The 72,089-nt window shown below is 36.4% G+C and overlaps 2 protein-coding genes and 3 long non-coding RNA genes across 10 annotated transcripts; 1 reads left to right on the top strand and 4 right to left on the bottom strand.

Moving 5' to 3' along the window:
- Positions 1–5,221: 5,221 nt before the first annotated feature.
- Positions 5,222–8,635, bottom strand: LOC113276188 (putative glucose-6-phosphate 1-epimerase). Of its 4 annotated transcripts, none has more exons than XM_026525761.1 (10): positions 8,258–8,635; positions 8,032–8,178; positions 7,579–7,653; positions 7,419–7,475; positions 7,178–7,335; positions 6,949–7,080; positions 6,661–6,763; positions 6,181–6,280; positions 5,859–6,072; positions 5,222–5,258 (listed from the first exon to the last, which is right to left on the bottom strand). In XM_026525761.1, the coding sequence occupies exons 2-10, from the start codon at positions 8,110–8,112 to the stop codon at positions 5,237–5,239; spliced, it is 942 nt and encodes a 313-aa protein (XP_026381546.1). In that variant the 5' UTR covers positions 8,113–8,178; positions 8,258–8,635; the 3' UTR covers positions 5,222–5,236. The 4 variants fall into 4 exon arrangements, 3 of the variants coding, with proteins under 3 accessions (XP_026381546.1, XP_026381544.1, XP_026381545.1); XR_003324135.1 differs by lacking the exon at positions 5,222–5,258 and adding an exon at positions 5,451–5,557 and having other exon boundaries at positions 5,796–6,072; positions 8,258–8,633; XM_026525759.1 differs by lacking the exon at positions 5,222–5,258 and adding an exon at positions 5,554–5,692.
- Positions 8,636–9,490: 855 nt separating this feature from the next.
- Positions 9,491–10,266, bottom strand: LOC113274104. Its single transcript, XR_003322791.1, has 3 exons — positions 10,225–10,266; positions 10,019–10,138; positions 9,491–9,560 (listed from the first exon to the last, which is right to left on the bottom strand). It is a non-coding gene; the product is annotated as an uncharacterized LOC113274104 (long non-coding RNA).
- Positions 10,267–13,934: 3,668 nt separating this feature from the next.
- Positions 13,935–16,181, top strand: LOC113274103. The gene is made up of 3 exons (XR_003322790.1): positions 13,935–14,085; positions 14,522–14,564; positions 15,912–16,181. It is a non-coding gene; the product is annotated as an uncharacterized LOC113274103 (long non-coding RNA).
- A 6,851-nt stretch (positions 16,182–23,032) lies between these two features.
- On the bottom strand, positions 23,033–28,233 carry LOC113276187. Of its 3 annotated transcripts, none has more exons than XR_003324133.1 (5): positions 27,622–28,233; positions 25,886–27,484; positions 25,328–25,591; positions 24,706–24,769; positions 23,033–23,881 (listed from the first exon to the last, which is right to left on the bottom strand). It is a non-coding gene; the product is annotated as an uncharacterized LOC113276187 (long non-coding RNA). The 3 variants fall into 3 exon arrangements; XR_003324134.1 differs by lacking the exon at positions 23,033–23,881 and having other exon boundaries at positions 24,181–24,769; positions 25,886–26,816; positions 26,954–27,484; XR_003324132.1 differs by lacking the exon at positions 23,033–23,881 and having other exon boundaries at positions 24,181–24,769.
- A 17,325-nt stretch (positions 28,234–45,558) lies between these two features.
- Positions 45,559–48,510, bottom strand: LOC113276186 (plant intracellular Ras-group-related LRR protein 9-like). The gene is made up of 3 exons (XM_026525757.1): positions 47,528–48,510; positions 46,593–46,759; positions 45,559–46,462 (listed from the first exon to the last, which is right to left on the bottom strand). Exons 1-3 carry the CDS (start codon positions 48,323–48,325, stop codon positions 45,847–45,849), a joined length of 1,581 nt encoding a protein of 526 aa, XP_026381542.1. The 5' UTR covers positions 48,326–48,510; the 3' UTR covers positions 45,559–45,846.
- Between the last annotated feature and the right edge of the window lie 23,579 nt (positions 48,511–72,089).

Genomic DNA, 72,089 nt, shown 5'->3' with positions numbered 1-72,089 from the left:
AATAAGGGAATAATATCCTAACTTAAAGCAAAACTTTATTCACACGTTGTTCAGAACAGACGCATAAGAAGAACAACATCGGAGCCACGAACGAGACATAAAATAAAGGAAAAGACAGTCCTCGCAGAAGGACAGGCAACCTAATCAGCCCATCAAAACTTAGAATGAGGAAATCGTTTGTGAAGAATATCTTGTCAGATGATTTACGAGCATCGAAGAAGAAGAAGACTGCTTCTGATGTTATAGATTTACTCCAAATGGAATATGGAGTTGACCTCATGTATAGTCAGGCATACCACAGTTTATAATTCACTAAGAAATTTCTTTGGGGTGATGATGTCAAATCCTATTAAGACTTTGTTTGGTATACAGATGCCATTGAACAGTATAATCCTAGAAGTGTCGTCATTTTGAGTATGATAGTGTGACGCCACAGTTCAAAAGGTTTTTCGTTGCTTTTGAAGCTTCCATAACTGGTTTCAATAATTACTGTCGTCCTTTGTTATTTATTAACTGTACTTTTCTCAATGGGAAGTTAAAGGGTGGTCTTACGGTTGTTTGCGGAAAAACTGGTAACCAAGGTATGACTTTTAACCTTTTACTCTTTTTTTAATTGTATCCATGTATGTTTAAACTTTTTACTCATTTACTAGTTAGAATCCATTTTTTTTTTTGAATTAGCATACTTTATTTTTGGATTTTCAGTGTTTGGGTAACCAACCTGTTCCTGAATCTATATTTTGTTTTGAATCAACTTTCATTGTTGATCCAACTTCATGGGATCAACATCCATTGTTGAACCAACTTAAATGGATCAACTTTGTTTGTTGACACTAATTACTGGTGCCAAATTTGGTTGTTTAGATTATAATTGTATTCCAGTTTTTTAAGGTGGAATCAACCTCCATTGTTGTTCCAACTTCATGGGATCAACGTTCATTGTTGATCCAACTTAAAAGGATCAACTTTGTTTGTTGACACTAGTTACTGGTGCCAAATTTATTGGTTTAGATTATAATTGTATTCCAGTTTGTTGAGGTGGAATCAACCTCCATTATTGTTCTAACTTCATGGGACCAACATCCATTGTTGATCCAACTTAAATGGATCAACTTTGTTTGTTGACACTAGTTACTGGTGCCAAATTTGGTTGTTTACACTATAATTTTATTCCAGTTTTTGGTCACTTATTTTTGTTTTTTAATTTTTATAGAGATCTATCCGATTGCATTTGGAATTTTTCCTTGTGATAATTGTGAGAGTTTGAAATGGTGCTGAAGGATATTATTCGTGAAGATCGTCCACTGACCATCATATCAGATCTTGGAATCGGCCTTTTGAAGCATGTCCCTGAGATCTTCCCAAATGCTCACCATTTGTACTGTTTGTACCATATGAAAGGAAATATTCCTGTTCCAAAGGGTAAGATTAGACAAACTACATTCAAGTTATTCGAAGAGTGTTACACTGCATTAACAAAGAGTTATTAAGCATGATAAACCGCTTCCAGTATAACATTCTGGAAGCGGAATATTTTCAGTGCATACCTGCAATGTAACACTCTTCGAATAACTTGACTGTAGTTTTTCTACTCTTACCCTTTGGAACAGGAATATTTCCTTTCATATGGTACAAACATACGAATGGTGAGCATTTGGGAAGATCTCAGGAACATGCTTCAAAAGGCCGATTCCAAGATCTGATATGATGGTCAGTGGACGATCTTCATGAATAATATCCTTCAGCACCATTTCAAACTCTCACAATTCTCACAAGGAACAATTCCAAATGCAACTGGATATATCTCTATAAAAGTTAAAAAACAAAAATAAGTGACCAAAAACTGGAATATAATTATAATGTAAACAACCAAATTTGGCACCAGTAACTAGTGTCAACAAACAAAGTTGATCCATTTAAGTTGGTTCAACAATGGATGTTGATCCCATGAAGTTGGATCAACAATGAAAGTTGATTCAAAACAAAATATAGATTCAGGAACAGGTTGGTTACCCAAACACTGAAAATCCAAAACAAAAAGAATGCTAATTCAAAAAAAAAATGAATTCTAACTAGTAAATGAGTAAAAAGTTTAAACATACATGGATACAATTAAAAAAAGAGTAAAAGGTTAAAAGTCTTACCTTGGTTATCAGTTTTGCCGCAAGCAACCGTAAGACCACCCTTGAACTTCCCAATGAGAAAAGTACAGTTAATAAATAACATAGGATGACAGTAATTGTTGAAACCAGTTATGGAAGCTTCAAAAGCAACGAAAAACCTTTTGAACTGTCGTGTCACACTATCATACTCAATATTGACGACACTTCCAGGATTATATTGTTCAATGGCATCTTTATGTCAAACAAAGTCTGAATAGGACTTGACGTCATCACCCCAAAGAAATTTCTCAGTGAATTATAAACCGTGGTATGCCTGACTATACATGAGGTCAACTCCATATTCCATTCGGAGTAAATCTATAACATCAGAAGCAGTCTTCTTCTTCTTCGATGCTCGTAAATCATCTGACAAGATATTCTTCACAAACTATTTCCCCATTCTAACTTTTGATGGATCTGAACAAGCTGAATCACATGAATGCTATGCAATATATCTCTTGCATTTAAATACACCATTTTATTTAGCAAGGAGAGAGGCATGAAACCTCCAGTGACAATTTTGCTCATCCTTGAACTTGCACTCCATAATGTATCGTTCTAGGGCACTCTTAACTAATTTATGTTTGTAACCACTACATATTTCATACTTTTTAACAACATCACGAACTTCTTTAATACCTCCTTCAAACAACTGCCCTACTTCAATTAAGACGTTGACCCAAGCATCAGAATTCTTCGGGACCTTTTTGATCAAACACGCATCATCAATGACATCTTCTACAACAACTACCCATCGTTTGAAATACAACTTGATGATTACGAAGAAGTAAAAGAAGAAGAAATAGAATCAACACAGGTCCTTAACTGGATGTTAAACTTCAACAAGTCAATCCCTTCTGAGCTGTACTAGTGAATGAAAAACCTCAAATCCAAATCGTGATTGATGACATTTGAAATCCCATCTACAGTGTAACCAAAAAGTATGAGGTCTTCAAATAAGGCCAATTTTGTTTCACCGACTTATCATCTCCCTGACAGTAGTTGATCCCGAAACAGGATGCGAGACGGTCTGATTGCAAAATTTGAACTCTGCAGCAACCATCTTTGGCCTGCAACAACCATAACATATAATGGTGTTCAGAAATTTGGATCAACAACCAAAGTTGACAGAGAAGTTCTGAAAATCATCACAGTTTTTTGAGTCAACAATCACAGTTGATCCAATAAGTTTGTGTAAACAATCACAGTTGATCTAATAAATCTATGTAAACAATCACAGTTGATCCAATAAGAGATAGTTAAAGCATGAATTTCACTGCAAACCAAAAAAGAAAGCATCCTAAACTACCCTAAGCTACATATAGAATTACTTCGCACCTAAATTCAATGTAGAATTGAGAAACCTAAAATAATGACGACATCATCAAAAACAAAATGAATGCATAATAATTACCTAGAATCTACTAGATAACAAAGAAATAAAAACACAAAATAAAAACATTTTGTGTTCAAAAATTTGGATCAACAAAAACAGTTGACACAAATAATCTAAAAATCATCCCAGTTTTTTGTATCACCGATCAAATTTGATCCAAAAGAATGTCTACATTTCATCACAAACAAAAACCTAATTCATATCAGTAGAATGTCTAAATTTCATCGCAAACAAAACATAATTCATATCATAAGTGATTCGTCAATTTCCACATTCACCATTATCATATGTTCTATATTCATCAAAAGAAAAACATAAACCTGTTTTTTGATTGATGAGCAGATCTATAAAAACATAAATAACAAATCAAAAATTTAAAACATGCCTGTTTAATTAATGAATCACGATCTCGAGATCAAATTATATCAAGATCAACCAATCAATCTAACAGAATAATCACGAAATCAAGCTCCCCACAAAAATCACGATTTCTGCAACAATAAAAATAGAAAACACAAAAAAAACTGAAAACAAATGTAGAACATAAAGTATATGAATCAAAAACAACTCTATGAATCTTCAAAGAAGCATCAACATTACCAATTTGTTTCAGAAAAACGGATCTAGCCAATTATGTTGATTAATAATTGAAAAACAGAGGTAACATTGACGACTTTTGTTGATAAAGATGAAGAAGAAAAAGGAGGTGAAGAAAAAGCATCACGATCTCAGCTCTCTACAGCCGCAAACTCTCTCTCTCTCTTTCAGTTTTTATTTCCGTTTAATAACTGAATTTTGATTTAGATATGTAAATATATACTTGGGGTATATTTGGAAGTCCTTAACTTATTAATGGACCCATGATGAGCTTGTAGATAGAAAGGGATATATTTATTGTGTGATAAGGGTATTTGTAAAGCCCATCAAAACTAGGGATATATATTCAATTACCACAACAAAAAAAAGAAAAAAAAAACGATTCTTCACACATCGGCGAAAAAAACCATGCAAAAACAGTTGTCTCACGTTAAGGATGGGCTCCGCCCATTTGGGATTTGCAGGACGGGCCACTTTTAGGCCCCAACTTATGAAAAATTGTGAGTGGATGGTTTTCAAATGGGTTTTCTCAGCGATCTATGTGTGGAATATTTTTGAAAAATAATCCCAATAATCGGTTATTCTTCGACTAGGAGGAGGATAAAATCGTATTCCAAAAAAAGCAACACCTGCACCCATGAGTATAACAAAGCCTTAACAGCACAAGCCATGAGTATATGTCATATTATCATGTGCTTTCAGGTTTTTGCACAATTGCACATCACTTTTGAGGTTAGATTGTTTACATATTTTATTTTAGTTGTGCACTTGTTTAACGTTCAACAAGGTTCTCTTGTCTCAAATGTTAATAGTGAGAATGCAGAAATTTGTATTTGTGTTTGACATTCAAGTCTGTATAAAGCAATGTCTTCTGTGTTACTGCCTCATCATCGTCACCATATTCCTTCTGTGATCCTCATTAACAGTTTCTTATGCTTTTTTGGTAATTGCTTCAGCTATAAGAATACATTTGAGCCCTCAATGCACATGCTTAGTAGATGCTACACTTGCACCAATCAACCTTTTCCATTCTCATTAGTAGAAAATGTTGAAAAGGACGAGACGGCCACTGATGTGGCGCCTATTTTCTGCCACTTCTAGTTCTATACAGTTGGAAAGAAAATGGGATTAGTATATGACCCAGTGCCGTTGTTGCATAGCTTGTCCTACATTTATGTGAATATGGTAAAACTACAGTACAGTAGAATATGGAAAATTTCTGGAAAGGCTGTTCAGTCCATCTATTTTTATTTTATTTTTGATCGATAATTTAAACTTGTAGCAGGATTTACTAGGAGTCTGCAAAAAGAAGCACATAAAGTGATCAAAGATTATCAGACATACATATCCCATTCACTAAAAAAAATATAAAGATGGGATACAGGGACAAGTTCACATGCACCCAATTCATATATATTACAGGAAACTTTGCATGATTATCAGAATATGGAAAATTTCTGGAAAGGCTGTTCAGTCCATCTATTTTTATTTTATTTTTGATCGATAATTTAAACTTGTAGCAGGATTTACTAGGAGTCTGCAAAAAGGAGCACATAAAGTGATCAAAGATTATCAGACATACATATCCCATTCACTAAAAAAAATATAAAGATGGGATACAGGGACAAGTTCACATGCACCCAATTCATATATATTACAGGAAACTTTGCATAATTAGCATGATCTATAATGTGATTATTTACCTAAATCCATTAAGAACCTTGCGAGGATCCAGTTGGCCACTGCAATAACTGGATGATACAGTAGAAATTTCTTGCCGGCCCTTCCACTCTTCACAAGGTTTCAATACGATTGGACTCTCAACAGCAGCTGAATCTACACATAACATAGACTTGTAATCGTCATCCCCAAAATCTGCCAGTGCCTTAGCTTTCTTGTCCCATGGGTTCCATACAACTGCACATAAAATTGGACATTTATGTTAAAGAAGTAGAGAGAAAAACAGATCAGACCCATGTTCTGAACATTTGTAAGCTAAAGTTGTGGAGGGAAGAATAAATGAACCTGCATCAGGCAGGCTTTCTTTTCTCAGTACAAAGGTTCTTTTCTTCTCATGGTCTATGATGGCAATCTTTGTAGGCGTGCTCAAATACACTCGATCAACCTGTTCATGGTAAATTATTCATAAATACTCAGAAGGATTGTAATAAGAAAGACTTGAAATGCCTCAGAGTAGTCAAAATATAAAGGTTAAACACTTAAACTGAATGTGATCATACTTTCGGTGATCATGGCCGGTGTCACTGTAGTACAGTGGTAAAATCACTGGGTGATGACACCAATGACTTGAGTTCAAAACTCGCCAGCATCAAATTCTTTACCGATCAAAAAAGTTACAGTGCTTCATGATGCAAATACTAATCAGAAAAAAAAAACTTTCGAAGCCATTGTTTTCCAACATAGTATGTCTACGGTTTCATCCCAACTTAACTAACTGAGTCCAGCATAAAAACTGATACAAAAGGGATGCTAGTGAAGTAGTACCTCGCCATCAAAAGTTATGGCATCTGCCTGCTCAGTGAACCTTTCCCTCTGCATCAGATTATCGAAGTAGTCGAGTGTCTCCAATCCCTCAACACGCACCTCACTGCAAATACCATCATTGAACCTCTAATTAAGACTTGCACTGAAAATATCTTCTTTCAAAATATGAGTGTGATGAAATCCTTCAAAACACTCTAACATTGTTCAAGTGGGTGTAGGGAATACATTCTGGAAATTTCACGCCATATGGATAAATTGGCAAGCAGCAATAGTGAGCCTTAAACAAACCTGACATCTGATACAGATAAGTAATTGCGCAGAGCGAATGTGAAGGAAAAGGGCTTGTTGTCAGTGTTTCTGACTCTAGGGATCAAAGTCAGCTTGCCTGCACTCAATGAAACACGAACCCGCAACTCAAAACTGCACAATAAAACCATCAAATAGAAAAATCAGAATTTTTTGTTAGTTGGAAATCACTTATTGCCCCATTTATCGTTCCACAAAGAACTCAACATACCTGCGAGGCCACGCCTTAAGATCTTCTTCTGTGGACCTCAAGATTAAATCGACAGACGAATGGTTGTTAGAAGGTGGTAGAGGAGCAGGACAGCTATCTAATTCCCAAAATCTGTTCCTAGCAAATCCATGTTGCTCAAGTGTTCCTAGATTTCCAAACTGCAAAAAATGGAAGAGACATTAAACTTATGCTCAAACATGACAAGATCTAAAGAAAGTAAAGGTTTTGTTTGTAAGATAACCTGAGGAAAGCAAACAGGTATACCACCTCTAATTGCCTTAGGCGGCTTCCAGTTGCTCTGTAAACATAATCGGCACCATATTAAACCGTACATATCAGCTTAACAATCAGTTATCAAATTGAGATAACTCAAAGATATTTCACTACAAAACTGCTTTAACCTTGGTACTCATGAAAAGCAGTTCCTCTTTGCGGCCATTCTTCCAGGAAGTCACTTGCCCACCGTAAAGATGAACCTAAAGGTGATATTTATAAATTCAATTAGGCATATGTAAGACCAATTGATACCTTCAACCATATCAAGTAAATGATCTGAGTAACTGATATTGGAGGACAGTAATGATGCAAGAAATTCCGTAACAAAACACTAGGAAAAAAAAAAGAAGGAAAAACACAAGGCCACTACTTCGAATTCCATCGGCCACTAGGGTCTAGGGGGTTTCTTAAGCGACTGCAACCTCCACAGGACCCCACGGTCCATGGATAAGTAGGGTTATCAGTTAAGATTATGTAAAGTTATATCAAGTGACAATCTCAGCTTCTAATTAACCAAAATTAAAACTCAAAATCAGGATTGATAGGATGAAAAGAAAAACGAAGAAGAAGAAAATAACCTCAGCTGATGATCCACTTGGCTCCCTCAGTATAATCCTAGATGGAACTCCATTACCATCATGAATTATATTCATAGGCATTTGTTTCGATCGAAACTTGGCTCTGAAATTATTAATAAATGGTTTTGATTTCTCCACCCTCTCCAGCTACACATAAAAGAAAATTCAAAGCAAAATCAGAAAATGAAAATCCTTAAAACAATAGACAAAATTATAAAGTTAATACCTTATCTGATTAAGTCTGAAGCACATAGAAAAAATAGAAAAGAAAAGCACCTCTCAGAAAGCTTGGTTTACAGAGAACAAACGAGAATTTGAGAAAGAACATTTTGAAAAGGCAGAGGTTTAAATATATAGAGAGAGATATCAAGAAGAAGAGTAGTTGTCGTTAAAGTCAACGGAGATTCCGAAGATATTTAACGCTGTTCATGCATAGGATTCTGTGGTATGTTTGCGAGACGAAGATTAGAGTAACTCGGGGGATGCATACGATTCCTAATAAAGTTTATTTAGGTGACGGTGACCTTTGAAGTTAATCTAATCCTCGTCATTTTGTAGACATATATTCTATACATGATTCATATGTTTCCATCACAATCAATAACATATCTAAAATATGAACCCACGATCGGAGGATGCTCTTACAAATTTTGGGATACTGATCACGGTTATATGGAACTGGATTTTTGCTAAGTTTTTTTTTTTGAGATGAATTGTCAATACTGCCCTTCTCCCTAATAAAAACTAAAAAGAAAAACCCAAATCTTTTAATTTGGTATCCCCTCAAAACCGACTGCAACTCTCTTCTTCCATAGCTTCTTCATTTCCTCGTCAATTAAGTGATGATTCCAAAAATTAAGTGAGTGATTTTATTCATTTTCGTAATTTTTTGATTGAATTTTATGGGTTTCAAATCAAAAATTAGATCAAAATTAGGTCTACAGTCAGTCAGTATTGGTATAAGTATGAATGAAATAACGACTGTTACTATCGGTTTTGTTTATTGAACGAAGTCAATACCGAAAGTCTTAATCGGGTTTGTTTATTGAATGAAGGCAATACCGAAACTCAATTTATTAGCCAAGGTTTAGGGCTGCACATGGTTCGGTTTTCATCAGTTTTTGGAAAAAATTAAACCAAAACCGAACTACTCGGTTTCCAATTATGAAAACCAATGAAACCATTTGGGTAGTTCGGTTTTTCTCGGTTCGGTTCCAAGTCGGTTTCGTATAAAACCATTCGGTTTTTGGTTAACCACAGAAATTTTTTATATCTATCAGTCTCACAAAAATGACGGGCAAATTTTTCTGAACCTGTCACTCAAGTTTCAAATACATCAAATGTTCCAACTTCCAATACATATTGATAGAAACATTAAATTTTAAAGAGTCTAGTTTCTCCTTAATAACAAAAACGAAAAAACATCAAAAAACCATAATCATAACTGACTACACATCTTTAGTTTGTTACAGTGAATACACTTTGCATGTGTAGAAATTGGGTATTCCACAGGAGGTTGTAATGGTAACCTCCACGTACACAAACTCGAGTTAAATATGAATTTCTCAATCATGATCAGTGCAATGGTACATAATGTAACTAAGAACATCAAGATTAGCAACCGCTATGGTAGAGAAGCACTAAACAATAAGCATTCGTTTAGATGGAATTGAGGATGATCCTTTTACTGGAATATGCATTTCTAATGTGAATGTTGCATTATCACCTCAACCATTGAAACTACAATGGAATTGTACTGATATTGAAGAAGTTACAAGTAAAGTAAGCCCTGAACATTCATAACAGTTGACTAAGATGATCTACCTTCAAAGGAAATGGCATGAGTTTAAGCTATTTTGGCGTAAATGAGAGTACTCACTTTATTGACAGTTCATTGTTTCAACTTGGCTATGCATATGCTTAAACAAATCTAAGTTTTATTCTAAAAAAATATCAACTGCTAAAACTACAAACTAGAGAAACTTACCGCTAACCCGTTAAATCATTTATAATCAACTTCACGATAACAAAGTTGAATCTTCTTCTTCTTCATCATCATCTATGTCAATGCGGATGAACTTAGAAGTTGCAAGAGAACCTAAAAATTCTGCAAGAAATTACATCAATAAGTGACAAACAGTGAGTACAGAAAATAACAAATCAGAATTTTACAAAAGTGAGTAGAGAAAATACCTGAAACATCTTCAGCATCATCAGTTCCTAAGGTGTTTGGATGAAGATCAACCGGTGTCCGTAACCATCTTTGCGTGCAAATCAACGCCTCAATAGTCTTAGGAAGCAGTGAACTTCGATATGAATCAATAACTCGCCTTCCAGTACTAAAGGCAGATTCTGAGGCAACAGAAGAGACTGGTATGGCTAGTATATCTCTCGCCATGTGTGATAATACAGGATACCTTGTACTATTAGTCCTCCACCAACCTAAAATTTCAAACTGAACACCGCTAGGGCTAATTCTCGGTTCACGTTTCTCCTCTAAATATAACTCCAACTCAGTTTTCCCCTCAACATTGTCATCCTCCTCATCTTCTCTTGCTCTCTCTGCTATTAGACTAGCATACGCAGAATCTTCATCATCAGTAACCCCAGAAGATTGAGTAACATTATTACAATCACCTGTGGCACTAGACATGTTTTCATCATTTGCATAGAGACACTTGTACTCTTCGAAAAGTTCTTGAAAATCAGTTTTCACATAAGTCGATAAGTGTTTACGTAATGACGGACCCGTGATATCTAAAGTATCAAGAATAAAATTTAAACCTTTCATTTTCTCACGTGGATCAAGCAAAACAGCAATGAACATGAGAGTGTTCATTTTCCTCATATTCTCCCCAATACTTATAAACTTTGTCTAGCATTTAGTGCCCAATACCAGAGAGAAATGGATCTGAACTTTTTTACCCATGTGTTCATTGTTCTATGAATGACACTTAACGTAAAACAAGAACTCATGTGAAGTAACACGAGTACAGTAGAAAACTTGACAGTCAAATCATAGAATACTTTAAAATTTTTCCAAATGATCTTGCATTGACCCAATCTTCCATATATGGAGCATGTATAGGAGGCGGAGGAGGGCCTTCTTCTTGCTTTGTCAACATCATCACTAGAACCGGTAGAAGTAGAAAATACAGGAGGGATGGATCTTTCGTTGAAACGAAACTTCTTTTGAAAGCCTTATCTTCCCGTGCTATAGCCTTTCAAAAGCTTTCTGATATTACAAGCAGCTTCCAACATCATGTAAGTGGAATTCCATCTTGTGTCCACATCTAAAAACTAAACCTTTTCTGCATCTATTTTTTCTTGTTTAGCACAATCCATAACTTACTCAACCTAGCAGGAGAACTCATCACATGCTTCACCCACTGCCCTTACTCTCTTAATAGACATGTGATACTCTCCCAAGCCAGCATTCACAACAAGTGCAAGCACATGAGCAGCACATCTAACTTGCATAAACTTAGATTCAGTACACCATTTGAACTAATCACTTGCTCCTTTAAATAACCATCCTCCTTTAGATAATCAATAGCTAATCATTAGCACTAACATTGTCAAGCGTAATGTAAAAACCCCAGGAAGTTCCCAATCTAACAAACATTCCTCTAACATCTTCCCAATTACCTCACCTGAATGACCTAAAATTTGGAAAAAGTGAGTACCAGTTTGTGCACTTCCAATCTTTATCAATAAAATGCGCAGTTACAACCATGTAGCTTTTATTTTGGGCATTTGAGGTCCATGGTCAGTGTGGTGAGACAAATTCTCACATTGTTTTCCTTGAAGTATTCTTCATTTTCCTTTTAGCTTCGTACAAATTTAATACACCCCGCGAAATGGTCATACGAGAAGGGATCTTGAATGGATTCAGTACCCTACAAAGTTCCTTGAACCCTTCTCCTTCAAAGCACTCTAAACGGCTGCGCATCTAAATCCAAAATAAAATCACTGCCTTTGTACATGCATCTTGATTAAAAGTTGCCGCAACCAATTTTTCTTCTTCTCCTAGCCTACGGTTGAAAATCAAGAGTTTGTTGTCCTTTTCCTCTTTGGGATTCTTTTACATATCTTCAAATGATTATTCATACCACTGTCCCATACTTGGTACCTAAGCTGCAATCTTTGTCTTACAGTGGCGACATTTGCATTTCGAAGGCTTGGGGTCCATATCAAAGTGGTTCCACACATCAGAACGTTTCTTTCCCTTTGGTTCTGTCACTTGACTCTTCTGTGTCATCTTCAGTGCATCTTAAGGGTTTTACGCTTATTGCTATGTGTTTCGTCACTTTTATGACAGCTACAGCCTCTCCTCCTCTGCTCTTCTCTCCAATCTGCACTAGCATCCCAGCAACACTAGCATCTTTAGCAGCACTTGCACCTCCAGCTGAATTTGCACCTCCATCTGAACTTGCATTAGGTGGAGGTCGAGGTGGACGCTTATTAGAAGAAACAAAGGCAGTATGTGTTGAACTGGATCCTCCTCGCATTGTTAAAAGGCAAGTCTGCAATGTGATAAACCATACATTTAATTTAAACCATACGTTTAAGCAAAGCCCACTGTGTAAATCAACCTAAATGACCTTAATTTGAAATCCCCAATTTTTTTCAATTTTACAAACCCTAATATCATAATTAAAATCATAAACATGACAACAATCACATAAACATGAACATGACAACAATCACAACCAAACTACTTGCAGAGATCCCTGTAAATCAAGAATAAAGGTACAAAAATCAAACAAAACAAAAAATTAAAAAAAAAACTTAATCAGTAATTTCAATAGCAGATTCAAAACCCCCAAATCTCCATTTCTAGTAAAAAAATTTTAAAGGAATCTGAAACAAAACCCAGATCTACAAAGTTTCAAAAAGAAATCAAACCTGGAAGACACCAGAAGTAGGAGTAATCAAAGAGAAGTTGGATTGAACAGCACCAGAAGAATCACGAGAAAGAGCTTCCTGAACCAATTTCCTTTACAAATCATAAGCACAGCTGCACAGTCGGTTGATTTGGAAGTGGAACTGTGGAAGAGCTTTCTGATAAATGATAATACCTACGAAAGAAGAGAAGACTCAGTCGAGTCGAATGATGTAACTCATGTAAGTTATTAGGGTTAAATATCCCCATCCACGGCCTAAAATCATTTAATCCTATGGTCACTATTAATTGGTTAACCAATTGGTTATTGGTTCGGTTTTATTTCAAAACATAAACCGAAACCGATACTGTCGGTTATCTGAAACTGACAACCATTAATGAACCATAGGAATATGGTTATGGTTCGGTTCGGTTAATAATTTTCGGTTCCGGTTTCGGTTTTCGGTTATGGTTCGGTTTTGTGCAGCCCTACCAAGGTTAGTGGGAATGGAAGACAACCGCTGCATCCATTTGTGTCGAACTATATTAAAGGGCGTCTATATGTACTTTTCACGATCTACTGAGAGCTCGGAATTTTTTTTAGGTAAATAATGCATAAAAGTAAAGAGAGAAGATTAATTAGGGAGAATTAATTAGGTAGAGTTGTTATCACCGTGCTAATCATATTTGTTGATCATTAAGCAAAATGTCCCTTAGTTATACTGAATAATTTGAATACCAGATATTTTTGGTGATCATTGAAACTAGGGCTGGCAATGGATAGCCGAAATTCGAGATCCGTTTCCGAAAATCCGACGTTCTATAGGATTTAATCCGACATATCGGATATCGGAATCTGATAAGCTATCAGATAATACCTCTTATCGGAATCGGAATTGGATTGAGATCTTTCCGTTAGGTTAATATCTGAAATCCGATAGTCTAGGGGTGTACTTGTAATTCCCTACCCTTAAATATTATCTATCGACTCGGAGAAGTGAGAACCTATACTCTCTATTCTCTAATCTCCACTTTCTCTACTGACTACTGTATTATCTTCCTTTTTTTTCATTCTACATCTAACACATAAGAGAATCAGATCGAGAAGTTTGAGAAGATTGGGAGAGACGAACTGAGTGATTACCAGAGACTCTCAGAGAAGTAACTAAGTAAGTCATGAATCTAATGATTCTAATGTCTCAAAGTTAGATTTCTTTTTTCCCCAAATCGATTGCATATTTTGATGTATGATTTTGATGTTCTTCTAATGATTCTAATCTAATCGAAAGCCTAAGTAAGTCATGAATGTTTCTATAATTCTATGTTTAATTTTGAGAATCAATTTTTTTCCTGAGAAAATTAGGGTTTCGATTTTTCGGACTTTTCTATTTTTTGAGTTGAATAGTAAGGGTTTTCTTCAATTTTATTTTGGTTGAGTATATGTGAAATATTAGCCAGCCAATTAACAATCAGTGCATTGTTGATTTTAGTCGTCCTGCATCTCCTTGTGGATTATTTGGATTTTCGATAGTATTCTTTCTACTAGACAATATGTTTTGCAAGATTGTATACTCACTTATGTAGTTATGTTTGTCCCCTTAACAGAAAGAATCACCACTAGGGAAAGCAACCGAATCTGCTCATCCAGGTAATGTTCTTTGATTTGTTGTTTTTGTCGTGTGTTGTAAGAATTCTAAGAGCATTATATTTTCTGTGACACTGGTGATTTTGGGTTGATTCTTCACTAACTGTTAGTGTCCCAGTAGTTGATCTGTTTATAAATTTTTAGTAGAGCTGTGAATGTACATTTGTTCTGAACTTTCAGACTTTAGACTTTAGATTGCACTTGTAATTAAATGACGCATGATTGAAGTAGACAGATCATAGACTCACAGATCGTTTGGTTGTGAAAATGTTGGGACCCATTCATCTTAAATTTGCCCACAGAGTGAGTGATGCGCCTCAGATTAGGTTATTTGACTTTGAGAGATGTCAGTGAGACACCAACTGTGTTAATAGCTCGATTAATCAACCATTTCGTATGGTATTAATCAACCATTAATTCTGATAATACATGATTTAAGTAGACAGATCATAGACTCACAGTACGTGCTTAACTGAACAGTTGTGCATTCTTCACTTAAGCATATGGTTGCGTTGTATGGTTAGTGATCTAATATCCATGGTTTGCAGTATCTATCCAAGATTTGTTCCATGTAATTAGTATGCTCGTACCTACTGACCATATGTAGTGCTATCTGACTAACGAAAATTCAGGCTTTATGATATCCTTTTTGTTAGAGAGTTGAGCTGTGTGCAGCCTGTAGCTGATTCTCCCTGTCGTCTCACTAATCAACAAAGAAACAGAATATTTATCAAGCATATGTAGAATTGTTTGTTCGCCTTTTATTCATCTTCAGATATTTTGTTTGGTATCCAGCTGAGTTTATGCCAATCTGTGACTTTGTCATTTCCCTGCATCTACTATTTCCTCAAATTCGAACACTTGTTCTCTGCTAGACTTTCCAGCACATATTCTTTCTTTTTTTTGATAATGTCTCTCTTTCTATTTGTTGCCTGCATAGATATGTCGCATCATTTTGGTATATGCAAGTATTTTGTAGTTACTGCGCAAAAGCTATAGTGGAAGTGCTCTTGAATCTTGTAATGTGAATCACCTAGTACCAACAGCATCATAGAACATAAAGACTTGCTCAGACTAGTTGAGATGATTTAGATTGAGTAAGGACAATGGCTTATGTCAAGTCCAAGTTATCATGAAAATTTGTACAGTATTTTATAGTTACTGCGAAAAAGCTATAGTGGAAGTGATCTTGAATCTTGTAATGTGAATGACTGCGAAAAAGTTATTCAGCTCAAATTTGCTAATGTTGAGATCCCATTATCTTTTGCTTGGTTAGCATGTGGGTATGTGTGTTGCACTGTTGCTTATAGTGGTTCTTATCAAGTGATTCTTTGTGATTTGTGAATGCAGATACGGAAATCGTGGACTGAAGTGAAGTTGATGCAATGATACAACATGCCAGGCAGCCAAGCAAGATCACACTAAGTTTCACTACTCACTAGCGTGTTGACATTGTTAGCCTCTGTGACTGTAACTCTGTTAGACATTGTTTTTTTTCTTTTTTGGCTTTGTTGTAGCCTGTAGTGTACTTTCTTTTGCATTCACTAGACTGTGTTTGTGTGGGTTTGTACTTTTCACTGAACATTTTGAACTTAAAAAGCCAAAGGCTGTTTTTTTCAAGATTTTAGTTTTTCTCCTAGTTATCGTATATTATCGGATTTTTATCCGTTAATATCCGATAGCTTAACCTTAACCTTATCGAATTGGATTTTTTGATATCCGCAAGGTGTTATCGAATATCCGATAATTCTTAACATTAACCTTATCGTAACTGCCAATATCCGCCGAATATTTATCCGTTGCCAGCCCTAATTGAAACCTACAGTTTCTCGAGGATTTCCAATTAAGAACTGCCATATGTACTATTAGCACTAGAATTATTCTCTGCGAAAGCTGAGTACGTCACTGGATTCCAGATGCTCTTATTTTGATACCTTCATAAATACGTTAGGAACCTAATCTGAATTTACCGACTAATGTGAGCCAAACTGATGAGGAATAATCCAGTGCGTTAGTGGTATTTCCGCAGAATTACCAAGGGTAATTTAATCATTATAAAAAAATGGATGAGAGGATTTTTAAGTTACTTCGTAATGTTTTTTTTTATTATAAAGTATCCCTAATTTATGGTGGTGTCCCCTAATTGTGGGTTCTAAAATAAGGTGAAATTCTATTTTCTATTAGATAAGTGGTGGAATTGATTTTTAAGCAAATTTTTATTGATGTTAACTTGTGTCGACTTTTTAATATTTTTCATCAATAAAAAAGTTGCGGCCTTGGCTCCCTTTTCTTTTACTTTATGTTTTATTTTCTTTTAATTTAAAAGAAGAATATATTGATCAATCAATCAACTATTTTTGGTTGGAAAAGTGGCGTTAGTAGTGGCAACTGTGGTCCTTATTTCCAAATTTCATGTCCATTTTCTTGCTAATTCCGTGCATGAGGATGGAACCAAATCGAGCCATTACTTTGGTTTGGTTTAGAAAGCTTAAAACTGCGGATATTGGTTTCGGTTTTAGTTTGATGTAAAACCGAACCGAATACCAATGCAGACCGTTCATTGAAATACAGATAGTTCTAATCTATACAATCCAATCGCACTCTATAACCTTAATTTCTACCTTTCCACTTCGATCCACCAACAGCAACAACGCAACGACATCTGAATTCCTGTACCACCACTATCTCCAGCCGTAACTTCATACGAAGGAACCACACTTTCTTACTACTAGTCTTCTTCTCTTCCTCTTTCTTCTTCTCCACCTTTTTCTTTTTCTTCTGAATCTTCTCAGCGGTAGCTGTAACAGAAAACTTCACGTCAACTAACCAAATAAATCATTTTCTTCATTACAAGGTATGTTATATGGTACCCTGGTGCCGCAAACCCTTTATCCATTTCGAACCCTTATAATTATATGAAAATAACAAATTACAATCAATCCACTTTTCCATTATCAAGCCCAACTAACCATGGAGTTTTGGTCCACACCCAAAGTTTTCAAAAAAAAAAAAAAAATATTAAAAAAAAATCTAGAGCTCCTTCGTGAAAATTGTACAGGGAGTTGTGAACACAGTGTGAAATATAGATTCAAATGTATGAAGGGCAACATGCAACAGGGCGCAAATTTTTCAAGGACAACGCATAGTGATCTACCTGGAAGCATCCATCCCGTGGGGACGTAGCATTACTCATGGGTGTAGCCGGATGCTAACGTCTCAAGGAAAACGTGTTGAACATGTAACCCACTCTTGATTGTTGCACCCAACACCTCACGGTCACCTGGTTAGTTGTGGCTTTGATGACAAGGTTTATGTTGATGCTGCATTGATAGATTTAAAATATATCCGAGTTTTTCGTTCTCTCAGTGAAAAGGATGTTCTCCTTGGGAGTTCGATGATTGCAGGTAGGCTATGGATGAATTGTTTTGGCATGGAAGCAGTCTGAATGTTCAATATGATGATTGAAAGGTCCAGGGATTATACCCAACCGTATTACATTTCTCTGAATTTTTTCTATGTGAAGAATGTTGGAAACAATATTTATTAATTATTATTTTTAAGGTTTTTAACTAAATAAAATTAATTTTTGTTTTCTTTGTGAATGAAAATCTTATTAGTCCCACAACGGGAAGTTCCTCTTCTCAAGTTGTACTATTCTATTATATAAACAAATTCTCTACTTTTGTAAAATCTATGTGAAAGGGGTTTATCTATAATTTAGAGATACCTCCAAGGAAAAATTATATTATCTTGTTTTTTTTAGCGTTCGCGATTTTCTTTAAGGGCTTTTCGGAGTTTCCAAGCTCAAGTTGAGCATCTACTACATATACTAGTAGTAGGTGTAGTAGGGTGTTTTATCGTGGAGATATCCGTTCTGTGGGGGCTATAGAATTACTATTGAATGTAGTCGGGAGTTAATGTCTTAAGGACAACGTATTGAACACGTGATTCACTCAGTTTTTCGCTTTGTTGCTGTTGCGGAGATCTGGAGAGCTCGTCTGTTTCGTCAAATCGATCACTTCCATTCTAAAGAAGATAAGTATCAATAACTTTTGCTTATTTGATTTTTCGTTTTTTTTTATTATTGCACCCAACAATATTAACACATTAGAGTTTGTAATAATCATGGATATTAATTGTGGTGGAGTGTAAAATAAAAATGAATTTTCGGTCAGCTGAAGAGTTTCAAATTTATCTCTTAACCTAAAAGGAATTTCGATGAACCCTTTTTGCATAATGTAGTATACATCTTGATAGTTACCCATATAAAATTTCAGAATTTTTGGAGTTGTAAAAGTATTTTTTTGATATTTTACAATAGTGGAAACGTTCCTGAAAAATTCTGACGAGCAGAAATTTGTTGTTGCCTAAATTAGTTTTTATGGGGTAACCATGAGTTTTTTGAAACGGTGATTCAAACGAAGTTTGTGGATCTAGATGTTATTTTCAAAACTCATATTTTATTTTCCGTTTCGGAACTAAGGTTTTTGAGATGTGGTGTATTAGGTGATTGAGAAATTACCGTGTCTGTGGTTCGAGTATAAACGAAGACTGTGAACATGAAATTGAAAAGGGACATGGGTACCAGATGCATGTGGATGGACACAAGTCTTCCAAAGCTGACAAAGGCGAGAATATCAAACACAACTATAAGCGTAGTCTTTATAAGAAAGGTATGTTTCGTAAAACTGAATCCGACATTACGTTAATTAAAGGTGATTGTTATGTTTGTAAAATTCCTGTCCACACGACAGTAAATTGTAGACAACATAAAAACCTTAATAAGTAGAAAGTTAATGATAATTTAGTTGAAACAAATTCAGTGGCATGATGTCAGAATTTATTTTAATAACCGATGTGAGAGACAAGTAGGTGGACTCCGGAGCCACCAAGCATGTTTTTTGAAACATAGACCTGTTCACCTCCTATAAGAGGATAGGGATGTCGAGAAACTCTTTATGAGTAACTCATCTGCGACAGAGGTTGCATAAAAGGAAAAGGTCGAGCACAAGCTCATATCTGTAATATTCTCACATTGAATGAAGTTTTCATGTTCCGAGCATATGCAAGAATCTTGTATCTTGTTCTGTTGTAGCTGGTAAAATATTTAAGATTTTTAATTGAATCTGGAAAACTTGTTGTAACTAGGCAATGATTTTTTAGGCAAGAGCTATAGGACTTTGGGTCTATATAAGCTTAACGGAAAAACTGATGAAATGAACATAGTTGATTCTTGTGCTTTCTTTGTGTGATTGAATGTTTTGCATGGTAGACTTGGAACCGTAAACTTATAAGCCAATGCATAAACCGGCTAACATAGGCTGCGTATCCAAATTTAGTTTGGATTTTGAACACAAAAGTGAAATCTGTGTAGGATCAAAATATGCTATAAAACCTTTTAGCAAAAATGTTCAGAGTAATTATAAGCCCTTAGAATTAATTCAGTTAGACCTAGTTGACATGAGTTCAACCCAAACTAAGGTGGTAAAAGGTGGTTTATAACTTTCATAGATGATTGTATGAGGTACTCCTTGTGTACTTTCTTAGGGGTAAGGATGATTCCTTAGAAGCCTTAAGAGTAAAACTTAAAGTTGAAAGCGAAGTATATGTTACCACTAAATTGGTTAGGTCTAAACCTGATGGAGAGTATGAAATTCATATAGGAGAAGGTTACTTGTTAAATGTCATTATTCATGAGATCGGACCTCCTTATTCACCATAGTCTAATGGTATAGTTAAACATAAGAACAGAACCATTAAGGAAATGATTTATTCCATATTGATTAAGGATTAACCGCCAACTTGGGGGGGAGGTCGTCCTCTAAATTTGTTATATCTTGAATAGAGTAACCTTTAAAATCAGATAAAACTGCATATGAGTATGGAAAGATAGACAACCTTCTTATACATACATCTAAGTGTGGGGGTGTTTGGATAAGGTAGTTATTCCTTCTCCGAAGGGAACTAATATATGACCCAAATTGTTGACCGTGCCTTCATAGGGTATCCTGAATACCTTACTACATATAGTTTTTTTTTGTTGTGAGTTCTGATTTTCTGACATTGGCGTGAATATTTTTATGGAGTATATGGATGTTGAGTACTTTGAACATGTTTATTTCAAAACCTCTCTCTTGTTAGGGATGTGTTGATGTTCCCCTAGACGTCTTTTCAACTAGTCAGAATTTACCTTCAAAGGAAGATGAAGTAGAGTTGATCCTAGGAGAAGTAAAAGGATTAGAACTAAGACGTTTTATGGACCTGACTTCATAATATTCCTAGCTTATTACTCTGAGCTCCAGACTCGTAAAGAATCCATAACATTTACTGAAACCCTATTCTGTTAAGAAGCTTCATTTAGTGAAATGGACTCAGTCCATCAAAACCAGACTTGGGAGCTTACTAGTTTACCTCCAGGGAGTAAGACCATAGGAAGTAAATGTGTCTTTACAAGGAAACGAAAGGTAGATGGAACTGTGGAAAAATATAAGTCTAGGTTGGTATCTAAAAGCTATAAACTAAAATAAGGTTTAAATTTCCTTGATTCTTATTCACCTGTGACGAGAGTTTCTTCCGTTGAGATGCTAATTGCTGTTGTTGTCATAAAAAACTTAGAGATGCATCAGATGGATGTTAAGACAGCTTTTCTAAAACTGGGAATTAGATAAAGAAATTTATATAGACCAACCTGAGGACTTTGTAGTGAAAGGTTGTGAAGACAAAGTTGTAAGTTGGAAAATTTTCTGTAAGGTTTTCAAATAAGCACGTAAACAGTGACATGGAAAATCTGATCATGTAATAGTGTATAGTGGATTTAAGTTAATGAATCTGACAAGTATATTTACAAGTAACTTGTTCAGGATGCCTGTGTGATTGTATGCTTGTATGTTGATGATATGGTTATCCTTGATACAAACATAGATGTGATTAATTCCACTAAAAAATGCACTGAATGAGAACGTTGACTTGAAAGACTTAGGCCCTTTTGATGTAATCTTAGGGATGAGGATTAGAAAATAATCTAACATTTATAGTCTTAGCCGTTCTCATTATGTTGAATTTGTGGTTAATAGATACGACCAGTCTGATTATAAGCCTGATTGTACTCCATACGATTCTTCTTGTAGACTCAGAAAAAATAAGGGTAATGGAGTATCTTAACTTGAATACTCAAGAGTTATAGGATGTTTGATGAATTTAATGAACTATAAGAGTTTGGACATTTCCTATATTGTGAGTAAGTTAAGTAGATATACTTGTAGTCCATAGCAAGAGCATTCAGATGCACTGAGTAGAGTATTATTGGTACCTAAAATACTCTATGACCTTTTATTGATTTATGAAAGGTATCCTGCTGTCCTTGAGGGATTTTATGATGCAAACTGGATAGAGGACTCATAGGAGTCTAAGTCTATGAGTGGACATGTTTTCACTCTAGTAGGAGGGTTTATTTTGGAAGATTTCTAAATAGACATATTTCTCAAATCATTAATGGAATCTGAGAGTATTGCGTAAGATAAAGCACGAGAGGGGGCCGAGTGCCTAAGATGCTTTTTAGAAGACATTCCTCTCTGGCATAGGCTTGTGCCAGCTGTTTGTACCATACTAAAACGGTATATGGATAATGCCTAATCAATGAAGCCCATTTCGTTTATTATAGAAACACAACTGGCTTATTTAGGAAGTGCAGTTGGCTTATTATTGAAGCTCATTTCATTTATTATAGAAATACAACTGGCTTATTTGGGAAGTCCAGTTGGCTTATTATTGAAGCTCATTTTGTTTATTATGGAAACATGACTGGCTTATTTTGGAAGCCCAATTGGCTTATTATTGAAGCCCATTTTGTTTATTATAGAAACATGACTTGCTTATTTTGGAAGCCCAGTTAGCTTATTATGGAAGCTCATTTTGTTTATTGGAAACCATTTTTGCTTATTATGGAAGCCCAAGGACCCATGGGTTAGCTCTTAGAACCCATGGATCGGTCTAGCAATCCAAATTATCCTCTCTCTAGGAAAGTGGTTTAAATTTGGGTAAGGGTCATAAGGACTAGGATATTTTGAATATTGACTTTGAAATTATCTAAGATAATTATGATTATATTAAATCCTAACTAAAGAGGATAAATGTTACCATGAGATAATTATCTTGGGTAGTTATAGTTAATATCTAATATAATTATAGAAACCCTAACAGAGGATAATTATCTTTAGTTTTAATTATTATTTAAGATAATAATTACGATAAGTACAAAAACCCTAACAGAAAGAGGAAGAAATTAATTTAGATATTATAATTATTTATGATAATTATAGTTCCTAAGAGAGGATAATTATTATTCAAGATAATAATTAAGATTAATCAGAATTATAATAAATAACAAACTTTATTATGAATCTGGTTGTTTTCTTGGATTTGTACAGGTAAGGGAAGTTATTGAAGATAACTATGAAAACCCTAAAGCCAGACCTACTCTCTGCCTATAAATAGAGGCTAAATCCTAACTCAAAAGGTAGAGATTTTCTAATCCTTTTCCACACAATACACCTGCTAAGAAACTCTCCCTGACTTTTGCAGGTACCCCCTCCATTCAACATCAATTACAATATCATCAACTATTTCTTGTGGAGTTAAATCAGCAGTTGGAGATCAATCGGTCAACATTACTCACAATTTCTTCAGCATCTTTGGAGGAATCAGATCAACGATAGAGATTTAATCCACCTATACGCATCTTGGAGAGTGTTGGGATGAATATTTTTGTACCAACATCTTTTGGCGCCGACTAAGGGTAACGAGCGAAAAACTCGTGATCTACCAACAACGAACTGGTGTATCACAACATACTGGTTTGCTCGTTCCTTTCCATTTGTCTAATTATTACTTGGTACGGTATTATGATCATTCATATATATCAAACCATTCTTTGTATAAAAATATACTCTAATCTGCCAATACTCCTACTTTGAAGGAAAACAAAATAGGAGTGGAGTCATCCTAACTTACTTAAGATCTAACTCAATTGTTTAGTGGTCCTCTTTGTGCCATCTCGATTTTTTTTTTGGTTGTTTTCCATTCACGTTATACTGTGAGAATACTGGCCATATTACCTTTTCGAGTATCATACATTAAATTAAGAAGGCAAACGGAGCAGAAGACTTTGTATGAGGTATCCCTCTCATATGTTCATGAAGCCTCGCCCCTGCCGTGAGCACTAAAATTTCACCTAGACGTGGGAAAAAAGCCTTTCTGAGCCAGCAGTTCTATGTTCTCATCTTGAAGCTTCGCCCCTACCATGGGGAACCAACACCTTTCACCTGCAGCAAGCACCAATCCAGGGTGTCAGCGACGGAGCCAAGTCTCATTCTAGCTCAAGCTAAGCTTCCCTCAATTAGACAAGTGGGCAGCAGAGTGCGGAACCATTACATCTAAGCTATGAATAGGCAACAACGCCAACCAGCAAAGCAACAAAGTTCGGCATCCTGGATTCAAGCTCGATTACAACGATTCCTCACAGTCACCAACAAAGAAGAAAGCTAGCAGTATGTATAAAACTTATAGAGTTTTACGAGAAAAAAGTTCATTGAGCAAGATTCAAATTTCAAACACGCGGTTACGAGCACGACTCTAATTAAGCCTGTGAGGATAAAACACAACACATGCAACATGTGATAATATGAAGACGTGGTAAAGGGAATTTTCTTCAAAACAAGTTACGGCTGATGCCAAGCTAAAACAGCCTGAACTCGGTCCTACCATGACAAAGACAAAATGAAGAGCATGTATACGGACCCAATAAAGAAGGTGTTTTAGGGATGGTCCTCTCATGGAAAATTTACTTCGAGGAGTCAACACGTGACAATCCGGGCCGTGCAAAGGTTATTGGGAGCAACCTTGCCCATGATAAACCACATATATTTGGGGGAGTCTTTCATGCTCCAGGATCTATTGGATATCAAAGAAGCAGCATTAAAAGGAGCGGAAAAAGGAAAAAGAAAAAGAAAAAAGAACTTGAGAAATGCATGACTTGTAAGCTACATGGCCCTTTTCTGAAGAGAGCAGCAAGCGAGCTATGACCGGCTATGAGTCACTGACATTCAACGAGATGGGGTTGGATATTATGGGTTCCTTCCCTCCTCACCTGGGGGCGTCCTCGCTATTTGGGAGTATCTCTACAGATAATGGGGACGGCTAATGGGAGCAACCTGTATTCGAGCGAGAGAAAAATAAAGGAACGAATTATCACGCAAATCAAATAGTTCGGGAAATATCGTACAAGAAATGCGAGCTTGGAAACAAAAGTTCTAACAAAGATAACATCTTTAATAAAAGTTGGAGCGAAAGAAGGAGCTAAAGAAAGAAGGTACTCGAAGAACAAAGAAGAGTACAAAAGGTCAGAAGTAAAAGGCTCGGAGATGCTCCAAGTGGGAAGGAATTTATAGCAACCACGGTGCTACCCAACCTCTTATCGAGGAAAAGCGAAGGAGGACTACCAACTATTGAAGAGTTGATAGAGGTACAAATCCAGGATCAATAAAGAGCATACAATGTTTATTGGCATGGAATTGCCAGTAGATGAGAAAGAAAGCTTGTTTACCCTTTTGAAATAAAATAAAGATGTGTTCACTTGGAGTCTCAGAGACATTTCCATGGGAACATGTAAAAGCAAGTAAAAAGGCATCAAACGTGATGCGTAGGAGAGTATCAAAAACTCGGTTGACATACTTAGAAGAGATAGTGGTACATGGAAAATTTACACTTACGGATTAACAAACGCGGATGGTACAGCCGTTGGTTGTGTACTAGTTTCCCAGGAGAAATACAAGTCAAAAAAGCCATCCGACTAAGATTTATAACTTCAAACAATCAATCGGAGTATGAAGCAGTAGTCTCTGGACTAAAGACTACACTGCACCTGGGGGCGTGTGCTACTTGCTAGCTGCAATTGACTGCAGCACCAAATGGATTGATGTAGTATGTACTATCTTTGGTGAGTATGGAGGCGGTACACACGTCTACAAATTCATCTGAGAAAACAAATACTTAGTCATATAGGCATGCGTCGATCGGAAGCATGGGAATATCGATCAGATTACGAGTTACAAAAGTCTTAAGTGTGGCATAATCCGAAGAAAAATCAACACGTTTCAAAAAGGTCAGCCTACATGGGGCGTGTTTTTCAATATCACTACAAGTGATGAAGGTGGCTAGGGTCGAAGTAACGACCAACCTCATGTGAGAATTGGGAACACTTTTTGCAAGTATTTAATAAGGAAATACTTGTAAAAAGAGAGACAAAAATAATTGCAACGGAACCATACCTTCCTTGTGACTTGAGAGGAAAGGAAGCAATCGTTTGCTGAGGAACATTATGGATGCTGTGTGGATCATTTTGAAGGCAGGAGTCTAGCGCATAAGATTTTATCCCAATACTACTTTTGGCCTTATATGCAGAGTGACGCAAGGACTATATAAGAAAATGCTTGGCTTGTCAGCTTCATGGCCCTCTTATAAAGAGACTAGCAGAGTGAGTTGCATCTGGTTGTGAGCCTATGGCCGTTCAACAAGTAGGGACTGAATATTGTATGTTTGTTTCCAGCTGCACTTGGGGGCGTCAAGTATTTGTTAGCTGCAACTAACTACTTGACTAAATGGGTATAAGTAGTAGCTTTGGTAAGAACAGGGGTAATAGACATCTACAAAAACTTACAGATTCGATGTACCGGTGATGATCATTTTTGACAACAGAAAAGAATGTGCCTAATCAAATACAAGAGAAAACTGCATTCACATAAGGTAAAATCCTCGGTAAAGCTATTATGAAACATTTCAGGCACGCATATGTTTCAAAATATTTTATAATGAAAGAGAAAGGTAATAGCTTGGAACATTTTCTATTAAAGAGAAAACCAAGAACTTCGAATGTTCATTATCGTAGGAAGTTGTCTTCGGTATGACTACAAACCATTGAAATATCCTAGAGGCTAATCAGTTAAGAGGTAGCTGATCATAGAGGATGCTAACAAGAATCGTTATGCGGTTCTTGTAGTGCATCTCTAGAGGAGTCTAATCCGGTTGCATGTTATGGTCAATCACATAAACTTTCTTTCGTGGAAGGTGATGACGAGTTGCTGGACATATTGATGATAATCAAGGAAATTTAAAACAAAAGCAAGTCTTGTACAGTTCAAATACTAGTAGCGATCTTAAAGGAAAGAACTAAGACAGGTGCAGCGACAGTGCTCGAGTTACCTGGTATTTTCGAAGTAGGAGTAAAGAGATGAGTAAGCTGTTACTCAAACAAACAAAAAGCTACATAAACATGCTCTTGTTTTAGAAAAACAAGAAGAAAATTAGAGAACAACAAAAGGAAGAATGAAAGTACTTACATGAGGAGGTAGCAAACTTCTGTTGTGAGTAATGAAAGGAGGTGCGAAGATTCTCATATAGAAGGAGATTAACAGCCGTAGAAGAAAGGAAATACATATTTGACACGGACTAGAACTTTCAGAATTTCACAAATCGTCGAATTTCAAGTGTTGACGGCTATATTTTCCACCAGTTGATATGGACGCGATTGAATGAGAAGTGGAGGCTAATGGGGTTCTATAACGTGTGCTACCCATTGGAGATTGCTCAAGTTTGAAAACAAACAGAATGATCATCCAACCCAATCCCAAGCAAGGACAGCTGACATGTACAAATTGGTTGATATGGTGTTGTCGTTCCAGTCCAAGTGAATGGCAAAGAAAGATTAAGCTACCAAGGGCAGTCTAGAATCCATCATTGCGCGAGAAAATCAAAGCATAGGATTCATGGTGGATCCGAAATTGTCATTTTGATATACAAACCACATGCAGTTGGAAAGAGTAGCTACATATAGGCAATCAACGGCTAAGCCACAAATCCTAAACACTTCGCTGTGGACAAAGTAGAAAAGGCAACTGAGGCATTAATCTTTCTTTGTTCTTCTATTATTGGTTGATTAACATATTGAAGATTACGAACATCAGCTGAAAAAACAACGTCCAAGGTACGTGAGATTATAAAAGCTTACCTTTGTTCTTCTATAAAGTGGGTTGTTCTCTCTACAAACTCCAAGGATTCACAACGTCGAACTACTAAGGATGCTGCTGCAATTCCGTGTAACCTTGGGATGAAGGTTATTGTTAGAGACACCTGTCAGGAATGAAGACATTTGGAAAGATGATGCAAGAAACAAGAGTGGTCATTCATACTTTTTATCAAACAGGTCGTGAGCCATACTCTTTTTGCCATAGCCTTAAACTTTTATGGCTTCAAATTCTCCAAAACAATTCCCGCAAGGTTCAATTCGTATTAAACCCATCATTCATAAGCCATCCAACACTCGAAAATCATTTCATCGTCGTCAATCAACGACGGCACAATTAAAGCGTATTGAGCTTGGAGATTACTTTGAGTAGGAGAAACACTGTCATACAAGGAACGTGAGAAGCCGCGGGTAGCAAACTGGCGTCCCGACCGTATAACCACCAGTCTTGATCCTGGAAGTTCGTTTCCTAATGAGACACACTGCAAAGAGTACTTGGATTTTTGGCGGTTACGAAAGCCAACACACCAACAGTTGGCGTGAATCACACGGGAATGGATTATTCTGCATAGAGAAGAGTTTATGACGGCTACATTTCCACTCCAAAAAATTGTGACGTGTTAGTTAAAGGGTAAAAACTAATTGGGCTCATTTGGACGTATAGTGGTCAAGGAAAAGATTACGAAGTTTAAAAAATCCTATCACATGGATTTAAAAGAACTTATCAACGGAGGTTTGGCTAAATGTAGAGCACGAGATCATACCAAGATCGGCATGTTTGGTGTTAAAGTAATACTGGAATATAAAATGTAAAGTACATTTTAGGTGCTTTACATTATTATTAAGCTCAGCTTGGAGCGAGTCCAAACATCCTGCTAGCCAAGTCCACGAAGGGCGCCTATAAATGGCTTAAGGCGATTATAGACGAGCCGCGACAGATGAACCGTCTTTTGATTTTCTTAATTCTCTAACGAGTTGACAATTAAGAGGGGGAGATGTTTGTACCATACTAAAATGGTATATGGATAATGGACAATCAATGAAGCCCATTTCGTTTATTATAGAAACACAACTGGCTTATTTAGGAAGTCCAGTTGACTTATTATTGAAGCTCATTTCGTTTATTATAAAAATACAACTGGTTTATTTGGGAAGTCCAGTTGGCTTATTATTGAAGCCTATTTTGTTTATTATGGAAACATGACTGGCTTATTTTGGAAGTCCAGTTGGCTTACTATTGAAGCCCATTTTGTTTATTATAGAAACATGACTTGCTTATTTTGGAAGCCCAGTTAGCTTATTATGGAAGCTCATCTTGTTTATTGGAAACTATTTTTTCTTATTATGGAAGCCCAATGACCCATGGGTTAGCTCGTAGAACCCGTGGATCGGTCTAGCAATCCAAATTATCCTCTCTCTAGGAAAGGGGTTTAAATTTGGGTAAGGGTCATGAGGACTAGGATATTTTGAATATTGACTTTGGAATTATCTAAGATAATTATGGTTATATTAAATCCTAACAAAAGAGGATAAATGCTACCATGGGATAATTATCTTGGGTAGTTATAGTTCATATCTAAGATAATTATAGAAACCCTAACAGAAAGAGGATAATTATCTTTAGTTTTAATTATTATTTAAGATAAAAATTAAGATAAGTACAAAAACCCTAACGGAAAGAGGAACGAATTAATTTAGATATTATAATTATTTATGATAATTATAGTTCCTAAGAGAGAGGATAATTATTATTCAAGATAATAATTAAGATTAATCAGAATTATAATAAATAACAAACTTTATTATGAATCTGGTTGTTTTCTTGGATTTGTACAAGTAAGGGAAGTTATTGAAGATAACTATGATAACCCTAAAGCTAGACCTACTCTCTGCCTATAAATAGAGGCTAAATCCTAACTCAAAAGGTAGAGATTTTCTAATCCTTTTCCACACAATACACCTGCTAAGAAACTCTCCCTTACTTTGCAGGTACCCCCACCATTCAACATCAATTACACTATCATCAACTATTTGTTGTGGAGTTAAATCAGCAGTTGGAGATCAATCGGTAAACATCACTCACAATTTCTTCAGCATCTTTGGAGGAATCAGATCAACGACAGAGATTTAATCCACCTATACGCATATCAGAGAGTGTTGGGGTGAATATTTTTGCACCAACACCATCTATATCTATACACTGTGTTAGCCAAGCTGCAATAGCTAAAGCTAAAAACAACTATCTCAATAGGCGTTATTTCCATTAGTTGGATAAATTCCAAGGAGAATATCGTGCAACCTTTGATGAAAGGTTTGTCCAAAGAGATAGTTAGAATTGCATCGAGGGGGATGGGGCTTAAGCTCATCAATTAAATTTGCCATGAAGGATACTCAACCTTGCTGATTGGAGATCCCAAGATCAAGGTTTCGAATGAGACAAATAATTTGTGGTGGGTAAAGGTAAATGATAAGCATGTATATGCTACATTTTATACCCATATTTATATTAGCTATGATACAATATTTTAGTTACTAATACTATTTTAGTGCTTTTGTAGAAAGTACAAGTGAATTCGATCATCCAGCGAATAAACATCAAAATGTGAGACTTAATGGTGTTTGTGACGAAAATGGAAAAATGTGGCTGGCCTAGTACTTCCATATATCAGCAACCACAATGATGAAATGTGGTTGGCCTGGTATTTCCATGTATCAGCAACCACAATGATCAATTATGCTGGCCTGGTATTTCCATGTATCAGCAGCCCGATTGGCCTGGTATTTCCATGTATCAGCAACCACAATGATGAAATGAGGTTGGCCTGGTATTTCCATATATCAGCAACCACAATGAAAAAATGACAAAATGTAGCTGGCCCGGTATCTCCATATATATCAGCAGCATAAAATTGTTTCATAGGCGAGGCACAAACGCAACAAATGAATTGAAATCAAAGTGGGGTTGGCACATGCAAACTGAAAAATGGGAGTATTTTATCTTTCTTACATTATTACAAATATATTCCACCAGGAAAGATAATTTATTTTCCATGTGAAGAATTAATTGAGGAATATTTACACGTGAGATTATTTTGGAAATAAAGTAACTCTTTCTTCATTTGGGAAATTTTGGAAATAAGGAGAGATTATTATTTCATTGGAAGAACGGGGTGGCAATACTATTTGCGGAAAGATACTGATGACGACATCAACTTGCATGCAAGATATTTTCATAGAATAATTTATTTTGATTCTTTGATTAATGAAATAAAAGAAAGGGGAGGTTATAAGTAGGTAGGCCGGCTGGAGTTTCGGGAGGCTACATGCCGAACAGAAACCGGAGAAGAGAAAAAGAGGCGACGACGTGTTTGAGAGCTCAAGAACAAGGGAAGAAGACAACACCATCGGTTTAATCTTTCTCTTTTGTTATTATTTTTGAAGGCTTTTAAGAAATCCATGATCATGTCTTGCTAGATTTTCATAACTAGGGTTTATATTGAAACCACATTAAGTATAGGTCAATTGAATTGAGTTATTCGACAAAGACTATTTTGATTTGAATAAATTAATCCCATGATTTTATTTATTGATTTAATGATAAAAATGAATTGTTGCTTCATCGGTTTTATATAACCTTTGTGCGTAATTGTTAGGTTTATAAATACATTTTTTTGTCTCATTATTTGATAATTCCATGCTTGGGTTAATATCTTTGATGGGTTATGCTTAGAAGAGTGATGGTATTTTTCAATGATGTTGTAGTAAGATGATTCGTTCACTCAGATTTGTTGAGAATTTGTTTTAAGATTTAATAAAGAAAATAAGGAAAAATATATATACAAAATTTGTCACAGGATGAAGAGATACCGGGACTCGTGATTCCACTGCTTTTCATATTGTTGTGGTTTAGTCATTAACTCTAAACAATATAGCTCAAACAAAAGAACTTGTGACTCTAGTTCTTTGCAAAAAATAGATTTCGTAAAATATTATTTGTAATTTAAAAGCATGACGCATCTAAAGTAATTAAAACTAAGCATGCGGCATCTAACAAAATAACAAATAATTAATTGAAATCATAAAACAATTAAATCTATGCAAAAAGTCAATAAAAGAATTAATTCATTTACCACAATCATGAAAAGTTGCTTCCTCCGTTGTCCCAGTGATGGGGTCTAGCTCCGCATGGTGAAAACACACTCAAAGGAACTTTTCATTGCTCAAAAAAGTGTTTACAAGGAGAAAAGGTAACAGTTATATGTGTTACTGTTTATCTAAGACTGCTGCCGTTGTGTCGCAATAACTGTAGCAAAATAAGACTGTTGCCGCTGTGTCGTAAAATTTGTAGCAAAATAAGACTGCTCAGTGTGGGTCTTATGTTCTTGGTGTTCTTCATCAGCAACAGCAGCAGAAAAATGGCAGCTCTGCAACTCGTGATTTCTTCATTCTGTAGCCTCCAAAACTTCCCCAAACTCTCCACCCCAAACTCTCGACACCCTTCTAGGACACCCAGGGAACCTATTTATACCCAACAGCGACAAGAAATCACGCTCATTAACTCTCCATGATCCTCCATTACTCGGTGTTAAAAGAAAATATTTTCCGAATATTTTCTTCCCTGAAATGATTCTCCACGCGTAAACAGCTTATGATACTCCCTTATTTAGCTTCTACACGCATCTTCAGTGACTAAGTGTCATCCAAACACGAGCAACACACATCAAACTTGCTGAAAATCCGTGAATATCATTTTCAAACCCGTGTTGCCCTGATTTCTTCCACGTGATTATCCAGCCAAATTCAGTCGAAACAATCACCCATACCATCTCTGTTATGATATATTACATGTTTCCACAAAGTTTCAGTGATTGAATCGCACAAAATCACGTCCAAAAGCAATCGAGAAAATCTGCCAGTGAAGAGCAAATATTTTCCCGCCAAAATATTTTTTTGAATTTGTGAAGAAGGTCACCCCTTATCCAGTGGTCGCCCCCTTATCCGTTGCTGGAGTCCGAATAACACATGTCCCTTGGGGTGCCTTTAGTAATTTTTCTGGGTTTCTCTGGTGCATTTCTGGGGTGTCTTTAGTACTCTATCCTAGGGTGTAAAACACCACTTTTCGAGCCAATTTCGCCGCAAGAGCTTATTTTTCCAAAAACATCTACAAAAACATAAAATAACACAATAAGTATTTAATCGAGTCTAACAATACAGAACATTGAGAACAAAATAGACACATAAATGCGTCTATCAAAGAGCCATAAATTATTTGTGAATCAATATTTTAGTTTCGTATAAATTTCTCGCTGATGCAATCTGATGGTTGATGCTTAGATTTAGTCTTTTGATGTGCCATGCTTAGGGTAAACCAGTGATATTTGCGATGCTAATACATACAATAGGTGATGTCAATAGAACGAACAATAAATAATTCATGGATTATGTTTCATTTCAGTAACTGAATAGAAGTTGTGGTGGATACTATAAACCCTGATTACGAATATTTCCTTTGGATTCATTCAATTAGTATTTTCTTCGTTTTTATTATTTTCTAAAAAAACCAAAAACATCTTTATTGGTTAAACGATTAGAGATATTGATTAGAGTATTTCCACCGCTCCTCGTGGGAACGACCCGTACTTGCCTATGTCTACTAGTTAGACACCGTGCGATTGCAGTTATCACATATAGGGTTCTTCCCGGATCCTATCAATCTTTGGCGCCGCAGCCGGGGAGTGGTTAAATTATACTCTCTGATTGATATCTTGTACATAGTTTATTTTTTTATTATTATTTTTTTTCTGTACATAATTTATTTTTTATTTTTCTTTTAGTTTTCTTTTAGTTCTTTTTACGCAGTTTGCTTGGAATTTTCCAGGTACCTTAGTTTGAAGTGCTACCAGCGAAAAGATGCACTCGCAAAGCTTTTGCAAGAGCCACTTGGAAGATCCACTAGAGGTATGATTTCGATGATGATAGTGTTATATGTGAATTCAATGCCTTATTAGACTCCACACCACTGCTAGACACTAATAAATGGAAACCCAAACTAGAACCTCTAATTTTTTCAGAGTCTCGACTAGTTCTATTAGACGAGAAAGCTCCGACCTTGACCCTTAAGTCATGAAGTTCTGAATATTTTTGTCTTGATGATATTGATAATGAAAACGTTTTAAATGATAATGGGTCTATGAGTCGTGATATTATTGCTCCATTGAGCTATTGTTACGCGGATGAATTTGAACCAATATTAGCTGCAGAAATCATTTCAGCTGATTTAGAACCTGATTTAGAGAGTGCTCTGCGAACAGAAATTTTCAAACAATCTGAACCTGTTGCTTATGGGAGTGATGTAATTTGCACTTACAATTTTCTAGTGGGAATGAATTTAAACATCTTTCTGGAGGTTTATAGTATTTGCAGGTGCATATTTTCAGCTGACCGGATTAGTTGGGATGATCCTCAACTTTTTAGACTCTATATATATTATTGGATGTCTACTTTGGGGTACCAACCTCACCTTGTTTGAGACTACATTCTATTGGCAAGTTGGGAAACAAATACATTTCGCTTCATGGGAGTCAACCCATCAGATTTGTTCCCTCTACTCTATCTCTTATTTTTATTGTTTATTTTTGTATTTCCCATCTTAATTTCTACATTGGATGACTCAATTACATTGAGGACAATGTAATGTTTAAGTGTGGGGGAGTGGGTAATTATCCATATTTTTGCAGGTTTTCACTTTTCTTAGAATTAAAAAAAATATATATAAAAAAAAAATCAATTGGATAATATCTCTGTTTTGCTCGAGGACTAGCAAAATATAAGTGTGGGGGTGTTGATAAGCATGTATATGCTAAATTTTATACCCATATTTATATTAGCTATGATACAATATTTTAGTTACTAATACTATTTTAGTGCTTTTGTAGAAAGTATAAGTGAATTCGATCATCCAACGAATAAATACCAAAGTGTGAGACTTAATGGTGTTTGCAACGAAAATGGAAAAATGTGGTTGGCCTGGTACTTCCATATATCAGCAACCACAATGATGAAATGTGGTTGGCATGGTATTTCCATGTATCAGCAACCACAATGATCAATTATGCTGGCCTGGTATTTCTATATATCAGCAACACTTATTATGCTGGCCTGGTATTTCCATGTATCAGCAGCCGGGTTGGCCTGGTATTTCCATGTATCAGCAACCACAATTATGAAATGGGGTTGGCCTGGTATTTCCATATATCAGCAACCACAATGATGAAATGAGGTTCGCCTGGTATTTCCATATATCAGCAACCACAATGAAAAAAATGACAAAATGTAGTTGGCATGGGATCTCCACATATATCAGCAGCATAAAATTGTTTCATAGGCGAGGCGCAAACGCAGCAAATGAATTGAAATCAAAGTGGGGTTGGCACATGCAAACTGAAAATGGGAGTATTTTATCTTTCTTACTTTATTACAAATATATTCCAACGGGAAAGATAATTTATTTACCATGTGAAGAATTAATTGAGGAATATTTACACGTGAGATTATTTTGGAAATAAAGTAACTCTTTCTTCATTTGGGAAATTTTGGAAATAAGGAGAGATTATTATTTCATTGGAAGAACGAGGTGGTAATACTATTTGGGGAAAGATACTGATGACGACATCAACTTGCATGCAAGATATTTTCAAAGAATAATTTATTTTGATTCTTTGATTAATGAAATAAAAGAAAGGGAAGGTTATAAGGAGGTAGGTCGGCTGGATTTTTGGGAGGCTACATGCCGAACAGAAACCGGAGAAGAGAAAAAGAGGCGACGACGTGTTTGAGAGCTCAAGAACAAGGGAATAAAACGACACCATCGGTTTAATCTTTCCTCTTTTGTTATTATTTTTGAAGGGTTTTAAGAAACCCATGATCATGTCTTGCTAGATTTTCATAACTAGGGTTTATATTGAAGCCACATTAAATATAGCTCAATTGAATTGAGTTATTTGACAAAGACTATTTTGATTTGAATAAATTAATTCCATGATTTTATTTATTGATTTAATGATAAAAATGAGTTGTTGCTTCACCAGTTTTATATAACCTTTGTGCGTAACTGTTAGGTTCATAAATACATTTTTTTGTCTCATTATTTGATAATTCCATGCTTGGGTTAATATCTTTGATGGGTTATGCTTAGAAGAGCCATAAATTATTTGTGAATCAATATTTTAGTTTCGTATAAAATTCTCGCTGATGCAATCTGATGGTTCATGCTTAGATTTAGTCTTTTGATGTGCCATGCTAAGGGTATACCAGTGATATTTGCGATGCTAATACATATAATAGGTGATGTCAATAGAATGAACAATAAATAATTCATGGATTATGTTTCATTTCAGTAACTTAATAGAAGTTGTGGTGGATACTATAAACCCTGGTTACGGATATCTAGCAAGACATGATCATGGGTTTCTTAAAACCCTTCAAAAATAATAACAAAAGAGGAAAGATTAAACCAATGGTGTCGTCTTCTTCCCTTGTTCTTGAGCTCTCAAACACGTCGTCGCCTCTTTTTCTCTTCTCTGGTTTCTGTTCGGCATGTAGCCTCCCAAAACTCCAGCCGGCCTACCTCCTTATAACCTTCCCTTTTTTTTATTTCATTAATAAAAGAATCAAAATAAATTATTCTATGAAAATATCTTGCATGCAAGTTGATATCTTCATCATTATCTTTCCCCAAATAGTATTGCCACCTCATTCTTCCAATGAAATAATAATCTCTCCCTATTTCCAAAATCTCCCAAATGAAGGAGTTATTTTATTTCCAAAATAATCTCACGTGTAAATATTCCTCAATTAATTCTTCACATGGCAAATAAATTATCTTTCCCGGTGGAATATTTGTAATAAAGTAAGAAAGATAAAATACTCCCATTTTCAGTTTGCATGTGCCAACCCCACTTTGATTTCAATTCATTTGCTGCGTTTGTGCCTCGCCTATGAAACAATTTTATGCTGCTGATATATGTGGAGATACCAGGCCAGCTACATTTTGTCATTTTTTTCATTGTGGTTGCTGATATATGGAATACCAGGCCAACCTCATTTCACCATTGTGGTTGCTGATATATGGAAATACCAGGCCAACCCCATTTCAAAATTGTGGTTGCTGATACATGGAAATACCAGGCCAACCCGGCGGCTGATACATGGAAATACCAGGCCAGCATAATAAGTGCTGCTGATAGATAGAAATATCAGGCCAGCATAATTGATCAATGTGGTTGCTGATACATGGAAATACCAGGCCAACCACATTTCATCATTGTGGTTGCTGATATATGGAAGTACCAGGCCAACCACATTTTTCCATTTTCGTCGCAAACACCATTAAGTCTCACATTTTGCTGTTTATTCGCTGGATGATCGAATTCACTTGTACTTTCTACAAAAGCACTAAAATAGTATTAGTAACTAAAATATTGTATCATAGCTAATATAAATATGGGTATAAAATGTAGCAAATACATGCTTATCAACACCCGCACACTTATATTTTGCTAGTCTTCGAGCAAAACAGAGATATTATCCAATTGATTTTTTTTTATATATATTTTTTTAATTCTAAGAAAAGTGAAAACCTTCAAAAATATGAATACTTACCCACTAAAAAAATTGATAGGATCCGAAAAGAACCCTATATGTGATAACCGCAATTGTACGGCGTCTAACTAGTAGACATAGGCATGTACGGGTCGTTCCCACGAGGAGCGGTGGAAATACTCTAATCGTTTAACCAATAAAGATGTTTTTGGTTTTTTTAGAAAATAATAAAAACGAAGAAAATAAAGTAAACTAATTGAATGAATCCAAAGGAAATATTCGTAACCAGGGTTTATAGTATCCACCACAACTTCTATTCAGTTACTGAAATGATACATAATCCATGAATTATTTATTGTTCGTTCTATTGACATCACATATTATATGTATTAGCATCGCAAATATCACTGGTATACCCTAAGCATGGCATATCAAAAGACTAAATCTAAGCATGAACCATCAGATTGCATCAGCGAGAAATTTATACGAAACTAAAATATTGATTCACAAATAATTTATGGATCTTCTAAGCATAACCCATCAAAGATATTAACCCAAGCATGGAATTATCAAATAATGAGACAAAAAAATGTATTTATGAACCTAACAGTTACGCACAAAGGTTATATAAAACCTTTGTGACTGAATTGTCCTCAATTTTCAGTATTGTTGGCACTCGATTTTCTACTTATGATGGTGTTTTATGTGTTTGTAGGTATTTTTGGAAAATAAACATTTTTGGAAAATTCGGCTCGAAAAGTTGGCATAGGCACCCGGAGGACACATGTTATTCGGACTCTCAGTTTTGGATAAGGGGCACCCCAGGGAGCCAACTACTAATCGCACCCCATTACTGGTTAAGGGGGCTCCATCTTCTTCCTTGATTTGAAAAGAAAAAATTGGCTGGAAATTTGGTTTCAACGGTAAAGGATTTATTATCTTTAAGATAAAAATATCTTCTTGCCTTACAAACATGAAGTTTTGAAGAAAAAGGAAGTTATCTTGTATTAAACAAGAAAGATATCCTTAGAAGATTTTATCTTAGATTTTATTCTGCGAATTAAAGAAGACATGGGTTTAGTAAAGACATGTATAGAATAAAGAGAAAGAAAAATTCCTGAAGATATTTTTAGTTAAAAAGAAGAAGATTTTGGAGTTATGGAAGAATATATTTGAGTGATGTGTATTTGTGTGTATAAATAGAGAGCTAGAGAGCATATTTGGGGAGAGTTTGGGAGAGAAAAGAAAATCACTGCTTTAATAATTTTCTCACATTTTTATCATTTGTAAACCACTTTTTGAGCCATGAATAAATATTTTAAGTGTGTTTTCGACGTGATGAGCTAATCCCCAACACTGGGACGACGGAGGAAGATGAGTGTCATACATGGTTCAGATTATTTAATTCTTTTTAAGACTTTTGCATTAATTTTAATTGAAATCTGATTTGAATTAATTGGTTGTCATTTAATTTGATGAAGTATGCTTAGCTTAAATGTTTTGATTCATCATGCTTAGGATTTACAACTAATCTTTTGAAAATCTACCTTGGCAAAATCAGAGTCCATGTTACTTTTATTTATTGAGCTTTAATTATTGAGAATAAATAAATCGAACCCTATGTTATGAATTCAACGAAATCCTAGTCCCAGTAACTCTCTTCATCTTGTGACAATATTTTGTATATATTTTTCTTTTATTTTAGTTTATTAATTCTTAAAATCAATCTCATCAAGTCTGAGTGAACGACAACCTTCTTACCATTATATAAAATTCGATTAAATTTTTGGCGTCGTCGACGCGGGCTTGTTTATAGATTTGTTTTTAAGTTTTATTTTTATTATTTTTGTTCTTTTTTACGCCTTTTGTTATTTCTTGTTTGTTTTCAGATTTGGAGCTGAACTAAAGAAAAAGGAAGAAAGTGTTGAAAACAAAAGCAAAACCAAAGAAGGAAAGAAAAGAGGAATCCAAAAGGAGTGAAGAAGAACATTTTTTGTATATAGATATTTTATTTTTAGAAACTGTAAATAGAGAATTAATTTTTGTAATTTTTTATTTTTGGACCTTTTGAACTTTATTTTTGGAACATTGGACATTATTATTTTTGAAACTCTAAGGAAGGGTTTATTTAAATAAAACTGTTGCAGGGAAGGACGACAATTACGATACTGTCTCGGCCCCTCAGGTTCGTACACTGACATTGGAGTCGGTGGCCTGAGTTGACTTCAACGGTTCATCACCCGTCTGGTTCGGGAGGTAAGACTCTATCCACCCACGAATCCCCTGTCAGTGGGTTTTATTTTGTGTTAAGAATGTCGAACTGGTTATATAATAGCCAATACAACGAATATCCGACTGAACAAAATGGACATTACTACTTTGACCATAGTGTGAATAGTGATTGGGAACATCCACCTATTGAAAGTTTCTCATACCACGGTGAGCCTAATTACTATTCGCACACCCCCGGGTTATACGAGCAAAACGATCCTCCTATTTCTCTAGAAGAGTCTCTCAAGAGTTTCAATGAGTCAACACAGAAGTTTCACTTATTTATGAAGGAGACTTACAATATTCCGCTTCCAGAAGAGTCCGTAGAGCAGTCAACTAAGATGTCTCTAGAAGAGTCCCTCAAGCAATTTACTGAGAGTACAAATAGGATTGTGGAAAAATTTTCTCAACGTAGTCTTAAATTCCAATATAGTGTTCCCAATACCACCCTTGAAAATAAGGATAGTTTTTATTCACATAATCAAGATGACGAGGTTAGAATTGGTAAGCACTACTTGTTTAGATGAGGTTCGATCATTTTCATATAATGATGATTATGATGAGGATAATATTGATGAAGAATCAGAAATATCTAGCCATAGTGATCAGGAATTTGTTACTCCGGTTGAGCTTTATAATAATAATAATTAGTACAAATCCAAATAATTTTAATAATTATTCACCTATTCAAAAGGACGAGGATTTGACTAGAAATATCCCCGTTGTAGACGATGTAGTTTTTCCTTTTCACGAAGCCAACGAAGGTTTAGACGAACGAGTTTATTTTGAGTCTAGCGATTTAGAAACAATAGTCTTAGACAAAGAAAGTGAACTCGTAGAGATGAGTGAAGATGAACCCGACTTAGAAGAATCAATTGACCATTTCTAAGAATCTGATGACCTGGAAATTAGGGAAGTTGTGACTAGTCTTTCTAGAGACACTGAAAACTCTAAATTTGGAGGTGATTATCATTCTTTGTGTGCTTTAACTCTTAGAAAGGTCCCTCACTTGGGACTTGACATATGTGCCTCAACCATTTTACAAGATTATCTTCATACGCGTTTTCCCGAACCTAATAATGTCCAGGAAGAAGTTCAGTTGTTAGAAACCCATCCTCTGGTTGATGTGGTTTACCCAGGTTATGATACCCAGATTGATTTTGTTTTCCCACCAAAAACTTATATTCCAATTGTGGGAACGTTTGAATTTGAAATGTGTCAGTTATTGAGTTTTAAGACTAAACCTAATTACTTTAGGAGATTAGGGTCGACACATTTGTTTAAGGAACACCACCACTCTCATTGTGGTCAGATGTGTGAGTCAAATCTGATTGACTTAGAGGATCCCCAGTTATTCAGGTTATTATTATGTGCTTCTAAGTTTTTATTTGAGTTTTTCCAGACTCTAGAACCTGAACATTTGGGTCTAACTTATGAGGAAATGAACCCATGGAAATATTTTATCTAGACCCTATTATAGAACCTGAACATGAACCACAGCTAGATGTAGTTGTCTTAAACAAGAAACTAGACAAGGTTGTGCTTTATTTGTTAATTTTCTTGGCATGTTGCAGATTCTTTTTACTTGTGATAGCTCTATTTGGTTTTGGTGATCCGCAGTTATTCCGGCTATTACTTTATGATTCTATAAGGTGACTGATCCTTTCTTGTTCTGGCTGAAGACGTTAAACTTAGCACTTCTTGGGAGGTAACCCAATCTCATGCAATACGATAATATCTTTCCTTAACTCTTTTGCTTCAAATGGTAACATTTTCTCCTTGTTCATATGCTTTTAATTTTATCTTTAGAACATTGAGGACAATGTTAGATTTAAGTTTGGGGTATGGGAGAAACTTTTTAGTTGCAATAAATAAACTCCAGAGCCTAGAAATTTATGTTTACTAAGGATGGCACTAACCAATCTAAGTGGATGGAAGCATCTTGGTTATAGGAGTTGAGGAACCAATCTGATTAGATGGAAACATCTAAAGAGTCTATTCATAAAAGCACATAGCTCACGTGTTAGATTTTTTTTTTAAAAAAAACATGGTAGTTTCGCCATATCTCGTTGAATCCTTTTCACCTTCTGTTTTTATTTTCTTATAAGTGATTGGGTGAAATAGAGTGATTGAGATAAAAAAAAAAAAAGAGACCAGACCATCAGACCAACCGGAATAAATTAAATAAAGTCGACCACTGGAGCCCTTGTATATTCCAGTTGTGTTGACCTAGAGTTAGGATTATTACCCGCTGGTTTCCTTGTATATGCCAGCTGTGCTGATATTAGTCAGACCGCTATTTCAGTCCATTAGGATGGGTTCACCTTAGTCAACATCAAAACCATCTATGTTTTTCTCTACATCCATCTTCTTAATCTTTCCATGTGATTGGTTGACTCCGGTTATGATGTACAAAAACTATCTGTGTAGAGCTCTGTCACTTATATGAATTTTAGTATGCTTGAGTGCAAACTCGTGTACAACAATTGGAATTTCGCATCAGGGTACTTCCTCCTATAGTCAATGAGAGTATGCCAACCACAGAGATTCTTTAGTGCCTTCCAAGGTTTTGCGTATATAGCTAGGGTCCGGAGTAAAGGTTTTGTGGGTACACCTCTGGTAAACCCTCCGGAGACAACACTCCGCCGCTAGAGCCACCTAGCGGTTTAACGACTTGCTGCACGTGCTAAGTGTAGTCATTTTTATTTTTCTAGATTAGATTTGCTCGAGGACTAGCAAATAATAAGTTTGAGGGTATTTGATAGACACATTTTTGTGACCAAATTGTCCTTAATTTTCAGTATTGTTGGTACTCGATTTTCTACTTATTATGGTGTTTTATGTGTTTGTAGGTATTTTTGGAAAGTAAACATTTTTGGAAAATTCGGCTCGAAAAGTTTGTATAGGCACCCGAAGGACACATGTTATTCAGACTCTCAGTTTTGGATAAGGGGCACCTAACTGATAAGGGGCACCCCAGGGAACCAACTGTTAATCGCACCCCATTACTGGTTAAGGGGGCTCCATCTTCTTCCTTGATTTGAAAAGAAAAAATTGGCGGGAAATTTGGTTTCAACGGTAAAGGATTTATTATCTTTAAGATAAGAATATCTTCTTGCCTTACAAACATGAAGTTTTGAAGAAAAAGGAAGTTATCTTGTATTAAACAAGAAATATATCCTTAGAAGATTTTATCTTAGATTTTATTCTGCGAATTAAAGAAGACATGGGTTTAGTAAAGACATGTATAGAATAAAGACAAAGAAAAATTCCTGAAGATATTTTTAGTTAAAAAGAAGAAGATTTTGGAGTTATGGAAGAATATATTTGAGTGATTTGTATTTGTGTGTATAAATAGAGAGCTAGAGAGCACATTTGGGGAGAGTTTGGGAGAGAAAAGAAAATCACTGCTTTAATATTTCTCACATTTTTATCATTTGTAAACCACTTTTTGAGCCATGAATAAATATTTTAAGTGTGTTTTCGACGTGATGAGTTAATCCCCAACACTAGGACGACGGAGGAAGATGAGTGTCATACATGGGTCAAATTATTTAATTCTTTTTAAGACTTTTGCATTAATTTTAATTGAAATATAATTTGAATTAATTCGTTGTCATTTAATTTGATGAAGTATGCTTAGGTTAAATGTTTTGATACATCATGCTTAGGATTTACAACTAATCTTTTGAGAATCTACCTTGGCAAAATCAGAGTCCATGTTACTTTTATTTATTGAGATTTAATTGTTGAGAATAAATAAATCGAACCCTATGTTATGAATTCGACGTAATCCTAGTCCCAGTAACTCTCTTCATCTTGTAACAATATTTTGTATATATTTTTCTTTTATTTTAGTTTATTAATTCTTAAAATCAATCTCATCAAGTCCGAGTGAACGACAACCTTCTTACTATTATATAAAATTCGATTAGTAAACACTATTAGAGAATTTCATTCTCTGTTCTTTCCCTATGGTGTAGACGTGATATTGTAACTGCATGTGGAGGATGACTTTTAAATAAGTCTTAATAATATTTATAGTTTCAATTTAAGATTGAAGTGGGGTGTAGCAGTAAACACTCTTGATGGAACTCACCTATCTGAGTGAGGAAGTGGGTCGCTTCCTATGAGAATATGAGCTAATTCTCTAGAGCATTCTGAGAAATAGGATATGTCCAGGGCCAAAGCGGACACAACGACACGAGCTTGGCAGCAACCTTGGAGATATCATGCGTGGTTGTCATCGCGAATTACATCAAACACTAGCAGTTCAAGACATCGCGTTCACTGTCTCTAGCAAGTAGTTCCGGTAATATATCACTAAGCAAAGGTTCAAGACCTCATGGACACCTCTGCCTAAAATGGTATTTCCTACGTTTTTATGTCATTTTTGTTTTTTATCGAAATTTAATTCATTTTGAGAAAATGAGTTTTATCTTGTTTTGATGGTTTTGGTATTCATGGAACTTAGGACCTAAGGGTCACTAAGGGTTCACTAGTTCATGCATTTTCACTTTGGTGAAAGAAACCTTTAGTCTCACCTGTGAGAAACTAAAGATGAAAGATCTCTATACTATATGATTTTTACAATCCATAGTATGATCCTGGGGTCAACACACTATTGTGTGAGGGAGAGGATGTTAGAATTGCTAGTATGACTTCAACATGCACGATCCTTCTGTCTGTTCAGTCCGTTCGGGTCATGAGATTGGGATGTTGATTTACCAAGATCTATCTGTGTTTCATGTTTTATCGAGGTTTTCATTCATGTGGGGGATTGTTGGAAACAATATTTATTAATTATTATTTTTAAGGTTTTTAACTAAATAAAACTAATTTTTGTTTTCTTTGTGAATGAAAATCTTATTAGTCCTACATCGGGAAGTTCCCCTTCTTAAGTTGTATTATTCGATTATATAAACAAATTCTCTACTTTTGTAAAATATATGGGAAAGGGGTTTCTCTATAATTTAGAGAGACCCTCAAAGGAAAATTATTTTATATTGTTTTCTTTAGCGTTCGCGATTTTCCTTAACGGTTTTTCGGAGTTGCTAAGCTCAAGTTGAGCATCTACTACATATGCTAGTAGTAGGTGTAGTGGGGTGTTTTATCCTGGAGATATCCGTCCTGTGAGGGCTATAGCATCACTCTTGAGTGTAGCCGAGCGCTAAAGTCTTAAGGACAGCGTGTTGAACACATGTCTCACTCAGTTTTTCCAAAGTTTTGTTTTGTTGTTGTTGGGAGATCTGGGGGCTCGTCCGTTTCGCCAAATTGATCACTTCCATAATAAAGGAGCTAAATATTATGAACTTTTGCTTATTTGATTTTTCCTTGTTTTTGAATATTGCACCCAACAATAATAGGTTTGGTGGAAGAAGGTTTAAGCTCCATGATTACTAAAGGGGACACCAGTAATAATGGGATACTAATCCAAAAAATCAGGATTGTTTTGTTTTATATTAATTGGTACCCTATCAGCACTGGTATCCCTATAGCAATCTTGTTAAGATTCTTTGATGAGATGGTTCACAAAGATTAAGCCAAATTCAGAGCATCCAGGTGTAATGGTCGAGGTCGACCTTCTTGCCCGCACAGGAAAATTGGACAAAACCGTGGTGTTCATCGAGGTGCTGGGGTGCTTTGCTTGGTGCTTGTAGGATTCACTCAAATGTTGAGATGGCAGGAAGTGGCTAAGAAGGTACTACGACAAGACCCAAACCATGTTGGCCATTATCGTTTTGTTATCCAACATATACAGTAATGGATGAGAAATGGACAGTTGCAAGAATCTGAAATCTGGCAAGGACAGGACAAATCAGGATACCTGGACAATGTTGGATCCAGATTGAAGGCAAAGTCTATACACCTTTACAGCTGCGTTCACATCCAGAGTCTAAGCATGTATATCAGTTGTAAAGAGAAATTGGGGTGATTTGAAAGAGGAAAATCAAATTCCTTGCATCTATATATTGCATGAAGTGTAGTTCCGAGAAACAATATATATATATAATTCGATAAAGAAACTAGAAAGAAAACGCTCAAACGAAAGACTCTAAAGGAGAGTTTTATGATCAAATACGTGTTGGAAACAATTTGCCCACATGGAGTTTAGGGGAAAAGGAAAACAATGAATACACCACTTTGGTATTTTAAGCATCCTACAAAATTTAGAAAAAAGAGGCAAATTCAACAAAAAAAGGTTATCAAATGGCAATATAGTAGAGTGGATTCACTGGAATGGTTCACCAGGCTTCTTACCAAATGTGGGTACCATATTTATCATTTGCTGTACAAGCATAGATACATCTGGGAATAGTCCAAAGGACGATTGAAGAACTATAACTGCTGGTCGAGATAATGTACTTGCGCCTTTGGAGACTTCTCTCCACCAGCCAAATATCCTGTCAACCACAAAGTGCTGCGTGTCAACCATCCTTTTTGTGCTTCCGTGTTTGCTTCCGTACTCTTACGCTCCTCCTCAGGTAAGATGTCAACCCACCTCTTTGCCATGAATTCTTTGACAGCTTCAACTCCTTGCTCCACAATCTCCATAGGAGGGATGAAAAGTGGATTCTGATCCAAGTTAAGTTTGGTTAGACTGTCCAGGCGGCCAAATGTATCAGGAAGAGCACTGATCTGGTTGTTACTAACATCTATCTCTTTGAGGTTGATCAACTCTCCAAATGTGAGAGGAAGCTCTGTAAAGTCGCTGAAGTTACTGCTCACATTAAGAATCTCGAGATTAGTCAAGAGGCCAATAGCGTTTGGAAGACCACGTAGCTCATTGAAGTGGGCATCTAGATGGCGTAATGACTTCATTTCACAAATGGAACTGGGAAGAAAACGAATTTTATTGAGACCGACCAAGAGCTTCTGCAGATTCACCAATTCACCTATTTTAGTTGGCAGATATGTCAACTGGTTAAAGCTTGCTTCCAGCTCCACTAATGATCTGCATTATAAAGCACTGCTCTACTTAGGGAATGACTCGAGTTCTGAGAAGAATTGAAAGATGTATTTCTTAATTGATATTTAGAAAGATAAAATTGGTTTCCAAGGAAAACAAAGAATTAATAGATGACCTGCAATTGATAATACTGTCAGGGAGGGCCTTCAGCTTGTTAGTGGATACATTCAAGTATTTTAGATTCACCAACAACCCAATAGAATCTGGCAATGACTCCAGAATGTTCGATGAAAGATTCAGATCCTCCAGCTTTTCCAGTCCTGAGATTGAATCAGGGATGACCTGTCCCCCATACATACGCGTGCCACATAGTCAGGAAACATGATAAATCTAACATAAGTAATAACTACAAAAATGATGAGAAGAACTACATACATTCCAAAACTGTAAAAGCTCCTTCTCCAGCTATTTTTTGAGTCATGTAATTTGTTAACCGTAAGTTAATAATTCTTGTTTAGTTTGGAGATCTTAACTTTAAAATTTTATACAGATGATAGTGTCCAGTAAACTATTTCACTACCAAGCTTACAAAACCGGACTTGAAACCTTATATATACAGTAAATGCTCAAAAGTGGTAAACTAAAGCTTGAACATCTGCAAACTCTATGTCAAGGATGACCTCAATTTTGGAATTAAAAATCAACATAAGCAGTAGCTCAACCCTATCTTCCGAACTAGACATTCAGTCATCATCCACAATAATTTGCAAAATACCAACCAGGTTCAAGCAGCACAATATCACTTTATAAATAAAAAAACAAGGTCAACCCTCCAAGATCTTGAGAACTTTCTATGTTTTGTACTCACAATACAACTCCGTGGGTCTAAGTTTTCCACAAAGATCACTTTGTGGTCATGTCCGATTCCATGATTCCAAATTTTCTACAAAGTTCAATTCTACTTATACACGAAAATCATGATCAAGAATTTCATTCCATAGTTTATACATACAAAGAGCAATTCTACTCATCAGCAGTTCCTCGATGTTACCTAAAATCATTTAAATGACAGCGAAATTCAAAAACTCCAAACTCTACAGAAATACTAACCTCGAGCTGATTAGTAGAAAGATCAAGAGAAACTAATCCACGGATCTTTCCAAACTCCTCAGGAAGATACCTCAATTCACGATCACACAACACAACTCTTTCAAATTCTTTACTTAAACCTTCTTGCAAAATTCTCACGACTTCTTCATTCATTTCTTCATCAGCACGATCCATCCTTTCCTCCTCCACCACTCCCTTGCCTTTTCTCTCCCCTGAAGAGGCCAATCGATAAATCTTAAGCAATCTTTCTTCAGCATTTTTCAACAATAATTCATAAGATTCATGCATTTCATCTAATTTAATCACAGCTTCATATATCTTCCTTTCTTTCTCAGCTACGATTCTCATTTCTCTCTCAAGGTCAGCGGCATTAGGTAATTTCGACTCTGTTTCAATTTCCTGAATCTGATTCAATAAATTTGATTCAATTTCAGAAATCTTAAATTTAGCTGAATCAACTGATTCATGATCTGGTCGTTCGCCCAATGCTTTGAGAATTGATCTTGTTTGTGATACATCAGATACAGCTGCTGTCATTGCTGATAAAACTTCTGGATCTTTTAAGTGTGGCATATCAACCATTAATTCTACTTCTCTATTGATAGAACTTTCTGATCTCATGGTTAATTTCGATCCTCCTGCTGCTGCTGATGGTGATGCCGATGAACTTGATTGTGATGCTTGTTGTTCGATATCGATATCATCAAAATCTGAATAACTTGGATGTTTTGGAACAAGTGAAGGAATTCGATTCATTACATACGACAGAATTGGGTGTGTTTTAGGGTTGGGATCCATTTTTCCTGAAACCAAGAAAATTGTGGGGAAGAAAGTTGGAATCGAGAGAGTTAAAAGAAAATTAGGGTTATTTTGTATTTGGGCGACGAAGAAAACAATTTTAGCTGATTTACCAGTAAAACCTAATTGTAACTGTCGAATAATAAGCACTGACTTTTACTTTCATTTTTTTAGTTTTTCTTTTCGTTTCCTCCTGACGATGGATGAGATAAACATGCCCTAGACACGTAATAGATATGGGACGAAATCGAAGATCTGGTCCCAAACAAATTCGCCACGTGTAATGATATCATCTTGCGTGAAAGCTCCGTTGACGGTTAATGTCATGATGAAGCGGCGTAGTCCATTTTTGGGCACATTCTCGGACAAATTTGTTGGTTGGTCCACAAAATCCGACCCACCTTATCCTCTAACAATTCTGAAAACTCCTAGGTATTCAATTAGGATATGTCAGGATTCATGAAATATCTGAGTTATTCATTTAGGATATGTCAGGAATCTTTAAATATCCGAGGTATTCAATTCATTTAAGATTTTTTAAGATAGTTGAGGAGAAGGATATATCAGGATTGTTATGGATATTTATAGGCAAATTATGCATATTATTATCTCGTTATAATCTCAATCCAAACCACAAGAGTTACACGGATTGTAGTGGACAATTTTTTTTCTTTTTTTTATCACATCATACTATGTATTTTCCCCACCACTACCATACACCACCAACCAACACTAGCACCACCATCGCCACCGACCACCAACAACCACCACTACTAACCACCACCATCGGCACCACACACCACCAACACTAGCGCCACCACCACCAACAACCACCACTGTCGACCATCGTCATCGACCACCACCAACAACAACCACCACCACCACTACAAATACCACACACCGCCAGCCCCACACACCACCACCATCACCTCAATTTTAGTGATGGTTTTTTTTTTGAAAGGGAAAAATGATCTTCACTTCTTATAAATCTAAATTAATCTTAACTCAATCCAATATAATCCAAATTATATATCTATAAGAATCTATAAGATTCTTTTAAGAAACCTTATAAATCTACTAGATTCAGGTAAACTAGTATATGTTCTTATCCATATAAATCCCGATCCAATACACCCCTGTTAGTGTGAAACCAATTGATTCACGTCCTCAAAGCTTTTCGTGTGAACAAAAACGATTTTCCCTAAAATCTCTTAGTTCTTCTTCCGTCTCCGTTCTTCATGTTTCTGATCTGTAAAAAATCCACAAAAAACTTGATCTGCAATCAAATTACGAGGTAATGATCAAAAACTAGATTTATAATTAAGAAACTATACGAAATACTCAAAAACCCTATTTTTTTGAAGAATCATATCCACAAAACCCTAGTTTACTAAGAAGAATTAGCATAATACGAGATTCTTCTCCCAAAAATCGGTAAAAGATTGTGATTTTGAAGAACAAGGTACTCCCGATTCTGAAACAGCATCAAAGAAGAAGAAGAAATTTGTTGATACTCAACCAACATCAAAGAAACCTGGGATTTCTGCCAAAAAATCTATTGTTTCTAATTTTAAAAATACAATCCAATAGGTGTAATGTTTTCAGTTTTATTTTTGTTGATTTTTTATACCAATTTTCTATATGATCCTAGAGTACATATCAGTGTGTACTATTAAATTCTTGATATGTACTGCTTAAACTCTTCTACTGCATGTTTATGTATGATCTTACAATACATATTCATAAGTACTGCATATATTAATTGTGTATGATCCTACAGTACATGTTGATATGTACTGCTAAAAACCCTAGTTTATAGTTGATATATGTACTGTTGATGTACTTAGTTCTTGAATTAGTACATATTAACATGTATTGCTGGGTATATATATGACCAGTGCAATAAATATGCACTAGGTAAACTTTTTATGCTTCTTATGTGCTAGGTCAACCCCCAGTACATATTGATATCCAGAACACACTATCTTGACTTTGATTGAAACTAGTTCCGTAACGAACCGGTGCTCGAACATCAGTCGTCATAAACTTTGATCTCTCTTTCAAAGGTTGCTGGAAGAATCATCAACTTACTTCGATCATATCTCCAATTATATCAGTAGAAATGCCATGGTTCTGGTTTTTTATTTTATGATGAATTTGATTTAATCTATTTAGTGTGTATACCACAAAGAATACGAGTATCCGAAGAAGAAACTTTTTGTTGCAAAGAAGAGGAAGACCTTTGTTAGTCGGCAAGAACAAGTAGAACCCAGCAACAGTCGGATATTAATATGTACTGTCAGATATTTGGATTACTTGCGTAGTAGGTATGTATCAACATGTACTACCTTGAAAAAACTGACTGTACATATTGATATACACTAACGGAAAAACTGACTTCTAATAGATCAATACATACTAATATGTAGTATTGTTAATGAAAAAGCGGGGGTCTAACAACCTCACCCAATATTTCAATTACCAATCTTTATGGACTAACTCCAATATACTTTCTAGAGAATCAACTAGACAGTCAGACTCAATCTAGATAAAAGTATATCAAAGAGTTAATATCTCAATCTCTCGATTTGAACTTTACTCAAGCAAATGGAAATCTGCGAGTCTTTATCAAATACTAGAGAGATAAACTTGGATGGTACCAAAGACCAATATCCAAGTGCCAATCAATTTAAATCAACAACCAAAGGTTGGATAATCTAATTGATTGATATTAACGCACAACCTGTGATATTTCAATTATATAAAAAAATATAACGCGGAATAAAAATAACACAGACACCAGAAATTTTGTTAACGAGGAAACTGCAAATGCAGAAAAACCCCGGGACCTAGTCCAGATTGAACACCACATTGTATTAATCCGCTACAAATACTAGCCTACTACAAACTAACTTCGGTCTGGACTGTAATTGAACCCTAATCAATCTCATAATGATTCAAGGTACAGTTGCGCTCCTTAAGTCTCCGATCCCAGCAAGATACTACGCACTTGATTCCCTTAGCTGATCTCACCCACAACCAAGAGTTGCTACGACCCAAAGTCGAAGACTTTAATAAACAAATTTGTATCACACAGAAAAGTCTACGATAATGGATAAATTTGTCTCCCACAGATACACCTAAGAGTTTTGTTCCTTCTTTTGATAAAATCAAGGTGAACACGAACCAATTGATAACCCGGACTTATATTCCCGAAGAACAACATAGAATTATCAATCACCTCACAATAATCTAAATCGTATGGTAGCGAAACTACATATTGCGGAATCACAAACGATGAGACGAAGATGTTTGTGATTTCTTTTTATCTTGCCCTATCGGAGATATAATCTCAAGTCAATTATTCAACTGAACTCATATGGTAGAAAATGGCAAGATCAGATCGCTCAACTACAAGAGAAGTAGTTTCGTCTGGCTTCATAATCCCAATGAAGTCTTTCAGTCGTTAACCTACAGGGTATCGAGAAGAAACCTAAGGTTAAAGGAGAACCGACTCTAGCAAAACCAACTTGTATCACACAGGAGGTGTGGGGATTAGTTTTTCCAGTTGCTAGATGTCTCCTTTATATAGTTTTCAAATTAGGGTTTGCAATCTAAGTTACCTTGGTAACAAAGCATTCAATATTCACCGTTAGATGAAAAACCTGATTTAACCAAGCTAATATATTTCAACCGTTAGATCGAAACTTAGCTTGTCACACACAAATAAAATGTATTTCATTTAGGTTTGAGTAACCGTACCTGTACACTTGGTTGGTTCACAAATAGTTAACCAATGGTTAGCCATATGAGCACTTTCATATTAACCGTATTCATCTTCTTCACAACTAGTTCAAATGACTTCAAAAGAACTAGTTGAAAAGTTGTTCAATTGCTTAGGTATTTATGCATAGACACATTTGAAACAAAATCGGTTTGATTCACTCGAATCAATTCATGAAAAATATAACCACGGTTTGCAAAGATTGCATTCCTTATTGATTTATTGTTAAAGTTCATGAACTTACAATTTGAGAAATATAACTAGCTTGGGTATGCGTATGGGTACGTGTACCATAGCTACCGGATTTGAGTTTACAAACTCAGCAGAAATTTTCTGTCGAAAACTTCCATGGGTACGCGTACTTAAGGTGACTGGTTTAACAGTTTGCAAACTTACAAACTCAGTAGAAATTTTCGGTTCGAAAACTTCCGCTGGTACGCGTACCCAACGTGTCTCCTTCACCAATACCATATGCACACACTTGGTTTCCGACATATGGATTTATACACTAATGTGCGAACACACTATATATGCTTATAACCATAGTTGGTTACGTAATCTCAACTCTACATTTCAATCATTAAAACATTCTTCTATAATGTTATAACAGTCGTTATTCACAACTATCGTCATCAAAGCTATTTTCAAGATTGAAACGTCATCATGACTTTCGTCACGGGTTAAGATGAAAAGTGGTTAAAGCGAAAGCTTACCAATACATATTTCGATAAAAAGATAGGCGAGTAAACTCGGCTCGAAATAGGAAATGTGTATCTATGAAAAGTATCATACTTATACGAATTTGTCTCAAGAATAGGAGATAGGGAGGTAGATTTTTGAGTGATAGATAATTTCAATTCTCCACATACCTTTTAGTCCGATGAAGTTCCACCGGTTCCTTGAGTAGTTCTTCATCTTCGTAAGATGATCGCCGTGGAGTCTGGAGCTCAACTACACTTAACTGTCCTAGTCCGAGACTTAGCAATAAGTAGTCTAGAAATCAATACATATAGTTTTGAAAACTAAACTTGACAAACATGCTTGAGATAGCAATGCATGCGAGTTCGATCGAGCAATGATCTAACAATCTCCCCCTTTGTCAATTTTAGTGGCAAAACTATCAATACATATGGATTACAAAATAAATAAAACTTTGTAGCTTCTCGTCCACATGCTTGATCTCCTTGGTGCTTCAACATTACTCGAAAAATTCGTCTTTTCCAAGTACTCCCATGATTCCATAGATGTTCGATTCAGCATCATAGTTGTTGAAGATCCGTAGCCATAACAATGAGAAAACAAAATCTCTCGATCATTTTCTTATATCATAACTTCGACAACAATACTATGGTGATATGTATCACCCCCCCCCCCCTTAGTCAATACTTTCATCTCAACATGAAAACCACTCCCCCTTACATAATTATCCGTAAAACACGTAAACCATTTGTGTTTGTAGTGTGAACTACATATTAATTCTCCCCCTTTTTGTCAATAAAATTGGCAAAGGTACGAAAACTGGATCCTAATGAAGTTTCCACGGAGATGCTTCAAGACCAAAGAAAAGTACATATCAACTTTGTTTAGATGCAATCAAATAGCCGAAGTTAAATGCATTCATCAAAGAGTTTATAAAGATACAAGATAACTCCTAAAATATTCTACAGCCGCACTCCCCACAAAGATATGGAAATTAAGTGCAAGTTCAAAATAACTCTCCCCCATTTGATGTCATTCCCGAAAGAGCAACAAGAGAGACCTTACTTTTACAAGAAAAGAAGGATTTCTATGGACACCAAAAACCACAAAAGAAATGATTTTGTATCCAAAATTCTCAATTAAACTAATTACAAGAGAACCCATGATTAATTTGATCGGAATACACAACCAAATTAATCACAAACGAATTCATGATTTGTTTATTTGAAAATGCTCACATAATAAGACTTATGGAGCCGCACAGTATATACATAAAATATGGATCAGGGAAGATCAATACTGCGAAATATACAAAGATTCATTCTATCTTCATCACTATTTGCATAACAACATATAATAGACATAATCTTTGTAAACAAAAGATTTTAACCTATCTTCCATTAAAGAATTGACATAATAGGCTTAACTTTTGTTTGTCAAAATTTCATCGATCTTGTATCAGTACATGCATATCGACATAGGAAAGAGATAACTTTTCACATCGTATGGGACAATAATAGTTCACGGACGCAAACACACATATCCCATAACATATTGCAATATATAAAACCATAAAGATTAATACTGCAAACATCACCTTCCAAATCACTTTAGAATTTAAATAAATAAATCTAAGAACATTGCAAGATGAAAAGGTTGGACATAGCTATGTGTACTCACAATAATGGTTATTCCAAATCCTAGTTATCCTTCTTAAATAAAAACAAGAATAAAAATTCTCTTAAGAAGTTTCCTAGAAAAAAAAATCTATCCCAAATGGGCAATCAAAGATCAAACACATTCAAGTTCCTCATTGGCTTCCTTTAGTTTGATCTTCACAAACTCGAGATTCTTAAAGGCAATGACAAATTGATCACGCATGACTTCAAAATCTTTAAGAAGATTTCCTACCAGTTGTGATGACATCTGGACTGGTTGTCTGTTTTTATGATCAATTGCATGATAGCAATTTGTAAGAACAGGGTTCTCATAAAACTCAGCAATGTTGTTTCCTTCATCCTTGACTTCCTTCATGATTCCATCCATAGTTTGCACCATTATCTCAATGAATAATTTTATGATACATATATATATAGATGTTCAAGATATATACAGTGGAACCCTAGGGTTACTCGTTTAAAAATTGGTAATGGGCCAGGTACGCAAACGTAACCAGGTTCTAAACATCTAAGCAAAGGAGCCTTAATTCAAAAGGCTTTGTCAAGGGATTTTAATACAAGGAAGGAGCACTGAAGAATCAGTGTTTAAACAAGGCATGGTTTTCTCAAGAGTTTAGATTGATCAACTATGCTTTATTATAAAAGGAAGACCAGAAAATAATTCTTCATAGAAGGAATCATTTCTAAAGAATTCAACGAGTATTACAACAACCATTTTTCGTCAAGAGAAGTTATTTCTTGAACTCTATGTGCATTCTTCTAAGGTTGGTATGAGAATGCACAATTAAAAACTGGTTAAGTTGTAATCTGATCATGTAGCTCATTATCGTTTTCCTTCTCCATGATACAAGGAGGAGTAGCGGGAATACTTTCAAAATAACTATCACAAGGAGGACAAGACATACCTGAAGATGCTTTCTTCCTCAATTTTTTTGATTTTCCGCCTGAGATTGTTTATACAGGTCCTTTGATCAGATGCATGATTGTTGATGTGCAAATAATCATAGACTGATACTTTAGAAATAGTGTGATCCTTGCCAATGGATGATATTCCTTCCTTGATTGAACCATCCTTCTTCCTTTGGCGTCTTTTTATTTTTACTGAAACGTCAACCGACTTAGTTTCCCGTATGACTTTATTTCCTCTATAATTGTAGAAGGAGTTAATATCATACATATAACTAAGTGAGGACTTATCACAGTGCTCTTTTGGATTTAAGGCACAAATGTTCTCAGTATGGAAAGAAACAGGTTTGATTACTTCTTTTGACATCCATATAAGAACGTTATGAATTTTTTCATTCCTTATCCGAAAATGACACTTCCGTTTAACATGACCTTCATTTCCACAATAATAGCAGTTAAGGGTAACGTTTTTTAACGGTTCTCCTATGCCGTGTTTTTGAAGTATGACAATCTTTCTTTACAGACACATCAGATGTAGTCGGTGAATTTTTCACATAGCGAGTTATCACTAGCACAAACAAAATTGATATTTCCAGTGCTTGGAGCGTCTATTCCTTTATATCCCAGACCATATGTATCACAATGTTCTTTAATACTCCTAACATGGAAGATAATTTTGTAGAGCTAGTGTTGAATCTTTTCAGATTCTCTTCTAATAATTTTACCTTGTTGACAGATGTAGATAGGTCATTCTTCAATTGTTTTTCTTTGGAAAGAAAAAGGCATTCTCTGTCATTATAGTAGATATGTTGAGAGTCATACTTTTCCTCAGATTCAGCAAGTCTATCTCTCAGCACAAAGAAACTCTTCTGAAGTTTTTCACATTCAGCAACCTTTGAATGGACTTCTTCATCACGATCTTTAAGGATGGATTGTAAAATTTTATAACCACGTTCTTTGAATGAAGTCTTTCAGTCATTAATCTACAGGGTCTCGAGAAGAAACATAAGGTTAAAGGAGAACCGACTCTAGCAAAACCAACTAGTATCACACAAGAGGTGTGGGGATTAGTTTTTCCAGTTGCTAGATGTCTCCTTTATATAGTTTTCAAATTAGGGTTTGCAATCTAAGGTACCTTGGTAACAAAGCATTCAATATTCACCGTTAGATGAAAAACCTGATTTAACCGAGCTAATATCTTTCAACAGTTAGATCGAAACTTAGCTTGTCATACACAAATGAAATGTATTTCATTTAGGTTTGAGTAATCGTACCTGTACACTTGGTTGGTTCACAAATAGTTAAACAATGGTTAGCCATATGAGAACTTTCATATTAACCGTATTCATCTTCTTCACAACTAGTTCAAATGACTTCAAAAGAATTAGTTGAAGAGATTCTCAATTGCTTAGGTCTTTATGCATTGACACAATTGAAACAAAATCGGTTTGATTCACTTGAATCAATTCATGAACAATATATCCACGGGTTGCAAAGATTGCATTCCTTATTGATTTATTGTTTAAGTTCATGAACTTCCGATTTGATAAATATAACCAGCTTGGGTACGCGTATGGGTACGTGTACCATAGATACCGGATTTGAGTTTACAAACTCAGCAGAAATATTCGGTCGAAAACTTCCGTGGGTATGTGTACCTAAGGGGACTGGTTTAACAGTTTGCAAACTTACAAACTCAGTAGAAATATTCGGTTCGAAAACTTCCGTTGTACGCGTACCCAACCTGTCTCCTTCACAAACACCATATGCACAGATATGCACACACTTGGTTTTCGGCACATGGATTTATACACTAATGTGCGAACACACTATATATGTTTATATCCATAGTTGGTTACGTAATCTCAACTCTACATTTCAATCATTGAAACATTCTTCTATAATGTTATAACAGTCGTTATTCACAACTATCGTCATCAAAGCTATTTTCAAGATTGAAACGTCATCATGACTGTCGTCACGGGTTAAGATGAAAAATGGTTAAAGCGAAAGCTTACCAATACATATTTCGATAAATAGATAGGCGAGTAAACTCGGCTCGAAATAGCAAATGTGTATGTATGAAAATTATCATACTTATACGACTTTGTCTAAAGAATAAGAGTTAGAGAGGTAGACTTTTGAGTGATAGATAAGTTCAAGTCTCCACATACCTTTTAGTCGGATGAAGTTCCACCGGTTCCTTGAGTAGTTCTTCGTCTTCGTAAGATGATCGTCGTGGAGTCTGGATCTCAACTACACTTAACTATCCTAGTCCGAGACTTAGCTATAAGTAGTCTAGAAATCAAGACATATAGTTTTGACAACTAAACTTTAAAAACATGCTTGAGATAGCAACGCATGCGAGTTCGACCGAGAAATGCTCTTACAATCTCCTCCTTTGTCAATTTTAGTGGCAAAACTATCAATACATATGGATTACAGAATAAATAAAACTTTGTAGCTTCTCGTCCACATGCTTGATCTCCTTGGTGCTTCAACATTACTCGAATACTTCGTCTTTTCCAAGTACTCCCATGATTCTATAGATGTTCAATTCAGCATCATAGTTGTTGAAGCTCCGTAACCATAACAATGAGAAAATAAAAACTCTCGATCATTGTTATACAGTGTCATAGTATTATTATACAGTATCAAAGTTCTTATATCGAAACTTTGACAACAATACTATGGTGATATGCATCACTCCCCCTTAGTCAATACTTTCATCTCAACATGAAAACCACTCCCTCTTACATAATGATCCGTAAAACACGTAAACCATATGTATTTTTAGTGTGAACTACATATTAATTCTCCCCTTTTTTGTCAATAAAATTGGCAAAGGTACGAAAACGAGATCCTAATGAAATTTCCACGGAGATGCTTCAAGACCAAAGAAAAGTACATATCAACTTTGTTTAGATGCAATCAAATAGCCGAAGCTAAATGCATTCATCAAAGAGTTTATAAAGATACAAGATAACTCCTAAAATATTCCACAGCCACACTCCCCACAAAGATATGGAAATTAAGCGCAAGTTCAAAAGAACTCTCCCCTATTTGATGTCATTCCCGAAAGAACAACAAGAGCGACCTTACCTTTAAAAGAAAAGAAGGATTTCTCTGGACACCAAAAACCACAAAACAAATGATTTTGTATCCAAAATTCTCAATTAAACTAATCACAAGAGAACCCATGATTAGGTTAATAGGAATACACAACCAAATTAATCACAAACGAATTCATGATTTGTTTAGTTGAAAATGCTCACATAAGAAGACTTATGGAGCCCCACAGTATATACATAAAAAATGGATTAGGGAAGATCAATACTGCGGAATATACAAAGATTCATTCTATCTTCATCACTATTTGCATAACAACATATAATAGACATGATCTTTGTAAATAAAAGATTTTAACCTATCTTCCATCAAATAATTGAAATAATAAGCTTAACTTTTGTTTGTCAAAAGTTCATCGATCTTGTGTCAGTACATGCATATCGACATATGAAAGCGATAACTTTTCACATCGTATGGGACAATAATAGTTCACGGACGCAAACACACATATCCCATAACATATTGCAATATATAAAACCATACAGATTAATATTGCAAACATCATCTTCCAAATCACTTTAGAATTTAAATAAATAAATCTAAGAACATTGCAAGATGAAAAGGTTGGACATAGCTATGTGTACTCACAATAATGGTTATTCCAAATCCTAGTTATCCTTCTTAAACAAAAACAATAATAAAAATTCTCTTAAGAAGTTTCCTAGAAAAAAAATCTATCCCAAACGGGCAATCAAAGCTTGAACAACTTTCAATTTCCTCGTTGGTTTCCTTTAGTTTGATATTCACAAACTCGAGATTCTTAAAGGAAATAACAAATTGATCACGCATGACTTCAAAATCTTTAAGAATATTTCCTACAAGTTGTGATGACATCTGGACTGGTTGTCTTTTTTCATGATCAATTGCATGATAGCAATTTATAAGAATAAGGTTCTCATAAAACTCAGCAATGTTGTTTCCTTCATCCTTGACTTCCTTCATGCTTCCATCCATAGTTTGCACCATTATCTCAAGGGGAACTATTGCCGTTACCATACGAGTATATATCAATGAAGAATTTCATGATATATATATACATGTTCAAGACACATATAGTGGAACCCTAGGGTTACTCGTTCAAAAATTGGTAATTGGCCAGGTACGCAAACGTTTACGATTATGAACCAGGTTCTAAACATCTAAGTAAAGGAGCCTTAATTCAAAAGGCTTTGTCAAGGGATCTTAAAACAAGGAAGGAGCATTGAAGAATCAGTGTTTAACAAGGCATGGTTTTCCCAAGAGTTTAGATTGATCAACTATGCTTTATTATAAAAGGAAGACCAGAAAAGAATTCTTCATAGAAGAAATCATTTCTAAAGAATCAAACGAGTATTACAACAACCATTTTTCGTCAAGACAAGTTATATCTTGAAATCTATATGCATTCTTATAAGCTTGGTATGAGAATGCACAATTAAAAACTGGTTAAGTTATAATCTGAGCATGTAGATCATTATCGTTTTCCTTCTCTAGGATACAAGGAGGAGTAGCGGGAATACTTTCAAAAGAACTATCACAAAGAGGACAATACATACCTGAAGATGTTTTCTTCCTCAATTTTTTGATTTTCCACCTGAGATTGTTTATACTGGTCCTAAGATCAGACGCATGATTGTTGATATGAAAATAATCAGAGCCTGATACTATAGAAACAGTGTGATCCTTGCCAATGGATGATATTCCTTCCTTGATTGAACCATCCTTCTTCCTTTGGCGTCTTTTTCTCTTTACTGAAACGTCAACCGACTTAGTTGCCCATATGACTTTCTTTCCTCTATAATTGTAGAAGGAGTTAATATCTGTAGATGGTGGATTTTCAACAAAGGTCAAAACCGTAAAATCATGATACTGCATGTTTCTGACACGGATTCAGAGATCCATGTGACGATTCGTGTTTTGCGAAGTATGGTGCATATGTCGCTCGAAAGGCCTCTCCGGAGCGTTCGACACCGGGCATTTCATCATAGCCTCTATGTAGAATAACGTAATTGGGCTGTTCTCCGTAAGATTGAGAGCTTAATGCCTTCAGGATACCAGTGACACTAACTGTTCCCTGACTACATAGAGGAATTTGCGTCTACATAGAGGAACAATTGGGGGGTTCTCCGTAAGATTGAGAGCAATAACGTCTTCAGGACGGTGAACTGTTCCTGACTATGTAGAGAGACCCGTGTATAGACTCAGGCGGTCCTCCATACATGAAATGTTGAAAGGGCAAAACGTCTTCGGGACATTAGCAACACTCGCCGATTTACTGACTATACGCAAGAGATTAAATTCTAGGTCATATTCACCACTGAATTCCTAGAATATAATTTATCTTATCTCATTACTCCTATTTCATGATCGAACTGGTAATATATAAATGTATTACTCCGATTTCATGATCGAATCCACGGCTGATCTCATGAAATGGTAATAGATGTTACTCCGATTTCATGGTCGAATCCACGGCTGATCTCATGAAATGGTAATATCATCACTTATTTTATTACTCTGATTTCATGGTCAAATCTGCGATTCCATGAGATGGTGATGAAATTATCATTTTATTATTCTGAATCCATAGTCCAATTCGCTGCTGATTTTATGGATTGATAATAAAATAACTACTCATCTTATTACTCAGTTTCATGAATTATTCTCCACTGAATTTCATAAATCAGTAATAAATACCCAATAACCGGGCATCTGGAGCATCACTGAGTAAGCCCCACAAAAATGGTGCGAGTGTACTCGACAATGATGCATGACTGAGCACCCGGATGCACGAACGAGTGTCCAAAAAATATGAAATAATGAGGAAGCTTTCGCAAAACAAGAGAAAACAATGAATATTAATAAAATAATAAGAGGCGCCCAAGGCCGGGCCCACCAGCCGGCCGTGCCCTAGCCATGGTCGGACCGTGCCTCTCCCATTATTTTCCTTATTTTTTGTTATTTCGTGAACTCACGAAAACTCCTTGGTTTTAGCAACTTTCCTTGTTTTTGCAAAACTCGTGAATTCTCCATAACTTGGTGGATTCACGAAATAATATTATTATAAAATAAGGAGAGGTGTGCGGGACCTGGAAACCTAATAGGCTGACCATGCCTAAGCCGTGTCCGGTCCCACACCTCACAATCCTTAGCCTTTTATAATTATTATTCCCTAATCTCACGAAACTCCTCTGTTTCAACAAAAACTCGTGGATTCTCTATAACTTCAAGGATTCATGAAAAATAATAAAATAGGGAAAGGTGTGCGGGACCGGACAACCTAGCCGGACGGCCATGCCCTATCCATGGCCGGTCTCATACCTTGCAATCCCTAATCTTGCATAATTATTATTTTCCTCAATCCATGAAACTCCTGGGTTTGAGCAAATTCATGATTTCTCCATATTTTCTCAAATATTGCTCAAATCACGAAAAACCAAAAGCCAACATAGTCGCACGACTGGCTAGCCTCTCACGGAAATTTTAAATATTAAAACACTTTTATTTTAATATTTTCAAAATATTGATGAATTGAGCAAACATGCTCATTCCAACAAAAATCGAGAATTCTCAGTCAAGATGAAACTCTTCTGAAAATTCACTATGTTGCTCGAACGTACATCCGAAAATACTGAAACTCTCAGTATGGAAACACGAACACCACGGAAACACGTGCATGCCTCCATGACCGACCAGAGCCATTCCTAGGGCTTGCACAAAGCTGGTCCCACATGTTTTCATAATTCTGACCTAATTTGTTCAATTGCTCATACTGGTCCCGAACTCTCTCCAACCAACTGGAGAACCTATCAAATGACCAAAAACTGGTCACGTGACCACCAAGATCCGGTACCATGCTCTCTTGGTCGGTCCTCATCTCTCATACCTAGGTTTTTCACCTAACGCTGAATCCAGCAATATTTCAATAAATGATGAAACCTGCATTTAATCATCGTTCTTTCACCAACTCTTAAACTGAGAATCCTGGTGCGTGCTCACTCGAGCACTGGGCATCACATGGACGCTCATCATCCCATGTAGTCGGTCCCTCTTCACTCATAACCAATTTTCAGAAATTCACCAATTGTTGAAGGATTGATCAAAAAATTAGGGTTTCGAACAAACGCTCCACGAATCACCATTTTGAGCAAATTCAAACACAAAATTATGTTGATTTAGCAATCAACATCCAAATTAATAATATTCGGTAATTCACCAATAATTTTGATTAATATTTTATTGGGTCACGACACCAGTAAATAATTCTTTGAATTGAGCAATACTTGCTCAGTTACTCGAATATTGATCCAACCATCAATATTCAGTAATTCATCAGTAGTTTGTCGAATTGAGAAACACTTGCTTAATTTCACGTCAAATTATCAATATTCAGTGCTTTGGTGAATTGAGCAACACTTGCTCAGTTGCACACCAAAATTATCAAATTCGTCGAATTGAGCAATACTTTCTCAGTTGCTCGACAAACTCTCAATATTCGGCAATTCGTCGAGTTGAGCAATACTTGCTCAGTCTCTAGTCAGTAATTCATTGACATCTCAGAGAACTACATGTTCAATCCATGAATCGCCGAGCATTCACCACTTATGCTCGATTCAACAAAATTAGACTCACAGTCTAAATCAGTCAACAACTGACCAACTAATACACGTCTGCCTTGCAGACTCCACGATTCGTGAAATCTCAATCACGTCACAAATTGGGGATATCACTCAGGGTTTTGGTCTTGCGGTCTACGGCACGTGGATTCATCCACAATGAGAAATGTGCGTAAGTCGTGTAAACGGTGGAAGGAGTTAGAAAAGTAGTGGGTGCACGATCAGTCAAGTCTCCGCACGACATGAAACTGACTTTACCACGATCTCTCACTTTCCCACTATTTCACTCAAGAAACCGTCACACTTACAGGGATCAGTGATACATCATTCTTTCAATATAAATAAGTCTAAATCGAGGACATCAGGGTATCAGTCGAATATCATCAATCATCGATTATCATCATTACCCGTCAACAACTCGATATAAACTTATTCACAGAACTCAACTTCAGCAGTTCAACAATATTGCAGAAACCTTCAACACACCCACAATCCTTGATCATCACTGATCCCACACAACTCTCAGCTTCCCTCCTACAGATCAACCCATCTCCCTCTTTGTGACCGAATTGACTCTAGAACGGCCATTGTCTTGGTTTAGGACGGAGTCATACAGATTAATTTCCTGAATCTAAGCACCCTCTTTGCAGCGGTGCATCTGTGTGAGGATTAATATTTTGCCCGGCTGAGGAGTCTCGACAGCACGCTCGACTCTCCACTTTCCCAAAAAACCGGCGACTCGTTTTTCCCCATCTACAGATTGGCGACCACAGTGGGAGATTAATATCTCGGTTCCAATTTCACATTTTCACAAAATGGTTTATCTTAGGTCAGGTTCAGTTACAAATCCTAACGCAAACATCGCTAGCACTAGCAACAACTGTGGTATTTCCGAAACCATTTCTGCTTCCAACAATGGTGGTGACACTATTCCTCCTCGAACCAACGTGGAAACCCATCCTCTCTTCGGCCGGTCTCCCGAGGAAATCAGAGAAAATCCGCCTACCATAGGTGATCTTATGAAGGTGCAAGAGACTCTTGCCAAAAATCAGATTGACATGGCTGCAACACAGAAAGAGCTATGCAATTATCTCAAAACTCTTACTGACAAGATGTCATACAAAACTCAAGAGAAATGAAAATACAAGGAAACTTCTCCAAATACTGATCCCGAAGTTATTCCAGTCCCTGACAATGATGAAACCCGCAAAGCTGCAGAACCTGAACCTGCCAGTTTCATCACCCGTGAAGACCTGGAACGTTTTATGGAGAATCGAGGAAAAGGCCATGCACCGTCTGTGCACCATCACCAACCTCCATGTCCCTCTGCTACACAAAAAATTCCTCTCCCAAAAGGTTACACTTCTCCAACGTTCACAATCTACAACGGAACGGGGAATGCCCGAGAACACGTCTCTCGATTCTTGGAAGCATTAGGAGAGCATGAACACAACCATGTTGTCCGCTTGAAAAAGTTTTCAAAATCCCTGACGGGTCGAGCGTACACTTGGTACAACAACATTGCACCAGGGAGCATAGTTAATTGGGGAGAAATGATCAATGCTTTCTACCGGAAGTACTTCTTTGTCTCTGAGCAAATTACTCTTTCTGACTTGGGAAGGATAGCTCAGAAGGATGCAGAAAATCCGAATGATTATGTGAAGAGGTTCAGGATTCAAGCTTTGGAATGTCATGCTCCAAACGATACTGAAAAACAACTGGTAGACTTGTGCATCAATGGCCCAGTTTACAGGGATTTGCTGGAGAATCTTCGCTTTTAGACCTTTTCAGAACTTCATGAAGCAGCCAAGCGATCATCGACTACTACTCTCGCCTTGCTAGAAAGAACGAAAACTGTCAAAGTAGAGGAATCGAAAGACAATCGAAGCAGCAATGCCCGGCGGCTGATCAAAAAACATTACAATGTTGAATCCTCCATGAATGTTGCTGAAATGAGCAAGAGAAAAACCGAGGCACGGCAACATAAGAATGATTCTTCAATGTCTCACCTTCTGAAAGCTCCAAGGAAGGAAAACCAGACTAGAGATGCACGACCACCGAATCAACAGGATGATCAGGAAGTACCTGACTTCCCTTTTTCCCATTGAAGAAGTGATCGAATTACTAGAAGTCTGGGTCCAAGATGGTGCAATCAAACTACCTCCTGTCAAGAATGAACCAACTGCGGAACAAATGGAAAACGCACGTTACTGGCATTTCCATAGGTACGTCAGTCATCCAACAAGTGATTGTAGAAATTTGAAACGCATATTCAAAGAGAAGGCCGACTCAGGAGAACTGAGGACTGAAAGAGTGCACAAAAATCTTCTCCCAATCAGAACATTCGCACCCTCCGAGCAGCCGGTCAAGGAATCGGTTCAATCCTTAATTGAGCACGTATGCGAGTTGCTGTACCTGTCAAAGATCCAGAGAGATGATATGTTTGCTTCGCTTGATCATATTGTCTCTGGAAAGATGCTAGCAATCCAGCAGACGCTTCCTGAACCTCCAGTAACAGACAACGAGATGTACGACTGGGGACTTCTCACCATGGTGTATCTCAAGGGAAATGAATTCAAACGAGCATTAGTTGACGTTGACACTGCTGTTAACATCATCCCTTTGAAAAACCCCAGATCTGCTGGCATCACTCGACAAGAAGCGACTCATGCTCCTATTTCAGTCAGAGACCACGAAGGAATCTCCAGGGTGGCTTACGGTTACATCATTCTCAACATAAGAAACGATTCAACCTGGACAGAAACTAAATTCTTCATAATTAAGGAGGATCCGGGATATGACATGATTCGTGGGCGAGCATGGATTCATGATGGAAGAATCGTTGCGGTATCTTTATCCTCAGTTGCACAATTATCCGTCGAAGAAATTTCTGACTCGGAAGATGATCAACCTTTCGAGCATTTGGAGAAGGTCCAAACCTTAACAGGACTCACACAAAAGCCTGAGGAAACCGCACATGAATTTATCAGGAGATTCGGCACGCAGGACAGTTTTATTCCCCTTCATAATTCCATATTAGAAACTTTAAAATATGCTACCTTTATCTGGGGACTCAATCATACTCATGACCAAGATATCATCAAATGCTATGAGTGGGTAGTCTCGCCTCAGCAGTACTACACTAAATGGTTGGAATCTCTCCGAACTGAGGACCCCATTGTAAGGTTCATCGCTGAAGATCTGGCTCGGTTCCACAAGCATTATCCAACATACTCTCCTCTACGTGAATGTCCACATGTGTCGCAAAATTGGAAAGCTCCACCAACATGGAATCCACGAGGAATTCCAAACCAGCAGAAGATATTCAAAGCACGTAAAACCAAGCCTAACAAATTTCATGAAGGAGATTTAGTTCTCAAAGCAGTCAAACTCAAAGAGCGTTCAAGGAGGAAGCCTAACTGGGAAGGGCCTTTCATGATCACCAAATCCGTGGTCGGCGGGTACTACAAGTTGATCGACATGGATGATAAAGCCATTGTACCAGTAATTCGTGAGAAATGGCTCAAATCTTTTGAAGCCTAAGACATGGACATTTGAGGTATTGGAGTTCAATACGTGAACGTCCAAAACATCTGGATTTGTAGGACTTTCATTGTATTTTCGATCCCTCTAAAACGTTTGCAATACTTGCATTCAGTATTTGAATTCAGCAATTTATCAAAGTTCTTTTACTTTAAAAAAAAAATCCCCATCAAGTCCAAAAGAAAATCCTCAATCATTTACCTATCCAAAACCAATCAAAAACCAAAACCGAAATCTAGAAGACTCCCATCTCTCGGAAGTTCAATGTTCATGAGATTATGGAAAGGAAATTAAAGGAATCCATCGAAGTATGGTTTTTGCTTCTCAGCATTCTCCAAGACTTGCAAAGCCGCTCTCTTCAACTCCAGCTTTTTGGTCAGCCAGCAATCTTGGTCATTTTCTCCATCACAACATTACTAGTAAAAGGGATGTTCTTCACTACTGCATCCTTGATAATGTTGATCTTCTGACGAAGCCACTTCAAGTTAAAGCCAAGTCTCTCAGAATTCTCCAAGTTGTACTCCCAATCAAAGAGTACATCTCGAGTAACAGTACTTCTGCCCCTGGTTCGTATGTCATCTATAACACGCAATATGTTTACCAATTGCATTGTCAATAAGTAGCTACGATCAGGATCCCTGGAAACAACAATATGACCATACATTTTCCACAACTTCTCATACATGTTGGCATACCCAGTAGGAACGCTGAATCCACCAACATACACATGATACGGGAGTTGAGCACCAAATAGAGGCTCACAAACAATACCTGCATTGGGATATTCGTGTATTACTACACGATTCTCAACTACTGGAGCATCCTCCATTGTCATTACAACATCTTCTTCTGGGACAGTCTCTTCTGTTCTTTGCTCGGTTTCAATAGAAACTGGAGCCTCAATTTCCTCTACGGCTTCAAAAATGATATTCTCATAACCTGGAGGTGGATAGTTGGTGATGTTACTGCTTTGATTCACCACATTGCTCGAATCTTCAACATTGGTTCCGTTATTCTCAACTTCGGTATTTGGTACCTAATACGAAGATTACATGAGATTAGAGCAGGAAAAAAAAACCATAAAATTCAGAATGTAAGTGAACTAACATCATCTAAGTTCCTTATTTTGCACCCAAAACATGAGCAAATGGTGTAGAATCCATGAAACGCGTTTTCAAACAAGCTCATCTGAAGAGATTCTACACTTCCCTGTATTAAACGACGAACTGGGAGCAATTGGTAAATAATTTGAGGTTGGGATATACCATTCTCTTCGTATGGAAGTCCTCTACAACATGTCAAAATTTCATAACGATCGGATGAACGAGCAAGGAGATGTGGCCAAAACATTGGACGACATGCAATCTGGAAAAGTTCCGAAAATCTCCTGGAAGTTTACGGTTTCGCCTTTTTCAGGCCCTAAACATGCTCAAAAATCAAAAATTCTTGAAAAGCTTGGAAATTTCCTGGGCTTGAAGATACATATGCAGACATCGAAAATCCGACTCCAAACGAGGATTCTACGGTGTTTTTACTAAAAGCTGAAGTCTGAAATTTCCTGGTGGCGTATTTCGGCAAAATTACTCGTATACTCGCATGGACTTTCACTCATTCATTCATAAATCAGCAATATCATATATCTATGAAGAGGTCACAGGAGGTATACTTACTAGGGGAGTCTCTAAACCATTTGAAGGCTCGGCAGTGTTGGAATCTCCGTTGGCAACTCCGTTATCTTCATTCGGTTCGAGATTTCGGGAACTCTCCATATCTCCATGACTCAAAGAAGAGTGTGCTTCATCAACATGCGGCTCATCTACAATGATTTCCTCCTGGATACATCAACAACGATCATCATTAATTCATCCAAAGGCGTGTTACACTGATTAGCTTGAGGAGGGAATACTTACGTCAACTTCCTCGTCAGTGTTGTATCCCTGAATTATTCGACCAGGAGCAAAACGAAGACCATCAATAACAGATGGAGCAAAATTCTGAAACGAATTAACAATATTCTTTTAAGATCCTGATCACAGGGACGAGAAAGTCGCAACAATGAAGAAAAGTATTAACAACTCACCAAAGAAGCGGCAGGAGACTGTATATCGTTCGGGATCATCCTATGAGATGTCTTGCTCCTGCCTTCTCCTCCTTGAGGACTTTCTTGAAGGTTTGGAGAGTTTACATCAACTCGAAATCAGCACGGCCGTCCTACCATGGAGTCCACAATACAATTAAGAAGCGTGATTGGCGTACTTTGGCTAAAATCATGAAAAAGGTACTCACCTGTGTCGCATTTGGAGACGCCTTCCTTTTGTCGCCACTGGAAAGATATCTCAGCCTGGGTCGATCAGAGATCATGTCAGAGGAAGGGAACTCTCGAACTGGGGACTTGACGTCCATTGCAAACTCATACACACGCTCAAGTTGCTGACGCCAGAAATCTATGTAACCCGGAGTCACGAAATTAGCACGATCAGAGTATGGGAATAAATACTCACTTCCCTCCACATGAGTGCAGTCCAGATTAGTCTTCAAATCAATTGATGGTTTGTTCATTCGGTGACCCGGAATACACTGATCAGCACCCATCTGTCGAGCCGCTCTATCAATATTGTATTCTTCTACCCGGAATTCTCCATTCATTACTGATATCAAGAAACCAGGAGTACAACTCAAGACAAAAGATCTCTCTCCTTCACTCAGACCAGCACCAGTACTCAACGTGATGTTCTCGTCAGTAGTATTGAAAGTGATCAACTGTGAGAAAAGAGAAGGAACCGACACCCAGGGGCGAAAATTGAACTCGGACTCAATGTCCAAAACGTCAGTAATGCATATCTTGTATTGTGGTTTCTTTCTAGACCAGCGCATGATCCTGGCGTTATTCTTCTCAAGGAAGGAGTGACGAGTGTCGACCTTAGGGCCTTGCAAAATGCTGCGGGGAATTGGGGCGTAACTCTCGAGATGCTCCCACATCAAGGCTTGGAGGAACATGGTATTGGCATACGTCTCGACTTTCATGAAGCCATCAGAAATACTGGATTCTATAACTAGAGAGTCTAAATTGGCGAACAACGAACCCAAGAATAGACTGCCAATGGGAATCTTCTCACCTTTTTCCATCTTTATGGCAAAGCGACCCACAAACGGCTTCAGCCTGTGTCCACAATCTTCAAAAATATCCCTGGAAAGCCACAGGCATAAGAAAGAAGCAATTGTTAAAGCGCCATCAACCGGTTGTTCAGGAATTCTATCTCTCGGCCACCAATGTGATAACCATTGAGCATAGAAGGATGCGGGTGACTCATTGAATTCGTGCATCTTTGCCCCTAATATGTTAGATATCTTATTCTCCTCTGACGAAAGCTCTTCGGGGAAATTACCAGTAATTGGAAGGTGCAAAAAGCAACTACATCTTCTAAAGTAATGGTGAATTCTCCCCATCTGCATATAAACGTGTGAGTAGGAACACACCAACGGGCGAGCAAGGCTACCATACCTGGTATATCATGGTTGATGATTAAATCTCCAGCAGCTTGAATGGCTCGTGTTACCTGGGCACTATCCAATATGGTGCTAACACGGCTATGACCCAGCATGTGTCTTGCCCATCCAGAGAAATGCATCATGGGCTTTCGTGAAAGCTTTAACTCCACATGAGAAGCCGAAAAGTGTTTTCCTTGCAAACAAAACCGGATTACTTCTTGAGGAGATACCAATTTATGCTGAGTAGTGCTCCTGGGATTTATTAACAACCGAAACGAGGATCCTAAGGGACACTTTTTCAGGTTTATATAGATACATAAAGAACTTATCCTCAGCAGTTGGAATGTTCTTAGTCTTGGGACTTCCCCATTTCTCCTTGAAAATCTCAGAATCATCATTTCTGGAGGAACCATCACCCCTGGAAGAGGCGTCTGTGGAAACATCCTCTCTCGAAGAAGCATCATCTTCAGAAGCGCTACGGGACTGATCCATTTTCACAAAGTTGCTGTAACGTCCATACACAAATTTCATCAATAGAATTGAAGCAACAAGACTATTATATGCTCATATCGACGTCTACAAAAATGGTAATCCTCAACTCTTACCTATTTACGATTTCACGAACTTAGTGATAACAGCGTAAAACCCCAAAACTTGCTCGTTCTTTCAAACCTGCAAAGTCGAGAATAAACATATTATTCAAGAGTCAACACTGACTTTTGAGAAACTATGAATAATTCACATAAATTTCCATGTGAACATTCGCTGGTTTTTACGTGTACATACACTATAAAATCACTAAACTCACACATACACTACGAATTCATCGACTCATGAATTATTTGCTTTCAAAAATTTTCATAAATCAAAACTTTATTTATATTCAATAAAACGTGAACAGGTCACATACCTTAAAAAAAAATCGTGAGTTAATAACTCACGTAAATATATAAAAGAAAAAAAAACTTTTTGCTCAATTGAGCATCCGTCTATGAAACGAGAGTCTTTTCTATTTTTGCAAAAGTCTACATATTTCAAACAAAATTTCGAAAGTTCTCAAACAAATTTTTATCATGAACTCCAGGTCTTTTCGAAATTCCTTTAACCCTAAGGATCGTTATTTATTATTTTTACGAACAAACCTACGTTCCTAAAAGTATTTGCAAAGCTCATGCTTCGAAAAACAAACTTGGGTTTTCATGAAACCTAATAAACAAAACTTTTACTACTGCAACTAGACAATGTCTATTCAAAAGTTTGTGAATATATTTCATGTTAGGGATTTTTGCTCGTTCCTTCAACTAACGAACAAACGGGCATATACATACGTTTTCTAAAAATCCTTCATAAATCCTACGCATGCATGCAACCATGGGGTTTTTGGTTTTGTGAACAACTCATCAATCATAAAACCTACAGCAAAAAATAAATAAATAAAATTCGGACTTACCTAATCGGCGCCGGTCGGAGCTTGGCCGGACGACAAATGGCGATGATCGGCGGCGACTAAAATCCGGCAATTTTTTTTTCTTCCCTGCTGCAACTCGCGTGAGAATGGTGAAGAGAGGGAGGTGCTTGGTCGACCAAAATAAAGAATTTTAGGGCTTCTCCCCTTTTATATCAAATTTATTTCCAAAACCTAATAAAAACATGGGTTTTCTTTTTTGGGCTTGGGCCCATATGTCCTAAACCAACCATAACTAGGCTTCTCAACACTCAAATCAGCAGTGCCTCATCTCTCCACGCTCACGGAATGACACTCTATCTTACTATCAGGGATCTCATCTGTGCATTTGCTCGTACATGACATCATTGGGTATATCGAGGATTCTGAAACTACCTTTGTAGACTGAGTTCAACCACTGATCTCGTCGACTGAAAATCACCATTTAATGCTTACTGCGGAACATGACTGTTCCTCACTAAGCAGGGGACTTAAT

This window comes from Papaver somniferum, chromosome 4 (genome assembly GCF_003573695.1).
Source record: "Papaver somniferum cultivar HN1 chromosome 4, ASM357369v1, whole genome shotgun sequence".
Lineage (NCBI taxonomy): Eukaryota > Viridiplantae > Streptophyta > Magnoliopsida > Ranunculales > Papaveraceae > Papaver > Papaver somniferum.
This window is presented reverse-complemented; position numbering and strand designations above follow the sequence as displayed.

Bases quoted from the DNA above. Each gene is read 5' to 3' on its own strand.
- LOC113276188 (XM_026525759.1), bottom strand. From the start codon at position 8,112: ATGCCTATGAATATAATTCATGATGGTAATGGAGTTCCATCTAGGATT. The intron at 7,654-8,031 runs GTTATTTTCTTC...TATCACCTTTAG, and splicing joins CAAGTGGATCATCAGCTGAG to GTTCATCTTTACGGTGGGCA. The intron at 7,476-7,578 runs GTTAAAGCAGTT...TTATGTTTACAG, and splicing joins TGCTTTTCATGAGTACCAAG to AGCAACTGGAAGCCGCCTAA.
- LOC113276186 (XM_026525757.1), bottom strand. From the start codon at position 48,325: ATGGATCCCAACCCTAAAACACACCCAATTCTGTCGTATGTAATGAAT. The intron at 46,760-47,527 runs GTTAGTATTTCT...TATGGGGGACAG, and splicing joins TTTCTACTAATCAGCTCGAG to GTCATCCCTGATTCAATCTC. The intron at 46,463-46,592 runs GTCATCTATTAA...TTTATAATGCAG, and splicing joins GACAGTATTATCAATTGCAG to ATCATTAGTGGAGCTGGAAG.